The sequence below is a fragment of the Haliotis rufescens genome, unplaced genomic scaffold (assembly GCF_023055435.1).
Source record: "Haliotis rufescens isolate VD_foot unplaced genomic scaffold, xgHalRufe1.0.p SCAF_9, whole genome shotgun sequence".
NCBI classification, from domain to species: domain Eukaryota; kingdom Metazoa; phylum Mollusca; class Gastropoda; order Lepetellida; family Haliotidae; genus Haliotis; species Haliotis rufescens.
In genome coordinates this window covers 5,379,637-5,451,725 of record NW_025964383.1, presented here as the reverse complement: position 1 = coordinate 5,451,725, position 72,089 = coordinate 5,379,637, and the positions used below count along the sequence as shown (strand labels likewise).

At 40.8% G+C, this 72,089-nt stretch overlaps 3 protein-coding genes across 5 annotated transcripts in view; 2 read left to right on the top strand and 1 right to left on the bottom strand.

The window, feature by feature from the left end:
* LOC124151451 (uncharacterized protein CXorf58-like) overlaps window positions 1-20,531 on the top strand; it is a 122,529-nt gene extending 101,998 nt beyond the window's left edge. For all 3 annotated transcript variants that reach the window (XM_046523931.2, XM_046523932.2, XM_046523929.2), the window contains exon 10: window positions 19,794-20,531. In XM_046523931.2, coding sequence (XP_046379887.1) covers window positions 19,794-19,976 — 183 coding nt within the window. In that variant the 3' untranslated portion in view covers window positions 19,977-20,531. The remainder of the gene's footprint in view (window positions 1-19,793) is intronic.
* A 9,231-nt stretch (window positions 20,532-29,762) lies between these two features.
* On the bottom strand, window positions 29,763-35,686 carry LOC124151452 (E3 ubiquitin-protein ligase MSL2-like). The gene has a single exon (XM_046523933.2). It carries the CDS (start codon window positions 35,584-35,586, stop codon window positions 34,465-34,467), a length of 1,122 nt encoding a protein of 373 aa, XP_046379889.1. The 5' UTR covers window positions 35,587-35,686; the 3' UTR covers window positions 29,763-34,464.
* Window positions 35,687-39,889: 4,203 nt separating this feature from the next.
* On the top strand, window positions 39,890-69,593 carry LOC124151453. Its single transcript, XM_046523934.2, has 4 exons — window positions 39,890-39,975; window positions 64,193-64,299; window positions 64,648-64,911; window positions 65,397-69,593. Exons 2-4 carry the CDS (start codon window positions 64,194-64,196, stop codon window positions 69,326-69,328), a joined length of 4,302 nt encoding a protein of 1,433 aa, XP_046379890.2. The 5' UTR covers window positions 39,890-39,975; window position 64,193; the 3' UTR covers window positions 69,329-69,593.
* The last annotated feature ends 2,496 nt before the right edge of the window (window positions 69,594-72,089 follow it).

Below are 72,089 nucleotides of genomic sequence, written 5' to 3'. Positions count from 1 at the left end.
ACAGATGATTTGTCAAATCCTGACTTGTTGAACACTCCTAATCAGGTCAGTGTCCGAGCAGTACAACTGACCGATCCTAATCACACTCTCGTTCAAGCAGCTGGTCGCTCCTCTCCATTCAAAGTACCGCACTTGGATTCGGCTTGTTCCGTCATGATAAGGCCGTAAGTACTACTACATCCCGGGACACTTCCGATCGTCACGCCTCTGATCAACGATCACCTTCTAAGACGCTCCTGCTCCCAAGATCTGCATTCCTGCTCCCGGGATTGGCTTTCTCGCTCCCAGGATCGGCGTTCCCAGTCACAGGATCGGAAATCTCATCGGGTCACCGCTCTCGGACTGATACCGAATGCCCGCGCCACGATCGGCGTGCTTCACGCTAAGCTCCAGTCGACTTTATATGACCATCCTTCAGAAAGCTCTCTCTTTCTGGCTGTTGATACCTACATGGATCATTGACAGGGATGTGATGCTTACCCGGTTTATCGTGACTCTTACTACTAGCGACCAGATACCCTTACCCAAGGTTTCCCGACTACTGCTTTACTACCGACTTCCATTATTCTCCTCTTCGGGGGCGTTTGGGTAGCCTGGTGGTTAAAGCTTAAGCTCGTCACGCCGAAGACCCGGGTTCGATTCCCAACATGAGTACATTGTGTGAAGCTAAAAGCAGAGTAAAACCAGATTCACTCACTATTCTCCTCTTTGCCATCCTCCTATGGAACGTCTTTTGTGTGACGACAACCCTCGAATTCCTCCTAAATCTAAGGATCATTGTTTGTCAACACATTGAGGATGCAAACATTGGAGCCATTCCCAAAGAGGATCTCATTCCGTTCACAGATCGCTGGATCATAATCCCTCCAGGTCGGCTCCTCCGGACCCTTGTCCACCTATCCTACCCATGAGTTGGGATCACTGGGATCAACAACAGAGTACGGAACCATTGTTTCACTGCATCATGAAAGCCATATCTACAGTCTTACTTCAACGTTCGGGTCCGCCATGGTCTTCTCAGCCTACAGATGCATTTCCGGTTGCCTCCCACTTAGACCCTCCCGGATTCGGTGGTTCGGACGCTGCTTCGGGTGACCCTTATCTACAGGTTCAACCAGAAGCACTCGACATCATCTTACGTGGTTGAAGATCGGGACCTAACACACTTGGATACCATAGTTCGCCGTACACTCCCTCTGGTGTCTATGATTTTTTCAGCTATGAACGAGCTCTCCGTTTCTCTCTCCACTCATTCCAAAGAGGACGCCTTTATTCGAGGAGTGATACTCCTTATACAGGATAAACTCATGCAGATCATGGACCTCCTCTCTCACCATTCTGGCTCCATGACAGCTCTTCATTGCTGTGGTGTACTTCAACGCCCTACCTGGGACTATCAGTTCAAAGTTCAACTTTTTTAACAACCTTGGTCTTCCCGCTTTTTGTTTGCAGAAACGAACCAGCAGGCTGCTCAGGATGTTTAAAGAGACTCTAGCCTCCAGTTCACTGTGGACCCTTTGCATCTCTAGAAGAGACAATTGAAAGATCAGGAAAAGATTGAAACTATCCCCGATTCGTTCCTGCCCAGCGCAATCTTTGTGAACTTCTCTTATCCTGGCCTAATCCCTTTTATGGACACGGAAGAGGTCAAAGAGGTCAACGGGACTTGAGACCCTTCTATGGTCGATCCATCACCTTTATCAGATGCAAAGGCTTCAGTGACCCTTCCTGAGCGGGAGGTTAAGTGGGAAACTGACTCCTTTTCAAAACCGCGCAACTGGGAACTTTCGCCTTCAGCCGTTCCCATTACAGCCATGTCTGTAGGCGGAAGACTGGGGCTATTTGCAAGCAATTGGACCATTCTTGCAGACCCCTTCATAACACAGATACTACAACAAGGTTATTGACTACCGCTGGCCACCCCAACCTACGACGTTCCAACCCCTACAGAGAACATATCCGGCCATGCAATTACCAACATTGATCTACGCTGTTGGTAGATTCCTAGCAAAATACACTATGGATTGTCTCGGCAGACTTCCCGCGACCCCCAGGTTTTATTCTTCCATATTCGTTGTTCCCTAAAAGGACAGTCTAAAACTGAGACAAATTGAAGATCTTCAACGCTACGTACCTAGAAACTCCACCACATTTTCGCATGACATCGATCTCGCTCCTTCGCACGCTCATTCATTTTATGGTCAGTCTCGATCTCCAAGATGCTTATCTGCACGTTCCCATCCATTGGGAGCACCGACTTCCTCCGGTTCATTTTTCAAGGCTGCCACTACCAATGGAATTTTGGAATTTCTTGGGCCTGTGGCTTTTAACACACCTTACCCGACCCGTCAAGAAATTCCTACATCTTCGTGGGATCATTCTTATCTCGATGACTGCATTCGGTTTCACGCAGATGCTGATTTCCTCCCTCAACAACTCGACTTCACACTTCGTCTTCTCAGACAACTCGGCAAAGTCAGAATTCATTCTCACCCAATGTCAACAATTCATAGGAGCCCTGTTCCACACTCAGCAAAGTAGAATGTTCGTCCTACAAGACTGGTGGCACTCGAACACCCGCTTCAACTACGCCAGTGGCAACAACTCCTGGGCTTCCTAACATCGGCGCAGGCGCTCACTGTATGGGGTCATCTACATCTGCGATTGCTTCAATGTTTTCTCGCACCCTTTATCACGATCAACGATTGTCACACGCCGATCTCCCTACCGCTCCATCTCCCCCCTCATCTTCCATGGTGGCTGGTCGCGTCAAACGTTTGCGGAGGGGTCTCGTCCAGTCCTTCATCTGTTTGTCGATGCTTCAACCGTCGGTTAGGGAGTACACTTTCAAGTTCTGCAAGTAGCAGGGCAGTTTTCCGACGTAGAACTTGCCTCCACAGCAACAATCTCGAATTCAAGGCAGCCATTCTCGCAATCTCGCATTGGTCGAACATCCTCTCCTTCGCCACCTGCTTCAACGCTCAGCTATCCCAATTCGTATCTCCAATCCCCTCTGGCTTGGGAGTATGATGAGTTTGCGATCATTCCCAGGTCCTGCAGAAGGTAGCAATCACCGCCTGTCTCTGATTTTGGTCACGTCCTATTGGCCAATGCGCAATTGGTTCCCCACCTTGCTAAGGCTCGCTGACGGATGATTTAATCATCTTCCGCTCTGCGATGACCTACTCCTTCAACCTCGCTCTCATTGGCTCCATCTGTCCCTTGCAATGCTTCATCTCTGCTTTTGGTGCATCCGCAGAAGTCTCTCATTGCAAAGTGCTACTCCCAGCGGGTAGCGAAGACCATCACTGCTGCCCATCGTTCTTCCACCCGGCGCCATTATGACCACAAGTCAGCCTTTGAGACTTACTGTTGTGCTCGTGATATTTCCACTCCTACCTCAGCCTCGCTTCAACAGATCGCCGAATATTTACATCATCTGCGTTTAACCTGGAAACTTAAGGGACACATGTTGGTTGGCCAACTACCTTGCGGCTATCAACTCCGTCATTGCCACCACTTCTGGTGCGAAGGTTTCCACGGTTACAGAGCAATAATCGCTCATCCGTTCCTATAAATTAGCCAACCAAGCCACCCGTTTTCAGCCTCCTTCGTGGGACCTGAATGTTATTCTTCAACATCCGGTTTCACTTTCAAAACCAAACGCCGAACCCCGAATCTCCGTGTCAGTCACAACTTATAGCCTTGAATGCACCACATGATCTCTATAATTGGCTGCCAGTCACGTGAAGGCTTTCCACTCAACCCGAGATGGCCGAACTAAGATGGACACAGCCGAATGTCCTTACATTAACAATGTTTAAACAAAACAGGAGATTATCAAAGGTTCATTCATACATGTTGTTGCCTATATTTACGTATCATTACTTATCATTTTGAACATTGACAAATATCCAAAGTGAAATTAATTGTGTGAAAAAATGTATAAAAGGTATGCAAAATCTACATCATAACTGAAACTGTAGACAATGATCATGTGCACTCTCATTCAAGGACCTTCACCTCAAAGAAATTACCAAATATGTACAACAATGTTGACATATGACATCACTACCTGTGACCGACTTTTACAAAATGGCGTGTTCATTGTCAACAGTACGCGGGATTTTACGTGGGGACTTTCGTTGATTTAGGGATCGTATATACATAAATGTGACATGCAAGTAATTAGAAACATTCTGCCAATCTATGTACTGTTATTTGTTGTTATAATTTTCATTGAAACAAACAGAAATAGTCAGAAATTCCAATAAATACCGTTGTTGTTGTGCGTGATTTTGCATCAGTCATGGTGTCACACAGGACGGTAACTTTGACAATTTCTGTGGAAAATATCAAATCATTGCAATATATCTATTTTAATTCCCTAATTCTTCCTACAATTCTCATCCCGTGCATACTCTGAAAATGTTGAGCCAATATCTTGAATGATTAGATGAATGGATAGCCCAAAATAGGAGAAAATGCTACACTGTGTAAAATCTGTATGTTGCTTTGTTTACATTTCAAACAAGTGCAGTTTTTCGAGCACAGCGTTCGTTTTCATACCTAACTTATTTTGCTTGATTTCATCCAGCCACTTTGTATTGGTGACAAAGACCATTGGTCATTTGATTCTATAATGTATGAGGAATTCAAGGATGTATATATCGCAGCTAAGTTTGAAATATACGTGATGTTACAAGCATTTCATAACCGGTGTACCTGAAATGTGATTTTATAAACACTATCCAATATGGCGGAAAGTTCACGTCGGCGTTCGTGTTTGCGTATTTTCCAAAACATTCGAAACGATTCTAGGGTTATCAGAGACGTTTTGGAATGATCATTGGTGATTTAATAAAAGACAGATATCCATGATCACTAATATGCTATTTTTGAAATTCATTTCTCCGAGTAAATATCCGAAATTTAGAATTCAAAACATGCTGTAAATAACGCCGTGAGTGGCAATTTAGTAATGTGTAAAAAATGGCGACATTTACGATGTACCTAATTTTCAGAGGTCATTTTCAGTACTGTTGCTTGGCCTAAAATGCCAGTGGATGATATCACAGAAGAGGAAATTTCCCACCTTATTCAAAACTGTGAAGTGTATTTGTGTGGGTGATGTATTTTGAATTTTCTTCAACTTCAAAGTGAGGGTTGTAGAGGAGGGACATATATGTGGGGGTTAAGGCTATTGTGAGCCACTCGCAATAATTTCATGGTACAAAACTTTCAAGATTTACAGTATCTATAACACATTTTGGGGTTTCCGAAAGGGGTCACATGACCAACCCCGCATGCATTATGGTGAGAAATTATGATTGAGATGAATAGTTTTATATGGAATAACATAGAGGCATCGTCACTGGGATGGAGATGATGACTTCTTTATGGGGCATAGATAACATACAGGGAACATCACTTTGACGGAAATGATGACTTCTATATGGGGCAGGGATAACATACAGGGAGCATCACTGTGACGGAGATGATGACTTCTATATGGGGCAGGGATAACATACAGGGAGCATCACTGTGACGGAGATGATGACTTCTATATGTGGCAGGGATAACATAGAGGGAGCGTCACTGGGACGGAGATGATGACTTCTATATGGGGCAGGGATAACATACAGGGAGTGTCACTGTGACGGAGATGATGACTTCTATATAGGGCAGGGATAACATACAGGGAGTGTCACTGTGACGGAGAAGATGACTTCTATACGGGGCAGGGATAACATACAGGGAGCATCACTGTGACGGAGATGATGACTTCTATATGGGGCAGGGATTACATACAGGGAGCATCACTGTGACGGAGATGATGACTTCTATATGGGCAGGGATTACATACAGGAAGCGTCACTGTGAAGGAGATGATGACTTCTATATGGGGCAGGGATAACATACAGGGAGCATCACTGTGACGGAGATGATGACTTCTTTATGGGGCAGGGATAACATACAGGGAGTGTCACTGGGATGGAGATGATGACTTCTATATGGGGCAGGGATAACATACAGGGAGTGTCACTGTGACGGAGATGATGACTTCTATATGGGGCAGGGATAACATACAGGGAGTGTCACTGTGACGGAGAAGATGACTTCTATACGGGGCAGGGATAACATACAGGGAGCATCACTGTGACGGAGATGATGACTTCTATATGGGGCAGGGATTACATACAGGGAGCATCACTGTGACGGAGATGATGACTTCTATATGGGCAGGGATTACATACAGGAAGCATCACTGTGAAGGAGATGATGACTTCTATATGGGGCAGGGATAACATACAGGGAGCATCACTGTGACGGAGATGATGACTTCTTTATGGGGCAGGGATAACATACAGGGAGTGTCACTGGGATGGAGATGATGACTTCTATATGGGGCAGGGATAACATAGAGGGAGTGTCACTGTGATGGAGATGATGACTTCTATATGGGGCAGGGATAACATACAGGGAGTGTCACTGTGACGGAGATGATGACTTCTATATGGGGCAGGGATAACATACAGGGAGCGTCACTGTGAAGGAGATGATGACTTCTATATGGGGCAGGGATAACATACAGGGAGCATCACTGTGACGGAGATGATGACTTCTATATGGCGCAGGGATAACATACAGGGAGCATCACTGTGACGGAGATGATGACTTCTATATGGGGCAGGGATAACATACAGGGAGCATCACTGTGACGGAGATGATGACTTCTATATGGGGCAGGGATAACATAGAGGGAGCATCACTGGGATGGAGATGATGACTTCTATATGGCGCAGGGATAACATACAGGGAGCATCACTGTGACAGAGATGATGACTTCTATATAGGGCAGAAATAACATAGAGGGAGCATCACTGGGACGGAGATGATGACTTCTATATGGGGCAGGGATAACATACAGGAAGCGTCACTGTGAAGGAGATGATGACTTCTATATGGGGCAGGGATAACATAGAGGAAGCGTCACTGTGATGGAGATGATGACTTCTATATGGGGCAGGGATAACATACAGGGAATGTCACTGTGATGGAGATGATGACTTCTATATGGGGCAGGGATAACATACAGGGAGTGTCACTGGGACAGAGATGATGACTTCTCTATGGGGCAGGGATAACATAGAGGGAGCGTCACTGTGAAGGAGATGATGACTTCTATATGGGGCAGGGATTACATACAGGAAGCGTCACTGTGACAGAGATGATGACTTCTATATAGGGCAGAAATAACATAGAGGGAGCATCACTGGGACGGAGATGATGACTTCTATATGGGGCAGGGATAACATAGAGGGAGCGTCACTTTAACGGAGATGATGACTTCTATATGGGGCAGGGATAACTAAGAGGGAGTGTAACTGTGATGGAGATGATGACTTCTATATGGGGCAGGGATAACATACAGGGAGTGTCACTGGGACAGAGATGATGACTTCTCTATGGGGCAGGGATAACATAGAGGGAGCGTCACTGTGAAGGAGATGATGACTTCTATATGGGGCAGGGATTACATACAGGAAGCGTCACTGTGACGGAGATGATGACTTCTATATGGGGCAGGGATAACATACAGGGAGCGTCACTGTGAAGGAGAGGATGACTTCTATATCGGGCAGGGATAACATACAGGGAGCATCACTGTGATGGAGATGATGACTTCTATATGTGGCAGGGATAACATACAGGGAGCATCACTGTGATGGAGATGATGACTTCTATATGGGGCAGGGATAACATACAGGGAGCATCACTGTGACGGAGATGATGACTTCTATATCGGGCAGGGATAACATACAGGGAGCATCACTGTGACGGAGATGATGACTTCTATATGTGGCAGGGATAACATACAGGGAGCATCACTGTGAAGGAGATGATGACTTCTATATGTGGCAGGGATAACATACAGGGAGCATCACTGTGAAGGAGATGATGACTTCTATACAGGGCAGGGATAACATACAGGGAGCATCACTTTGACGGAGATGATGACTTCTATATGTGGCAGGGATAACATAGAGGACCGTCACTGGGAAGGAGATTATGACTTCTATATAGGGCAGAAATAACATAGAGGGAGCATCACTGGGACGGAGATGATGACTTCTATATGGGGCAGGGATAACATACAGGAAGCGTCACTGTGAAGGAGATGATGACTTCTATATGGGGCAGGGATAACATAGAGGAAGCGTCACTGTGATGGAGATGATGACTTCTATATGGGGCAGGGATAACATACAGGGAATGTCACTGTGATGGAGATGATGACTTCTATATGGGGCAGGGATAACATACAGGGAGCATCACTGTGACAGAGATGATGACTTCTATATAGGGCAGAAATAACATAGAGGGAGCATCACTGGGACGGAGATGATGACTTCTATATGGGGCAGGGATAACATAGAGGGAGCGTCACTTTAACGGAGATGATGACTTCTATATGGGGCAGGGATAACTAAGAGGGAGTGTAACTGTGATGGAGATGATGACTTCTATATGGGGCAGGGATAACATACAGGGAGTGTCACTGGGACAGAGATGATGACTTCTCTATGGGGCAGGGATAACATAGAGGGAGCGTCACTGTGAAGGAGATGATGACTTCTATATGGGGCAGGGATTACATACAGGAAGCGTCACTGATGGAGATGATGACTTCTATATGGGGCAGGGATAACATACAGGGAGCGTCACTGTGAAGGAGAGGATGACTTCTATATCGGGCAGGGATAACATACAGGGAGCATCACTGTGATGGAGATGATGACTTCTATATGTGGCAGGGATAACATACAGGGAGCATCACTGTGATGGAGATGATGACTTCTATATGGGGCAGGGATAACATACAGGGAGCATCACTGTGAAGGAGATGATGACTTCTATATGGCGCAGGGATAACATACAGGGAGCATCACTGTGAAGGAGATGATGACTTCTATACAGGGCAGGGATAACATACAGGGAGCATCACTTTGACGGAGATGATGACTTCTATATGTGGCAGGGATAACATAGAGGACCGTCACTGGGAAGGAGATTATGACTTCTATATGGGGCAGGGATAACATACAGGGAGCGTCACTGTGAAGGAGATGATGACTTCTATATGGGGCAGGGATAACATACAGGGAGCGTCACTGTGACGGAGATGATGACTTCTATATGGGGCAGGGATAACATAGAGGGAGGGTCACTGTGACGGAGATGATGACTCCTTTATGGGGCAGAGATAACATAGAGAGAGCGTAACTGTGACGGAGATGATAACCTTTATATGGGGCAGGAATAACATAGAGGGAGCGTCACTGTGAAAGAGATGATGACTTCTATATGGGGCAGGGATAACATACAGGGAGCGTCACTGTGACGGAGATGATGACTTCTATATGGGGCAGGAATAACATACAGGGAGCGTCACTGTGAAGGAGATGATGACTTCTATAACGGGCAGGGATAACATACAGGGAGCATCACTGTGAAGGAGATGATGACTTCTATATGGGGCAGGGATAACATACAGGGAGCATCACTGTGACGGAGATGATGACTTCTATATGGGGCAGGGATAACATACAGGGAGCGTCACTGTGACGGAGATGATGACTTCTATATGGGGCAGGGATAACATAGAGGGAGCATCACTGGGATGGAGATGATGACTTCTATATGGCGCAGGGATAACATACAGGGAGCATCACTGTGACAGAGATGATGACTTCTATATAGGGCAGAAATAACATAGAGGGAGCATCACTGGGACGGAGATGATGACTTCTATATGGGGCAGGGATAACATACAGGAAGCGTCACTGTGAAGGAGATGATGACTTCTATATGGGGCAGGGATAACATAGAGGAAGCGTCACTGTGATGGAGATGATGACTTCTATATGGGGCAGGGATAACATACAGGGAATGTCACTGTGATGGAGATGATGACTTCTATATGGGGCAGGGATAACATACAGGGAGCATCACTGTGACAGAGATGATGACTTCTATATAGGGTGGAAATAACATAGAGGGAGCATCACTGGGACGGAGATGATGACTTCTATATGGGGCAGGGATAACATAGAGGGAGCGTCACTTTAACGGAGATGATGACTTCTATATGGGGCAGGGATAACTAAGAGGGAGTGTAACTGTGATGGAGATGATGACTTCTATATGGGGCAGGGATAACATACAGGGAGTGTCACTGGGACAGAGATGATGACTTCTCTATGGGGCAGGGATAACATAGAGGGAGCGTCACTGTGAAGGAGATGATGACTTCTATATGGGGCAGGGATTACATACAGGAAGCGTCACTGTGACGGAGATGATGACTTCTATATGGGGCAGGGATAACACACAGGGAGCGTCACTGTGAAGGAGAGGATGACTTCTATATCGGGCAGGGATAACATACAGGGAGCATCACTGTGATGGAGATGATGACTTCTATATGTGGCAGGGATAACATACAGGGAGCATCACTGTGACGGAGATGATGACTTCTATATGTGGCAGGGATAACATACAGGGAGCATCACTGTGACGGAGATGATGACTTCTATATGTGGCAGGGATAACATACAGGGAGCATCACTGTGAAGGAGATGATGACTTCTATACAGGGCAGGGATAACATACAGGGAGCATCACTTTGACGGAGATGATGACTTCTATATGTGGCAGGGATAACATAGAGGACCGTCACTGGGAAGGAGATTATGACTTCTATATAGGGCAGAAATAACATTGAGGGAGCATCACTGGGACGGAGATGATGACTTCTATATGGGGCAGGGATAACATACAGGAAGCGTCACTGTGAAGGAGATGATGACTTCTATATGGGGCAGGGATAACATAGAGGAAGCGTCACTGTGATGGAGATGATGACTTCTATATGGGGCAGGGATAACATACAGGGAATGTCACTGTGATGGAGATGATGACTTCTATATGGGGCAGGGATAACATACAGGGAGCATCACTGTGACAGAGATGATGACTTCTATATAGGGCAGAAATAACATAGAGGGAGCATCACTGGGACGGAGATGATGACTTCTATATGGGGCAGGGATAACATAGAGGGAGCGTCACTTTAACGGAGATGATGACTTCTATATGGGGCAGGGATAACTAAGAGGGAGTGTAACTGTGATGGAGATGATGACTTCTATATGGGGCAGGGATAACATACAGGGAGTGTCACTGGGACAGAGATGATGACTTCTCTATGGGGCAGGGATAACATAGAGGGAGCGTCACTGTGAAGGAGATGATGACTTCTATATGGGGCAGGGATTACATACAGGAAGCGTCACTGTGACGGAGATGATGACTTCTATATGGGGCAGGGATAACATACAGGGAGCGTCACTGTGAAGGAGAGGATGACTTCTATATCGGGCAGGGATAACATACAGGGAGCATCACTGTGATGGAGATGATGACTTCTATATGTGGCAGGGATAACATACAGGGAGCATCACTGTGATGGAGATGATGACTTCTATATGGGGCAGGGATAACATACAGGGAGCATCACTGTGACGGAGATGATGACTTCTATATCGGGCAGGGATAACATACAGGGAGCATCACTGTGACGGAGATGATGACTTCTATATGTGGCAGGGATAACATACAGGGAGCATCACTGTGAAGGAGATGATGACTTCTATATGTGGCAGGGATAACATACAGGGAGCATCACTGTGAAGGAGATGATGACTTCTATACAGGGCAGGGATAACATACAGGGAGCATCACTTTGACGGAGATGATGACTTCTATATGTGGCAGGGATAACATAGAGGACCGTCACTGGGAAGGAGATTATGACTTCTATATGGGGCAGGGATAACATACAGGGAGCGTCACTGTGAAGGAGATGATGACTTCTATATGGGGCAGGGATAACATACAGGGAGCGTCACTGTGACGGAGATGATGACTTCTATATGGGGCAGGGATAACATAGAGGGAGGGTCACTGTGATGGAGATGATGACTCCTTTATGGGGCAGAGATAACATAGAGAGAGCGTAACTGTGACGGAGATGATAACCTTTATATGGGGCAGGAATAACATAGAGGGAGCGTCACTGTGAAAGAGATGATGACTTCTATATGGGGCAGGGATAACATACAGGGAGCGTCACTGTGACGGAGATGATGACTTCTATATGGGGCAGGAATAACATACAGGGAGCGTCACTGTGATGGAGATGATGACTTCTATATGGGGCAGGGATAACATACAGGGAGTGTCACTGTGAAGGAGATGATGACTTCTATATGGGGCAGGGATAACATACAGAGAGTGTCACTGTGAAGGAGATGATGACTTCTATATGGGGCAGGGATAACATAGAGGGAGCGTCACTGGGACGGGATGATGACTTCTATATGGGGCAGGGATAACATACAGGGAGTGTCACTGTGAAGGAGATGATGACTTCTATATGGGGCAGGGATAACATACAGAGAGTGTCACTGTGAAGGAGATGATGACTTCTATATGGGGCAGGGATAACATACAGGGAGCATCACTGTGAGGGAGATGATGACTTCTATATGTGGCAGGGATAACATACAGGGAGCATTACTGGGACGGAGATGATGACTTCTATATGTGGCAGGGATAACATAGATGGAGCATCACTGTGACGGAGATGATGACTTCTATATGGGGCAGGGATAACATAGAGGGAGCGTCACTAGGACGGAGATGATGACTTCTAAATGGGGCAGGGATAACATAGATGGAGCATCACTAGGACGGAGATGATGACTTCTATATCGGGCAGGGATAACATAGAGGGAGCGTCACTGTGACGGAGATGATGACTATATAGGGCAGGGATAACATAGATGGAGCATCACTGGGACAGAGATGATGACTTCTATATGGGGCAGGGATAACATAGAGGGAGCGTCACTGTGACGGAGATGATGACTATATAGGGCAGGGATAACATAGATGGAGCATCACTGGGACAGAGATGATGACTTCTATTTAGGACAGGGATGACATAGAGGGAGCGTCACTGTGATGGAGATGATGACTACTATATAGGGCACGGATAACATAGAGGGAGCATCACTGGAGAGGAGATGATGACTTCTATATGGGGCAGGAATAACTAAGAGGGAGCATCACTGGGATGGAGATTATTAGTTCTATATAGGACAGGGATGTCATAGAGGGAGCGTCACTGTGATGGAGATGATGACTTCTATATGGGGCAGGGATAACATAGAGGGAGCGTCACTGTGACGGAGATGATGACTTCTATATTGGGCAGAAATAACATACAGGGAGCGTCACTGTGATGGAGATGATGACTTCTATATGGGGCAGGGATAACATAGAGGGAGCATCACTGTGACGGAGATGATGACTTCTCTATGGGGCAGGGATAACATACAGGGAGCGTCACTGTGAAGGAGATGATGACTTCTATATGGGGCAGGGATAACATAGAGGGAGCATCACTGTGAGGGAGATGATGACTTCTATATGGGGCAGGGATAACATAGATGGAGCATCACTGTGACGGAGATGATGTCTTCTATATGGGGCAGGGATAACATAGAGGGAGCGTCACTGTGACGGAGATGATGACTTCTATATGTGGCAGGCATAACATAGATGGAGCATCACTGTGACGGAGATGATGACTTCTATATGGGGCAGGGATAACATAGAGGGAGCGTCACTGTGACGGAGATGATGACTTCTATATGGGGCAGGGATAACATACAGGGAGCGTCTCTTTGACGGAGATGATGACTTCTATATGGGGCAGGGATAACATACAGGGAGTGTCACTGTGAAGGAGATGATGACTTCTGTATGGGTCAGGAATAACATACAGGGAGTGTCGCTGCGACGTAGTTGTTACTTTTATATTGGGGAGAGATAACATAGATGGAGCATCACTGGGACGGAGATGATGACTTCTTTATATGGGGCAGGGATAACATAGAGGGAGGGTCACTGTGACGTACACGTTGCTTTCTATATGTGGCAGGGATAACATAGAGGGAGCATCACTGTGACGGAGATTATGACTTCTATATAGGGCACGGATAGCAAAGAGGTAGCATCACTTGGACCGAGATGATAAGTTTTATATAGGACAAGGATGACATAGAGGGAGCGTCACTGTGACGGAGATGATGACTTCTATATATGGCACGGATGGCAAAGAGGGAGCATCACTAGGACGGAGATGATTAGTTCTATATAGGACAGGGATGACATAGAGGGAGCGTCACTGTGATGGAGATGATGACTATATAGGGCAGGGATAACATAGATGGAGCATCACTGGGACAGAGATGATGACTTCCATATGGGGCAGGGATAACATAGAGGGAGCGTCACTAGGACGGAGATGATTAGTTCTATATAGGACAGGGATGACATAGAGGGAGTTTCACTGTGATGGAGATGATGACTTCTATATAGGGCACGGATAACATAGAGGGAGCATCACTGGGACCGAGATGATTAGTTTTATATAGGACAGGGATGACATAGAGGGTGCGTCACTGTGATGGAGATGATGACTACTATATAGGGCACGGATAGCATAGAGGGAGCATCACTGGGACGGAGATGATTAGTTCTATATATGACAGGGATGACATAGAGGGAGCGCCACTGTGACGGAGATGATGACTTCTATATAGGGCACAGATAACATAGAGGGAGCATCACTGGGACCGAGATGATGTCTTCTATATAGGGCACAGATAGCATAGAGAGAGCATCACTAGGACAGAGATGATTAGTTCTATATAGGAGAGAGATGACATAGAGGGAGTCTCACTGTGATGGAGATGATGACTTCTATATAGGGCACAGATAACATAGAGGGAGCATCACTAGGACGGAGATGATGACTACTATATAGGGCACGGATAACATAGGGGAGCATCACTGGGACGGAGATGATGACTTCTATATTGGGCAGGGATAACTAAGAGGGCGCATCACTGGGACGGAGATTATTAGTTCTATATAGGACAGGGATGACATAGAGGGAGCGTCACTGTGATGGAAATGATAACTTCTATATGGGGCAAGGAGAACATAGAGGGGGCATCACTGGGATGGAGATGATGACTTCTATATGGGGCAGGGATAACATAGAGGGAGTGTCACTGGGACGCAGATGATGTCTTCTATCTGGGGCAGGGATAACATAGATGGAGCATCACTCCTATGGAGATGATGGCTATATAGGGTAGGGATAACATAGATGGAGCATCACTGGGACGGAGGTGATGGCTATATAGGGTAGGGATAACATAGATGGAGCATCACTGGGACAGAGATGATGACTATATAGGGCACGGATAGCATAGAGAGAGCATCACTAGGACGGAGATGATTAGTTCTATATAGGAGAGGGATGACATAGAGGGAGTGTCACTGTGATGGAGATGATGACTTCTATATAGGGCACAGATAACATAGAGGGAGCATCACTAGGATGGAGATAATGACTACTATATAGGGCACGGATAACATAGGGGGAGCATCACTGGGACGGAGATGATGACTTCTATATTGGGCAGGGATAACTAAGAAGGCGCATCACTGGGACGGAGATTATTAGTTCTATATAGGACAGGGATGACATAGAGGGAGCGTCACTGTGATGGAAATGATAACTTCTATATGGGGCAAGGAGAACATAGAGGGGGCATCACTGGGATGGAAATGATGACTTCTATATGGGGCAGGGATAACATACAGGGAGCGTCACTGTGAAGGAGATGATGACTTCTATATGTGGCAGGGATAACATAGAGGGAGCATCACTGTGACAGAGATGATGACTTTTATATGGGGCAGGGATAACATACATGGAGTGTCACTGTGACGCAGATGATGTCTTCTATATGGGGCAGGGATAACATAGATGGAGCATCACTCGGATGGAGATGATGACTATATAGGGCAGGGATAACATAAATGGAGCGTCACTGGGACGGAGATGATGTCTTCTATATGGGGCTGGGATAACATAGATGGAGCATCACTGGGACGGAGATGATGGCTATATAGGGTAGGGATAACATAGATGGAGCATCACTGGGACGGAGATGATGGCTATATAGGGTAGGGATAACATAGATGGAGCATCACTGGGACGGAGATGATGACTATATAGGGCAGGGATAACATAGATGGAGCATCACTGGGACGGAGATGATGACTATATAGGGCACGGATAGCATAGAGAGAGCATCACTAGGACGGAGATTATTAGTTCTATATAGGACAGGGATGACATAGAGGGAGCGTCACTGTGATGGAAATGATAACTTCTATATGGGGCAGGGATAACATACAGGGAGCGTCACTGTGAAGGAGATGATGACTTCTATATGTGGCAGGGATAACATAGAGGGAGCATCACTGTGACAGAGATGATGACTTCTATATGGGGCAGGGATAACATACATGGAGTGTCACTGGGACGCAGATGATGTCTTCTATATGGGGCAGGGATAACACAGATGGAGCATCACTCGGATGGAGATGATGACTATATAGGGCAGGGATAACATAGATGGAGCGTCACTGGGACGGAGATGATGTCTTCTATATGGGGCAGTGATAACATAGATGGAGCATCACTGGGACGGAGATGATGGCTATATAGGGTAGGGATAACATAGATGGAGCATCACTGGGACGGAGATGATGGCTATATAGGGTAGGGATAACATAGATGGAGCATCACTGGGACGGAGATGATGACTATATAGGGCAGGGATAACATAGATGGAGCATCACTGGGAAGGAGATGATGACTACTATATAGGGCACGGATAGCATAGAGAGAGCATCACTAGGACGGAGATGATTAGTTCTATATATGACAGGGATGACATAGAGGGAGCGCCACTGTGACGGAGATGATGACTTCTATATAGGGCACAGATAACATAGAGGGAGCATCACTGGGACCGAGATGATGACTTCTATATAGGGCACGGATAGCATAGAGAGCATCACTAGGACGGAGATGATTAGTTCTATATAGGAGAGAGATGACATAGAGGGAGTGTCACTGTGATGGAGATGATGACTTCTATATAGGGCACAGATAACATAGATGGAGCATCACTGGGACGGAGATGATGGCTATATAGGGTAGGGATAACATAGATGGAGCATCACTGGGACGGAGATGATGGCTATATAGGGTAGGGATAACATAGATGGAGCATCACTGGGACGGAGATGATGACTATATAGGGCAGGGATAACATAGATGGAGCATCACTGGGAAGGAGATGATGACCTTTATATATGGCAGGGATAACATAGATGGGGCATCACTGGGACGGAGATGATGGCTATATAGGGTAGGGATAACATAGATGGAGCATCATTGGGACGGAGATGATGACTATACAGGGCAGGGATAACATAGATGGAGCATCACTGGGACGGAGATGATCAGTTCTATATGGGGCTGGGATAACATACATGGAGCATCAATGGGACGGAGATGATGACTATATAAGGCAGGGATAACATAGATGGAGCATCACTAGGACGGAGATGATGACTATATAAGGAAGGGATAACATAGATGGAGCATCAATGGGAAGGAGATGATGACTATATAGGGCAGGGATAACATAGATTGAGCATCAATGGGACGGAGATGATGACTATATAAGGCAGGGATAACATAGATGGAGCATCACTAGGATGGATATGATGACTATATAAGGAAGGGATAACATAGATGGAGCATCAATGGGAAGGAGATGATGACTATATAAGGCAGGGATGACATAGATGGAGCATCAATGGGACGGAGATGATGACTTCTATATAGGGCAGGGATAACATAGATGGGGGATCACTGGGAAGGAGATGATGACTACATAGGGCAGGGATAACATACATGTAGCATCACTGGGACGGAGATGATGACTATACAGGGCAGGAATAACATAGATGGAGCATCACTGGGACAGAGATGATTAGTTCTATATGAGGCTGGGATAACATACATGGAGCATCAATGGGACGGAGATGATGACTATATGGGGCAGGGATAACATAGATGGAGAATCACTGGGACGGAGATGATGACTATATTTGGCAGGGATAACATAGATGGAGCATCACTGGGACAGAGATGATGACTATATAGGTCAGGGATAACATAGATGGAGCATCACTGGGATGGAGATGATGACTATATAGGGCAGGGATAACATAGATGGATCATCACTGGGACGGAGATGATGACTATATAGGGCAGGAATAACATAGATGGATCATCACTGGGACGGAGATGATGACTTTATAGGGCAGGGATAACATTGAGGGAACATCCTTGGGACGGAGATGATGAGTATGTTGGGCAACATAGATGGAGCGTTTTTGGACCATGTGAATTGAAGTATTGATGTTTGAAGACGAGTGGTTTCACACCTGCTTTTCATGAGAATGGAATGTTTGTTTTTCCAGTCACAATTTCTGATAATATATTGTCTTAAAATTTAGGCATGCTGAAAGTGTGTGCCTATGAAATTAGGATTAAGATGACCAGTAGAGACTGTCATGTTAAGTTTAAATTATCCAGTTGCAACAATCTTGGAGACAACTACTTCGATACCATCCATCTCTAACCTTTACCAGCCATTAGACAACACTAATATTAGTTTACACTGTAGCAGTCTTATTTTGATGTACCACTGTATTAAAACTATATTTCCAACATCAAAGGACAGTTGTTTGTAAACATCACATGCAAAAAAAAAGGGGAAAACATTAGGGTTTTTTTGGCTGTGTAGCTTGCATACTTATGTGACTGGGGTATGACATGTATGTTTTTATATTATACAAGGGAAAGCTTATATCAATGATATAAAGCTTTAGTAGAATAGGTAAGGGGGATATAGCCTGAGACCGGTACACCCATGATGGGGCCAGATTTATACCCCAATACTACTACTACAGGAGGGGATTTTTTTCTCTCTTCCATTAAAATGATTATGCTATTCTACGATGGACATGACATTAAACTGATGAATGCCCCCAAATAGGCGTAGAATAGCATAATCATTTTAATGGAAGAGAGAAAAAATTCCCCTCCTGTAGTAGTAGTATTGGGGTATAAATCTGGCCCCATCGTGGGTGTACCAGTTACAGGCTATATCCCCCCTTACCTATACTACTGCTTTAGTTCAATGACAGATCATGTAAATGTTCATTTTTTCACAGCTACTTCCTTTGACCAAGATATTACAGTTGTCAAGTAACTATGTGGTATTACTAAAAATAATTAATTTGTAGTGTAGTGTGATATTTGCAACAATGTTTAAACACTGTGGCTGCTCATGGTAGTCAAGTTGAACATGTAAGTTTGGTCCTCTGCCCAGCCAGTTAATGGACATACAGTGAGGATATCTTTTGAGTTGAAACTTCTGTTATGTCTGTTGCTCTGTTCTGATCTAATATCATATTCAAAATAAATATAGGTGAGCTACGTAACCTTATGGCATATCTTTTTATGGTAGGAATTCTATCACTGTTGATGTGAATGTTCCTGGTGAACAACAGCTCCTTGCATCCATATATTTGTCTTTAAGTAAGAATGTGACACCACTTGACCTCAAGTAACCTTAACTATGTGAATGGTGTGCACTTAATGGGCTTCAGTTGTGCATGTCATGTGTGTATGTTCTTACATTGTGTACCTGCAGGAGGGGGTTTGTGGAGAGAGGGCTGCTGCCCACTACGTGGACTGCTACAACCCAGATGGTGAGCTGCCCACACAGCCCCAGGAAGACTGGGAACATGAGGCAAGCAAGCTGTATGAGTGGACCCAAGAACTTTCATTCAATGATGAGGCAATGGCAACTCCAAGATTGTTACTTACATCATAGCTTCACCATCAGTATCTGCAACATGGTGTTTTTGTGTGTATGGGTTTAAACTACAAATAACAATACTTATATCAGCATTCAAGTGTCAAAATAAAGCATAAAAAGGGGGTCTTTGCCATTAAAGTTGTTAATAAAAGGGTTTAGGGGATCCCAACATTCCAATACTTAGAAGTAAGCCCCAAGGATCCCCCTCAATGTCAACACTGGTTTTGTTTCTCCATCAACTTAGTTAAACTTAATTGTCTGAGGTGTGAAATGATGTGCATGTATTCCATTGGTCAACATGAATTCATTTGTTTTTTGTTTCCTTTCTTCATGTTTTAACCCTTGAATATTTGTTCTGATCAGTGTAAATTTGGTGCCACATTGTCAGGCAACAAACACCTACTTTTTCTGCAATTTGTGTGAATAGTGCATGCTGCCTGGTAGTGCAGGACATGCTTACCCTAGAACATGTGGTGTCATCAATGATTTTCAGTGATTCATTCATATATTTTTTAACAATTTGGCCACATTCAGTGTTCGAAATACCTGCCTGCCCGACCGTCCGAGACGGGTTGATTTCAACTCGGGCTGCCAGATTTTCAAATCCCCCTGCCCAACGGTCGGGTTATATTTCATATGTGAAAATAATCTAAATATTTCCTGATGATAAGCATTAATTCACATGTAAAGATGAATGATAAAATGTAACCAAAAAGAAACCCCATTAGCTTTTAGACAACCTAAAGTTTAACGATGCGCTTATGCTACAAGCAATCAGTTTTCATATTTTGAGACAAGCTATTTGATTGTATTATCCCCGACACGACGACCAATCAGTGACCCTGTTTCTATTGCTAGTGATATTGCAAATGGCGACGCCCATTACCCACGTTGCTCGACAGCATGAGTCTTTTAAAGTTTCTTGGTTTACCTGAAGTCAGTGATGACAAGAAAAAAGACACAGGCTGAAAGAGACAAGATCTATGACAGCACGAAGCGAAAAAGAACGATCGTTCCTTCTTGGAAAACTGAATATGAGTCAGACTTCAGTGACCTCGTTGAAGGAAGTGACAATCACAATGACACTGACAGTGATATGGACATTGATTGAAAGTCATGAGGCCCTATTTAGGAATAAGGATATTTACATGATGTATTCTAGGATATTAAATACAAATCTGACCTAAAAAGTGTTTGCTATTTCTTTTCTTGCATTACTTCATGTTCAATGAATTCGATTTAAAGTTTTGATTAAATTATCCTGAGAAACATATGATTATAGTGGGCAGGTAGGTAGGTGGGCAAGTATTTGAGCTAGCCAGTCCTGTGGTCTGGCTGATATTTTTGGAGGTTTCATACCTTGCCACGTTGACAATATACTTCTGGTTATCTGCCGGGCAAGTTAGGATGTGACCACATTGACAATATACTTCTGGTTATCTGCCGGGCAAGTTGGGATGTGACCACATTGACAATATACTTCTGGTTATCTGCCGGGCAAGTTGGGATCTGACCACATTGACAATATACTTCTGGTTATCTGCTGGATAAGCTGGGATGTGACCACATTGACAATATACTTCTGGTTATCGGCCGGGCAAGTTGGGATGGGACCACATTGACAATATACTTCTGGTAATCTGCCGGGCAAGTTTGGATGTGACCACATTGACAATATATTTCTGGTTATCTGCTGGGCAAGTTGGGATGTGACCACATTGACAATATACTTCTGGTTATCTGCCGGGCAAGTTGGGATGTGACCACATTGACAATATATTTCTGGTTATCTGCCGGGCAAGTTGGGATGTGACCACATTGACAATATACTTCTGGTTATCTGCCAGGCAAGTTGGGATGTGACCACATTGACAATATACTTCTGGTTATCTGCCGGGCAAGTTCGGATGTGACCACATTGACAATATACTTCTGGTTATCTGCCGGGCAAGTTGGGATGTGACCATATGACAATTTACTTCTGGTTATCTGCCGGGCAAGTTGGGATGCGACCACATTGACAATATATTTCTGGTTATCTGCCGGGCAAGTTGGGATGGGACCACATTGACAATATACTTCTGATTATCTGCCGGGCAAGTTGGGATTGGACCACATTGACAATATACTTCTGGTTTTCTGCCGGGCAAGTTGGGATGGGACCACATTGACAATATACTTCTGGTTATCTGCCGGGCAAGTTGGGATGTGACAACATTGACAATATACTTCTGGTTATCTGCCGGGCAAGTTGGGATGCGACCACATTGACAATATATTTCTGGTTATCTGCTGGGCAAGTTGGGATGTGACCACATTGACAATATACTTCTGGTTATCTGCCGGGCAAGTTGGGATGTGACCACATTGACAATATACTTCTGGTTATCTGCCGGGCAGGGTGGGATGTGACCACATTGACAATATACTTCTGGTTATCTGCCGGGCAAGTTGGGATGTGACCACATTGACAATATACTTCTGGTTATCTGCCGGGCAAGTTGGGATGTGACCACATTGACAATATACTTCTGGTTATCTGCCGGGCAAGTTGGGATGTGACCACATTGACAATATACTTCTGGTTATCTGCCGGGCAAGTTGGGATGTGACCACATTGACAATATACTTCTGGTTATCTGCCGGGCAAGTTGGGATGTGACCACATTGACAATATACTTCTGGTTATCTGCCGGGCAAGTTGGGATGTGACCACATTGACAACATACTTCTGGTTATCTGCCGGACAAGCTGGGATGTGACCACATTGACAATATACTTCTGGTTATCTGCCGGGCAAGTTGGGATGTGACCACATTGACAATATACTTCTGTTTATCTGCCGGGCAAGTTGGGATGTGACCACATTGACAATATACTTCTGGTTATCTGCCGGGCAAGTTGGGATGTGACCACATTGACAATATACTTCTGGTTATCTGCCGGGCAAGTTGGGATGTGACCACATTGACAATATAATTCTAGTTATCTGCTGGGCAAGTTGGGATGTGACCACATTGACAATATACTTCTGATTATCTGCCAGGCAAGTTGGGATGTGACCACATTGACAATATACTTCTGGTTATCTGCCGGGCAAGTTGGGATGTGACCACATTGACAATATACTTCTGGTTATCTGCCGGGCAAGTTGGGATCTGACCACATTGACAATATACTTCTGGTTATCTGCTGGATAAGCTGGGATGTGACCACATTGACAATATACTTCTGGTTATCGGCCGGGCAAGTTGGGATGGGACCACATTGACAATATACTTCTGGTTATCTGCCGGGCAAGTTGGGATGCGACCACATTGACAATATATTTCTGGTTATCTGCTGGGCAAGTTAGGATGTGACCACATTGACAATATACTTCTGGTTATCGGCCGGGCAAGTTGGGATGTGACCACATTGACAATATATTTCTGGTTATCTGCTGGGCAAGTTGGGATGTGACCACATTGACAATATACTTCTGGTTATCTGCCTGGCAAGTTGGGATGTGACCACATTGACAATATACTTCTGGTTATCTGCCGGGCAAGTTGGGATGTGACCACATTGACAATATACTTCTGGTTATCTGCCGGGCAAGTTGGGATGTGACCACATTGACAATATACTTCTGGTTATCTGCCGGGCAAGTTGGGATGTGACCACATTGACAATATACTTCTGGTTATCTGCCGGGCAAGTTGGGATGTGACCACATTGACAATATACTTCTGATTATCTGCCGGGCAAGTTGGGATGTGACCACATTGACAACATACTTCTGGTAGTTTTGTCCCACTGCACAGACAGGTATTGATGTATCCATGAGTAGTTTAGGATGTGACATTAAATAACAAAGCCAGTATAACTTGCAGAAACAGTTTAATAGAGTGACCAGATGATGACTACGAGACAGCCATAAACAATAGTATTGCACATTCAACGCTTTATCACATTGACATTACCAGTAGTGGATTTCCTCCCTCACTATCTGCAACACTTGTCATATAGCATTGGACTATTGTGCTACAAAATATATACCAATTCACTTCAAATGTTTTCTCTTTTCATGCATGATGAATAACAGCTTTCATCTATCACTTTATTAAAATGAATAAAACAATTATCATTGACATGTTATGTAATGACATGATTTCAATACTGATCCCTGCATTGCACAAGTTATGAATAACAAAGTTATGTTGCCATAGTAACATATATAAGATCTTCATCACAGCACTGTTAGAAGGAACATTTCAACAACTAACAACACAATGCTTGCAACTAATACATTTGACATCCAAGAAACTATTCACCGCCACCAAAACAAAGCCAGATTACCAGAGGTACAGGAGCTCACATTTACTAAGTAATGTACAACTTCAGTGGTGAACATGTGCTCAACTAGCTATTTTGCCTCACAACCATACTACCTATGACTAGATACAATAATGTTCCGTTGACATAAATCCCTGCTCAATAAAAGTTTAGAGGGTATATAGAAATGGCTCCTTCAGTCTGTCATGTTTATCTATGGAGCATGACTCAAAAACTGTTCAATGTCACTTTGTATACACATCTGGCATACCCAGCCCTGGTGCCTTTACTACAGGTATTTAGGAAATTTTCTATTTTTATATTTTGTGTTCCCACAACTTGAGTTCAAAGGAGGTTGAAGAAACATTGAATGCACATCAGCTATCATACATTACAAAACCTTTTGGGGATTACAAGTAAGAATAGGTCCCCAGCAACCTATGCTAGATGTAAGAGGCAACGAAATGGATCAGGTGGTCTGGTGAGGTGATTCTGTTCATTTTGTGGCATCGTACCCAAACAGAATGGGACAGTGCTCATGATATGAATCACTCATTTGTATGATCCAGACCTACATATTCATTATAACAAGATGCCACCATACAGCTGGAATATTGCTAAGTGCCCATCTTCCCGAGGCTAGAGAGTTAACTGACTTTAAAAATCCAGTTTCCAACCTTGCTGAACTAGGCTGGTATTATGGAGTTACATTTTGGCTGGGCTAATGAGTCTATGCATAGTCCAATCAAAATCGCACACCGAAATCGAAATCCGGTTTGTATACTGTCGTGCAGATTTCGGTCGATTGCAGGATTTGCAAAGCATGTGCACCGCCAACTCGTTGTCAGCAGATATTTTCCAAATCTTTTCATGTTTTTAATCAAGGTGCTCACATGATTTGATGCATTTCGCGATGTAAGACCTGTTTTATCACAATATAGATCTTCATTATCGATCAGATCATCCTGACTGGGCACCACCATTTTGTGTGAAGCAAACACAAGTGATATGAGAAGAGGAATCTGATTGGTCCATAGGAGAGGCTTAGAAGGGACATAACTGGTAATAGCCACTGGTGGCGCTACGATCGAGCCCACTAATTCCAGCCTAACTCGGCAAGGGTGGAAACTGGACATTTAAAGTCAGTTAACTCTCTTGCCTCGGGAAGATGCTAAGTGCCATGTTAATTAACAAAAATTTCCAATACAACAATTCCGGAATTGTGTTTTAGGTTTTTAGTATGTTGTTATTGTAATATCATAATTTAAATTTATCATTTAAAAATTGTGTCCATTGCAAAGTACCATGAGTAATGCCCTTGACTGGAAGGTATAGAAAGCATTTAAAGGAGGAATCATCTGGTGTAGTCTTATCATGAACGCTTGACTCTGCCAGGATGATGTCTCTTGAACTTAATGCTTCAGGACTAACCATGGTTTTGATTGGTACAATCAGACAAATTACATATATACTTAATTTTGTGCTTTAATAACATATCTAAAAGAGTGGGGGTATCGATGACTGTCTCCTTAGTTTTTCTAGCTCTCTGAAAATTTTGCAAACACTTATTTTGATTGACCTCATATGATATTGTCTATACCGATAGAAAAAATGACTGATTTTCAAGGCATATTCCACATGCAGATATTCTCAGATATATAAAATTATTTGACTATTGATATAGCTCTCAACATTTTTTTGTAGCACCCACGGAATACAAAAATTATCTGGCCCCTGATCAAATAAACGTATACAGACAATCAGAAACATTAACATGATTAAGTGGTATAGAAAACATTCCACAGAATTAATAATAATAGACAGTTAACATATTTTCCCTCCTTGAATTGAAAAGTATTATATTTTATCACAGTTCATGCTTGGCATGCTGCCATTCATTCAACAATTAAGTTGTTTCAGAGATTAGTTACTATAGATTAAGTTGTTTCAGAGATTAGTTACTTTAGATTAAGTTGTTTCAGAGATTAGTTACTTTAGATGAAGTTGTTTCAGAGATTAGTTACTTTAGATGAAGTTGTTTCAGAGATTAGTTACTTTAGATGAAGTTGTTTCAGAGATTAGTTACTTTAGATGAAGTTGTTTCAGAGATTAGTTACTTTAGATGAAGTTGTTTCAGAGATTAGTTACTTTAGATTAAGTTGTTTCAGAGATTAGTTACTTTAGATTAAGTTGTTTCAGAGATTAGTTACTTAAGATTAAGTTGTTTCAGAGATTAGTTACTTTAGATTAAGTTGTTTCGAACTATAGAAACACAACAAATTTATTATGGGGAAAAGTTTACACTATCTGGAATCTTTATTGCAAATGTCATGACCAAAAAACACAATTATTGAAATTAAAACACAAAACAGTGTCGAATAACAACTTTCTGTGCCAGAAATATGTGAGGTAGGTGTTGCAAAATGTAAAATGGCTGTTACAGGGGTATAGGTCAGTAACAACTACTTGGATTTATACTGACAGTATATGGGCTCATGTGGGGTTAGTAGTTCTGCTCTCTGATTGGTCATTCACCCTTTGAGGCATAATAACATTGGGTAGAGGGTCCAAATCTGCAATATGTGCTCAGCTGAAATTTAGTGTAGCAACCATTTTGAACAAGAGGCATCAGGATATGACATACCCCCACAATCAGGTGCAATTCTGAAATGGGGTTTGCCTACTTTCACCCCTTTTTGCTTCATTTTGAAAATAATAATGCTGTTCAGAATTTTTCAACATCCAAAATCAACAATCAAATCAAAGGCACCAGTTCACCACTAGACTGATTTTTATGGCAAGTTTCACCATGAAATATTCAATGGTTTCAGAGTTCTGCTCTGAAAACGAGCACTGCCTTCATTTTCAGTAACGTCCAAATTGCCGTTGAAACAGAAAAAGCACGGAGGACATGGACATGACCGCACATCCCTATATCTCCGGAATGAAGAGAGATGAAAATAAAATAAAAAATGCCACAGCAGTTTAGGTCACCTAGATATGTAGTCAACCATATAAAATGTCAACAGAGACAGCCACTTATAAAGAGTTGCTGCCAACATTGCTACTCACATATTTTTCTGCTTAAATACTGACAACCAAAGTATTAACAAATATAAAACAAGTATCCAAATATCAAAAAAAAATTGTAATCTGCAAGAAGGAATTTACTACATGTATACGCAATTACAGAGAAGATGTTTACAGTAAGATAAATGCATTTTGAGATAATTCAAAAGCAGTACAGTACATTTATAGCAGCCATAAACAGTTTTTGAAAATCAGATGCAAACCACTTGAATGATTCCGACGCCATCAGTAGAATGGACATGCATGTGAAGTTTCAAGATCATTGGTTCAATGGTTTCTGAGATGATGGAATTTACCATGCGAGCAAAAGGCATTCTGAGAGAATTTAGGAGCATACTTAATTTGCAAAGGCCAAATAAAGGTCAAAATTCACAATGTTGCCAAAAATAGAACATACATGTTGAGCTCCACTATTAACTGACTGACTGACTGAGTATGGTTTTACGCCGCTTTTAGCAATATTCCAGCAATATCACGGCGGGGGACACCAGAAATGGGCTTCACACATTGTACCCATGTCGGGAATCGAACCCGGGTCTTCGGCGTGACGAGCGAACGCTTTAACCACTGGGCTACCCGACCGCCCCCCCACTATTAACAACAGAAGTATCAAATTTCAGGACATTCTGACATGAAATGGCCATAATATGTTTCAGCTTTCAGGATACAATTTTAAATATCACCCCAAATGGAACACACCTGTTGAGCCAACTGCTTACTGCACATACATGTACCAGTAAACCTAATGTTGTTACATTTTTAATAGAAATGACTAATATTCCGGGGGGTTTTTTATATTTAATAATTTTACCTTGACTTGATTTTTGCATTTTGACCATGGACCATGCTCATAAATGGTCTCAAAATGCATTTCTCTGCATTGAAAGCATCATCTCCCCCAAATCACTCAACCAAAGAAACTGAAACTTTTCTTGGTCGTTCCTGTTCAAGAGGTTTGAATTTGATTTTCAATATTGAATATATTAAGTAGCAAATCATTTGATTTTTGTTCTTAGTCCTCAGTATTTATGCAGAAAATATTTGAATGTTCTTTGTTGACATTTCAAACTTCTGACTTCATATCCAGGTGAGCCACAGTGTCGTGGCACTCTTTTCACTCATGTTACCATCTGTTTGTTGCTTCATCACAATTCTTGTCTAAAATTTAAATAAATAATACATGTTGAATCGATCAAATTATAGCACAAATCATTCCTAATTGTTAATGAATGGAATAGGGAAACTTCAACTCCAAATAAAGAAAGGGAACCTAAGTTTTTGTTGCTGCAACAAAAAGAATATAATCATTTAAATGAATACCAACAAAACAATAATTTGCTTACCTCATGTGGCCTTACACATTTTCGTAATCCATGTAATTTGGATACTTTAAGCATAAAAACAAACATAAGTTTGTTCAGTAACAAAGAATATACTAGTGTGAAGTCTGACGTAGTTCAACAACACAATGGACTAACAATGAGGAGACATCTCACTACCCATTGGTCACGGCTTATTCCACAAAGCACTGTATCTGCTGTAACTCCCGTCCATATGACAAACAACCGTATAGTTGACGAAGTCATCTATATCCCCCGCCCAATTTAACATGTTATGGTCCCAAACCAGGTAACTGAACCAACATTTCTCTTAGCCCATGTCAAAATAGCTGCAATGGAAATTCTAAAATAAACTCCTGAATATCAAATGGCACCAGTTCTGTTCAGTATGTGCTTTATATATAGACATGCAATGTTTGGCAAGGAAATATTTCTGGAAATAAGCCCAGTAATACAAATTTCTAAAATGCATAAATTGCAAAAGGCAACAATTCAGCATGTGTCTGATAGATGTGGAAAATTTCATCCGGAATTGAACCCTACTCTTATTGTTTTCTAAGTCCAACTTGTTGCCATGGAAACGTAAAAAATAAAAATTTCTAAAAGTGCTAATTATCAAAAGGCACCAGTTCAGTATGTGCCTAGTACACATGCAAAGTTTTGTAAGAAAGTATTTAACGTTTTCTGAGTTGTGCTCCGGAAACGAACACCACCCTTATAGAACCTAAGTCCAACTTGTTGCCATGGAAACGTAAAAAATAAAAATTTCTAAAATTCCTAAACAGCAAAAGGCATCAGTTCAGTATGTGTCTGGTAACATGCAAAGTTTTGTTAGAAAGTATTGAATGGGTTTTGAGTTATGCTCCGGAGTTGAACTCTACCCTATAGAACCTAAGTCCAACTTGTTGCCATGGAAACATAAAAACCAAAAAATTCTAAAATTCCTAAATAGCAAAAGGTACCAGTTCACTATCTGCCTGGTAGACATGCAAAGTTTTGTAAGAAAGTATTTAACGGATTTTGAGTTACGCTCCTGAAACAAACTCTACCCTATAGAACCTGAGTCCAACTTGTTGCCATGGAAACATCAACAATGAACATAAAAAGGCACCAGTTCAGCATGAGTCTGATAGACATGCAAAGTTTCGTAGAGAAATATTTAACGGTTTCTGAGTTATGATCCAGAAACGATTTCGGAAGGCACACACACATGCACAGACGGGCGGACAGAACCCATTTCTATATCCCCCGCCAACTTTGTTGGGGCGGGGGATAATAATGTAGTAGAGTGTAGCACAAGGTACTTAGTTTCTTTGTTGGGAGAACAGACTGGATTCCTACACATTCATGTGGCAATACAATGGAGACAGCAAACCTGATGAACAACAAAGCCATGTCTTTCACTTCACAATGCTTGGACTTCCTGTCGAGCCTGTAGAAACTTATCACTCTATGATGGTGGTATCTGATCTGATACCTGGAAATTTAGCAAATAAAAGAAATTTACACAAATAAAATCTATGTTTTAGGGCTGGGATGAGTCCAAATTTACCCAAAGGTACCCAACCCCCTATTACCTGACCATACTCGGGGACACACTATACATGCTGTAGGTCTCAAAGAGTTGGGAACACAATGTCTAATTGGGAATAGTTTAACTGTAGCCCTGGCAAAAACGGTTTAGATACATGTATGAAACCAGAGTTCCTTGCACATACCCTTGTCCACAATGACATGCAACTTTCACAACAGCAACAAGGCACTGTGCTCATCTAGTCAGCTGAAGGTTCTATGAAGCTCTCTCACACTTTCAGTTTCTAACAAAATGGTGCTTAAAATATGTAGAATATTCTTAACAACGAAAGAATTATGAACTATGTACAAAGTTTTACAAATTTCCCTTATCAAAAACTTACTTTTATTTTAATGACATAAACAAACCTGAATCACATTATATCAATGTTTTAGATTCATCAACCTTGTCTTTCATTAGAAGAAGATTAGTGAAAAGAGTTTTTATAGTTATTGTCTTTTTCATTTGAAATTGAGGTGAGGTGAAATGGGGCTTAACGTCACGTTAAATATTATTGCACTTATATAGCGATGTGCATGCATGAGTGTGTGGCTGCTTCTACTAGTCTGGACTAATGCCGATTTTATTGTGCTAGCCCACAGAGATACCATGCCACACTTTAACATGAATACCCCACCCAGACAGTATACGGACTCCGAGCTAACCAGTGCTTGTAAGACCCCAAGGAAGATAACCAGGCACGATAACAAGTACAATGTTGTACCATCTTTAGGTATGACGCGACCAGGGATCCAACCCCTGACCTTCCACTCTCTGTGCAAATGCTCTACCACTTGACCACAGAGGCAGTTTTCAAAAATTGAAATTAAATGCCTTAAGCTCGCTAGGACCTTTGATCTGAGTCGGTTCAACAACTAACAATAAAATCACAATGATTTGAGGGGGGTGTAGGTGGCCCATTCTTCTGTAGAGTTCTGTCCCTTGGGCACGCCAGAAACCTATAATCATGGGAACGAGTCCCAGTTTGCCTACATACCTGTGCTTCAGGGTTTGTGGTAAGTGTCTGAGACCTGCATCACTTTGGCTTTCCTCCCACATTAAGCTGACATGCTGTGATATAACTGGAATAATGTTCTAAGCAGTGTTAAACCCAACTCACTCACTCAATGATTTGAGCAAACCATGTTGTCCATTACTGACAAAGAAATGAATAAAAAATTAAAAGTTTTCCAGTCTAGCAGTTTCAGAAATGATGTTTACAATTTGTTTACAGAGCCAAGAATACATTTTGGGTGAATTTTTGGCCAAAGATCAATATTTAAAACAAGAGAAAAGAGACAATGTGCTGAGCATGACTACAAAAAACTCTTGACACAAAATTGAAAAAAGTATAAAGAAGAGATGACAGAATAATACACAGAAGTAAATATATCCATGTTGTCGATTTGGTGGCCATGTTGAAAATGGCATGTAAAGCTCTTGAAAAATTTCAGGTGTCTTAAGATTTTAGCTAAGTTACCAAATGATTAGTCCAGTGGTTTCAGAGGTGAAGACTTTTACAGATGATGACATCAACAAATCTGGCGAAACTAAAACTCTGGTAGGCAAAACTCTGTGACAGAGAGAGTCCTGAAGAATAACTGGCCATGCTAAAACTAGAACTCAAATGGCATCGAAATGGCATGTAACTAAATAGGATCACAGGATAAACATTAGGACTGGGATGATACACCAACTGTGTGATCCAATACATATCACGATACTTGCATGTGCTCTTATCAGTGGTGCGTTAGCCATCTCTTGTATAGACATGATGGCAAACTACCTGGCACACTAACAAATTACACTTGGCAGTGTCAGGTATGGCGAAAATATGTACCTTTTCACTACTCATTTTCACTTGTAATTAATGTTTGGAGTAACATTTATTAAAGTTCTACAGTTGAGGTTAGAATCAATACTTTTTACTTAGTGTGCAATTGTGGCCGATACTTGTATCGAGAAGTAAAATATCGTGATCCATTGATGCATCAGTGTATCGTCCCACTACTAATAAACATGATACTATCATTATCCTAGCAAGAGGCAGAACATGGTATGTTGACAACATTTATTATTTCTTTCTGATAAAATCGCACTTCCTAAACATTGAAACATCATTTTCTGGAAATAGATTAAACCTTGGGTGTAATAGAAAAAAATATTAAAAAAAGGACAATAAACATCAATCTTTTTTTTAAATAACAACAGACAAACAGCCACTGACAGAAGTAAATCCATTCATGTAACTGCATAAACAGGATAAACAGTAAGCATGTTGCACGTTATACACAATTACCCAAACTTTTTTGCCTCTTCCCCCAACACTGCCCACAAAAGAAATTTAAATATTAAAAGGACACTAATCAATGTTATAACCTGCACAAGCTAATCGTTTAGCAAAATATTTGTACGATATTAACAGTGTTTCTTCTTATTGTTGTCAATGGAAACGAGCTGAAGCACTGTAGCTCACCTGGACATGAAGTACACAATTTAAACCCCAACAAAGGCACACACTGAACAAGGTTCTCTGCAGAAGGTCATCATCAGGTGAAACACACATGCCAAAGTTCTCCTTCCTCAGTCTTGCTGTTTCAGACAGATGACTAGGACAAATTTCAGTTTCATCAGTCAAGCAGTATCAGAGGAGAAGGTGTTGAAGACTTTGGTAAAAGTGTAAAGTTTTTTCAACTTCAAAGGTCTGTGTCGGGGTTAGACTGGGGTAACATGGACATGTACCTATGAAGCAGTCTGTCACAACAAACAGACTCCATCAAAAGTGACTGTGGCTGTGGTTTCTAGGCACTATAAGTTACCTCCCTTAACCATTTTATTTTTCCTTATCACTAAGTTTAATTGCTCGGTAAAATGTTAATGAAAATCAAGGGCAGGTAATTTAAGATTGTGAGAACCAAAAGGATTGGTCCAGGGGTTAGTGTAGGTTTACTGAAATGTGAGCCCCGGAGATATAGATGATGGTGTATGGTAGGTTCTTACCATATAGTTTTCATATTTTCACTTTGAGTGAAGAATTTACACTTTGACAACAGCATCATTTATGCTGCAAAAGTTGAATCAAGATCAAAATTCATAACATTGCAAAAATGGAACCAACATCTTTGGCCCCACTGCTAACTAAACCTATGCAAAATTTCAAAACATCCCAAATGGGTTTCTAAAATAGCACATTTTAGCTTCACTATATAGCTGAGATCATTCATACAGTTTCGGCTCCATAAGCATTTGTATTTTAACTTTAAGAGCAGATGTCGAAAATGAAATAACACTAAAAAAAATAGAGTACTTGAAAGTCAAAAGGTTGTAGCTAGATGGAAAATCGAAATATGCCAAAACATTTTATGTTATTCCAAAAAACACATGATCAGTTTGCGCCAAAAACTTGCTACAACTTGGCATCGTTTTTGGTACATTTCAGAGTTATCAAATGGACTTTTATTAGCTTTTAATATTAGACCAAACAGAATTTTTCTGGACCCAGGCTTTGGCCATGTTGACTAGTGGCTAAAGTCACAGAGAGCATACTGCAATTTCATAATGATACATGCAGAAATGTCTGAGTTATGACCAAAATAGACCTTTTCAATCGTGGCCAGATCAGATTGAAATGTCATGAGCACCTCCTGACAGACATTATACCTGGAATTGTTCAAAGTATCAACTCCATGGACCTTGTAGTTTCAGAAGTGAGAAATCTAAAATCTAAAATGCAAAAGTTAGCGATGGAACAACAAACAAATGGATGGGCAGCGGACAATGTGCCACAAAGGAAGTTCACTTGACTTTCAGCCATAAGTGATCCTTGTAAATGTCTCAAATTGACTTTGTCACTGTATATGGTTTAAATAAACAAAATTTCATACTTCTATATTAAAAACAAATCAACAAAAACAACTTTCCAAAATAAGCACTTTTTTCATCTGAAATTGACTTAATTTTACGTATTCTGTACCATAATATTTCAATATACAACATCATATTCTAACCAAAAAGAAACACTCAAACATAATTTTCTGTAACAGTAATCATGGTAATTTATATAGTTTGAGAACTACTTATTCATCATGTTCATGAAACAGCAAAATCAAAATCTAATTTGATTATCACATAACAATCATTTTGGTCACAATAATATAACATTGTGCAACAGGTGCTTTTCATTTTACACATTTAAACCAGTTCCACACTCACTGTCACAGTGCCCACCATCAGGGTCAGTGAGAACTTTGAAGTCTAATTTTCTGGGATTCCGACATCCTCTGCACATACAACCAATACATGGCACTCTAGAGCTGTAACATGGACACCTCTGACCAAGACATGTCAAGCGATTTGGAGGATTATTTCGGGCACATCTACATACTTTTCTGGACAATTCTGAACCAGTTGGAAGAGAGGATGCTCTTGTTCGTTTACTTGGTGGTTCAAAGATATTGTCTTGACTGTTAGATCTCTGATTTTTCCACGACTTCCTACCTACTTCTTCAGCATGTACTTCAAGCTGTTTCTCAGACTTGTTGTTTTTGCAACCAACATGGTGACTCCTTCCAATGTATGCATCAACTCCCAATTTAACCTGGTTCATATCTGGATGTATATGAGCTGACACAGAATCATACCCTAAACCAATATGTGCATATTTTTCTTCTTTACTTGAGCAACTTTTTGTGCCATCCTTTTCAAATGGATTGGTGTCACACTCTGGAGAGAGAGTAGGGGGGTCTTGTGATGACCCCTCACTTATGTCATCAGCAGGCTGTTCTCTATTTGAACCATTCCTCTTTCTTATCGGTTTAATTGTGGCAGGTGTCAAAACTGGCATTGCCATAGGTAGATTAGGAATGTGAGTGTTTGAGACATAGTCATCTTCAAAAGCCATGGCTTCTTTGATGATAGACACTAGTGGATTTGTCTCCCCATTGGGTGATGACACTGTAAGCTCTGTCCAAATCTGTGTGGCATAAATGTATTCGCATAGCTTTTGAAAACAAAGCACTAATATCCTCAAATGGGTATTGTCTCGAAAGTCGACATAGTCTTTACACCAACTACATGAAGGTTTTAACCTCATCTTACCTCCAACACAGTGAGTACATACATTGTGTAAACATTCGCTATGACTTGGTCCTCGAGGCTTCGAAATGATGTTCCCGCACACACAACATGAAAGAGCTTGACGAAGATATGGTAGATAGCGATACAAATCTGTCCACGAATCGTGGTCAGCCGCGTTGGCCTGCATTACATATCTACATGTAGAAATGTATAAACTGATAGCTGTCATTATGGGGGGAAACTGTACAATGCTAAGGTTTTCCTTACTTCCGTGTGCAGGCTTCAGCTGCACATTATTCGCTGACGTCAATGAGCTGTTGTCAAAGGGAAGCTACTCTCACTCTATGTTGTATGGGCTTACCACTAATAATTATTTTTTCAGTCATTTCGTTTCCATTTTCGTTTCAAACTAGATTGCCACTTTGACAAATATGTATGGAAACGGTCTCTCGTCTGTTATTTATAATCTGCCCTAATACATTTTTTTAGATAAATATGAAATGTAAGGATATATTCCATGTATGGCCTCGATTTTTAGTTTATGGTGGTGAGGTCGCTTTGGAGATGATGTGTGTGTGCGTGCTTGTAGTGATTCTATACAAGTCTGGACACCTGACGGTTCTATAGTGATTGTTCACTGAGATACCACACCGCAGTTGAAACATATAGCTACCCCACTCGGACACATCATACTGAATCAGAACCCACCAGTCCATGTTCTCTCTTCTTAGTGAGTTCAAATTTAAAGTCACACCGGCAGTAATTTAGTCATATCGTGACTACGAAAAGTAATAAACTCAAATTTATACATTGAGACTATATAAAACATCCGCCAACAAAAGACAGCAAAACAACTCGACTATCACAGCCTTATTTTAAAAACCAGCATGTAACCAAAAGAATATGTCACTTTACATAACAATGCAATATAAAAAGAGGTTTTAAAGTAACTACCAATCTCTGCAAAATTCATACTATCAATTTATAAAACAACTACCTATGTACATCAAAATTTATTGATAATTTCTATTTCTTTTGAGAAACCAATAATTAAATGAGAACCATTAAAATCAGATCTTAGTTCTCTCTGCCGCTAAACAAAGATCTGAGGACATCCCATTACGGGTCACGTCAGACCGACCTTTCGCAAACTCTGACCGACCAATGGAATTACTGACAAGAAGTCGACATTAGCCAATCAGAAGGCAGCTTTCTCGTGCTTTACGGCACTAATTTCAAATTGGCGACTACGCTTCGAAACATATTTTGACAAATTCTCGCTTAAAAAATTGAAACCTGAACAAAAGAAAGTTCTAGAATGGCTGATATATGGTCTAGATTGTATAGATTCAGTCGTTAAGCCCGTAACTATCCTTCGGAATACCCCGTTTTAACGTTTTCGAGGCTGCATGATTAGAAATCACATTCCGACTGTCACTTTCATGATCTGGTAAGCGACGCTGTGATTGGTCGGATGAAAGGTCGTTCTGGCGTGACCCCTAATGGATGTCTTCAGATCTTTGTTCAGCCTACGAGGACTAAGATCTGATTTTAATGAGAATGAATGAGAACTAATATGTATTAAAATCCTTTATGGATGAAACCTTGAAATAGTTATCCCTTGTGATGAAAACACTCAACACTCTTAAATACCTAATTATGTGTATTTCTATTATGGCTAATACGACACCGTCGTAAAATGATCTCTTCAAATCTGGTGTGACTCAAGTAGGTGTAGCCGTTAGTTGGTGTTAATGCATGTAATATATTAGTACCTACTTTATACCTACCATTTCATTTACAAAAGATCTCTGATGTAAATTCTAATCACAGTTCTCATATCACTGTATGGGATTAGAAGTAGTTTTACACAGACTTGTTGAGTGCTGCTTTTTAGCAGCCGCATCAGCCATTATGTCATCAACGATTCCATCATGGCTGGGTAACCAACGAAAAACGATGTCGTCGTATTGGTCAGTAGCAAGATTATTATGCACAATGATTTCTGGTAAAATTGGATGCTCCCACGAATAATTTTAATAGCCCGAAAACATGAAAGAGAGTCTGAAAAAATGATAAATTGGTTATGTTTAGACAGTTTATTGACGTACTCTAGAGCTAATAAAATGGCCTTTGATTGGGCTGTAAAAATAGGAAAATTATCTTGTAATCTAGTAGATAAAAGTCCTGGACACAACGATAGTGACGCTGACAACAGCGTCGCCGTCCTTGGTTCCATCAGTAAATATTGATTTATAAGTAATATATGTACTTCTAAACTGGTTATAGTCCTGTTGATACTGTTATTGATTTGTTTCTGATTTCTTTAGCTCAGCCAATGCCTTTACCAATTGCCAAGGAGACAGCAGGCGGAAAGGAGATATACATGTATTATCAAGTTTAATATTAGCAGCGGAAATAAAAGGTTTAATTCTTATTCCAAGAGGTGGAATGAGACATGGCTCCTTATTGTAATGGTCCTCATAAAGCGGATTAAACACACAGTTGAATACAGTTAGGGTAGGTCTCATTTGAATGTAACCTTGTGATGTACAATACAGAGACTTTGATGCGGCGTTGCTTAAGTGACTGTTCATCGGCCTCGACATACAAACTGTCGACAGGAGATGCTCTGAAAGATCCGCTACATAGTCTTAGACCTTGATGATGTATTGGGTCGAGTAATTTAAGGATACTTTTGCAAGGACCGTCATACATGATGGAGCCATAGTCGAGTATAGAACGGATAAGTGATCTATACAAGTACAGGAGGGTCGACTGATCATCAACCACCACCCACTCCCACATCACATACACACGCGCGCGCACGCACGCACACACACACACACACACACACACACACACACACACACACACTTTTGGTATTAGAAACTACTTTTAATTTAATAAATCAAGTGTTTTATCTTCTTCATGCCGAGCGCCAGCCAGGGTAACAACAAATACCATCTTTTAACGCGTCATGAGCGCCAGGGAATCGAACCACCGACCTTCCGCATTCTATCTTCTAGACAAAAAAATCTTTCACCTGTCAGCACAGGTATTATACATAACCGTATCCTCAAACTTCAGGTGTCCTTATCTTTGGTTAGCCAGTAAAATGCCACAGAAACAAACAAACGAACAAACAAACAAACAATGTAATGTGATCATTTGGCACATCCAGTAGGTATGGTATTTTGTATCACTAACTACGTGTTGGCAACGTAACGTTGACTCTGTGTGAGTAGTGTCAAACATTAAATGCATGCAGTATATGTGATATTCTCCGTCGAGTACGTCAAGCAAAAAAATATGAAGATCCGGGGTAGAATAGGTCTTCACCAACCCATGCTTGCCGTAAAAGGTGACTATGCTTATCGTAAGAGGCGACTAACGGGATCGGCTTGCTGACTTGGTTGATGCATGTCATTGTATCCCAATGGCGTGGATCGATGCTCATGGTGTCAATCACTGGATTGTCTAGTCCAGACTCGATTATTTACAGACCGCCCTCACATAGCTGGAATATAGTGCGGCGTTAAAAAACAAACAAACAACGTCAAACAATCTTAGCTATTTTCACACACTCCGGCGCAGTGGTGATTTAGCATAACACCACTACCACAGGCTAATTTGCATATCATGTGACCGGATTTTTCTCTCTCTTTTGTAAACAAACACGCTTATTCTGAAATGAGAACAGACTGGTCTATTGCGAGACTTTCGGGGCGCTTTATATTTGTTTTGCATAATTATATAGATGTGCTACCTCAACAGTGACAGTGAGGTGCACGTGCATGACAATATCTATTTATAAATCAAAGTGATCGTATCGCTAGCTCTCCCTAAGCTGGTACTCTTCGACGACAGCACGTCAAGCCGCACAGCCAATGTCAACTACGCCAATGGAAATTGTTTTTCACGTTTTAAGATATTTTCTCAATGAAAGTAATTCATTCAATGACATGTTTATCTAGATGTGTAAACTTGTCAAAATTGAAACCGATGAAAAGCTATGTAATAGCTTGAATGGACTGTGTAAGACACCCGTGAAGATCCGGGGTAGAATAGGCCTTCAGCAACTAATGCTTGCCGACGATGCTTGTCATAAGAGGCGACTAACGGGATCGGGTGGTCAGGCTCGCTGACTTGTTGATACATGTCATCGATCCCAATTGCGTGGATCACGGACGTACATACCAACTTTATATGTATATACGTCTTTGCGTGGATCGATGTTAATGATGTCAATCACTGGATTGTCTGGTCCAGATTCGATTATTTACAGACCACCGTCACATAGCTGGAATATTGCTCAGTGCGGCGTTAAACAACAAACAAACAATCAAACAGTGTAAGATGTGACGAATCGTCACATGGCGCTGACCTGTGGCAAAGGTACTATGCTGGCCGCATGGAATTCTGGATAGGAAAGTGCTATTTTCACAATCTCATGTTCGGCTATTTCCGTCAAAGAGATTGCTATTTTCATAAAGGTGTCAGACCGTAGTGACGTCATAATCTTTGTGGCTCTTGTACGTGACGTCACGCTATTGTCACATTAGACCCACTGATACACTGGGCACAGCATTGATCAGTGACACAAGACGCTGGCAAGGTAAGATCATTCCAGTGCCCTGTGCAATTTGATGCCCAGACTGACAATAACGTGATTCTTGTCTTTTTAATATACAGCGACTAACAACACCATATAAGCACGGTCAGTTCAACGGCCGCATCACATCCCTGTGCATATGTGTAATGTATTGGGTTTCCGTATGTATTTGCATGATTAGCTTGTCTGACTTATCAAATTGTCCGACCACACTCAACGGCTAACATGGGAATTTCGGGAGCTTTTGTCTGCAATCGGTGTGATATTAGACAGCTAATACCATCAAACTGAGAGGTTTAACAACTCGGTAGTCGAATTATGTAATCAAGAGTTTCCAAATTAGTAAAGAGAGTATGTTAGAGTTCTACTCCTACCGTTCGAGATGCTTTTGCCGATACACCGAGGAAGGTATAGACATAACTAACTAACCCAGTTCCAGATGAGTAATCATTGATTTACTCGTTCCGTCTAATGTAATGTTTAAGTTTTCATTTGTGCATAGATGTGTGTATACCATATTCACACACACGCACGCACGCACGCACGCACGCACACAGACAGATGTTAACTGATTGGCATTCTAGAAGTCGGCTAATAAGTAAGAAAAGCGTACAACTTTATGGATAACAACTTCTGGTTTGCATATAGCGGTGTTTCGATGTAGATTCTTACACCGTTATCAAGATGGAGATATATATATAGTTGAATTTTTGTGATTGTGGGGTTAGAGATATTTGTGTCTCATTTATCAAATACGGGACACACGAAAGGCTGGTGAAATTCACAAAGATAAATAGATTCGATTACAGTGTGCCTTTTCGATAGGAAGATAAAAGTTGCAACATCTAAGCGCAATGGGCATGGATTGTAAGTTACTTTGTCTAACATTTGTTTCATGTGTATATATATATAATGTCACAGTGTAGGGAGTACACGATACCACTTGTACTGTTTATTGCCCCAACTGCGTTAATATCAAAGAGATGATACACAAATAATACCTTTAGACAGACAGTCTGTATGTCCGTCAAGCATACTTTTTAGAGATATTTTAAAATAATTTTCTTTGGCAAATAAAGATAGTATAAATGTGATTACATTATGTTACATTTAGCGGTATTTAATCAACGATGAACCGCCTTAAAATTTAAAACAGAAAAGGTTAAATTGATAGTCCATCTTCCCCTCGATTGAATCTATGATGATATCGAACATATTGCCGATGCCCTAAACATATATTTCCTAGATCAATCAATAGTAAGAAGCCCAGATTCAGATCTTCCGTTATTACACAGACGACAATTCCTTGTTATCTATCATCCTATTTAGGCTGAAGTTCGGGATGCTTATAGTAATGATAATAATTTTAGCAAACGAAGATTTCACACCTGGCACATCTAGGAGTAACTGATTTGTGTCTTGGGTGAGCGAGTGGCTCGATACAAGGGAAGCAACTCAGAAGCCTTTCGGCCGGGGCAAGGTTGTTGTGACATTTGTAGGCCATGACAACTTGTACTTGATTCTGCCAGATGTTGGCAGTCAGTGTAACTCCGGAAGAAACAAACAAAAGCGACTAAGAGGCGACGAACGGTATCGGGTGGTCAGGCTCGCTGACTTGGTTAATGCATGTCATCGATCCCAACTGCGTGGATCGATGCTCATGGTATCAATCACTGGATTGTCTGGTCCAGACTCGATTATTTACACACCACCGTCATATAGCTGGAATATTGCTGAGTGCTGCGTAAAACAACAAACCAACCAACCAACCGGAAGAAACGGAGTGATATGATTCAATTTTCGTGTTCTGGTGATGATACTCGCGATGTTCTAGAGAGCTTGCAGAAGACGAACGCAATACTGAAAAATGTTTGCAAGATGGTTACTGCAATAATCGGCGCTTGACACTACAAGACAGGCAACCAGTTTACTTGCAGTACTAGAAACATAGGTATCCACGAAGTTTTCCGATATTTCTATAGGTGCATATGATCACTTTTTTTAAAATGATTTTATTTCTTTTTTTGAGAACACAAACAATAAATTTACAGAATATAGTTCATATGCAATCTTAAATACATACAAGTTTCAAAGTATATCTATGGATAGTAACAAACTATTCCAGTGTCAGGATGCTAAGACATCTTTGTTGGATTGTGCAAGTTCGTGGGTTTACACGAATAGGTGGTGACAGAGTGACCAAAATTTCATGAACTGTGTGTATTGACATTGTGAATATGATATATGAATCGGTTATTTCTTGTTTGATGTGTTGGAAATTTGGTATGGAGTCGGAAATGTTTCATTTGAATATGTTTTCCTTTGTTACAGTTATAATATGATTTAATACGTCATTTCGCTTCGTTGATATCCTAATATTGACAGCAGCGGGTGACCTCGCCCAGGTGATTACCACCAAGCTGACTGTCGTTCATTTCCCGATGAACGTCAGTATGTTACGTGATTACGTTGTCAATCGCGCGGAGACATACAGAACTACTTTAGGGGGATTTCTCAATGTCTAAAAATAACATTAAAAATCATTTGGGAAAACTGAGAGCGTCATCGATTCAGGCTATGAATGATGCAGGCTTTGACGCCAGACAGATCAAGTATATGAAATGAAGCGTCCATTCGAAGCTATAACAGAGCATGTTCGACTTACCAAAACAACCTACACCGAAACGTCGCTCTTAATAGTAATAAAGAAGTTGTTCATCCATATATTCTTATCCTTACTTACCAAAAGAAATAACTGAGCTGAACACCCTGTCGTGTATTGCTTCGGGAAATCCAACCGCCCCGCCTCAAGCGGTAATCCCCGTCATCAGTAGACGTAGTTTGACTCAATCCAGAGACCATATAATAGAGGTTCGATCCCCGCCCGCGTCATACCAAAAGACGTTGAAAGATGGTACTTGTTGTTACCCTGTCTGGTGCTCGGTATTAGGGGCTAAAACAAGGTCAGCTCGGAGTCAGTATACTGTGTCTGAGTGGGGCATTCATGTTAAACCGCGGCATGGTATCTCAGTGAGCTAGCACTATAAATCGGCATCAGTCCGGACACACACACACACGTGCATGCACGTCGCTATATAAGTGCAATAATCTTAGACGCGGCGCTAAACCCCATTTCACCTCACCTCATCTCACATCACCTTTGTTTACATATCGAATTCCGGACCGAGGTGGGGTACGCCTGTTGTGTCTTTGTGTATCATTGCTAATACACCTGTCAGGTGATGTTGAATCGAACCCTGGCCCATTTAATAAGGATTTGGATGATATGAAATCTACAATTATTCAACAAATCAAGGCACCCGAAGACAAACTATTGAAGGAAATTGGTTCAGTGAAAGAAGAATTACAAACATTACGGTGTGACGTCACAAATTTACGAAATGAAGTGAGTACGAACAAGTGAGAACAAGATATTATTAGGCTTGATGTGTTGCGCTCTGTCAAAAACCTGACGATGTTTATTATGACTTGGACAATGTTGATACAAGTCTGGAGAATCAAAGAAGTTAGAGAGAAGGGATCAAAGAAATAATATCATTATGTGTGGTATTCCAGAGGGAGGATAAGATGAAGTCTCTAAGTTTGAGAGATTCTCTTAGGTCAAAAGGATATGTCATTTCCAACGACTTAACTTTAAAACAGAGGCAAAATTAAAGAAATGTAAAGATGAAGACCAATCTAAACATTATTTTTATAAAGGTGGTAACATTGTGTCAGCACCCAAACAGGTTACGGATGCTTCAATCAATGTCTCGGATGTGAGGGGAGGTTGGGTCTCTGACAGAATCAACAATTCACCCAGGAACGAGGGGAGTTCGCGCCCCACTACTCGCAGTCAGGCTACCAGCTCTAGGGACAGCCAGCAGGACTGCACTACCTAGGGGTGTGGCCGGGGCCCACTACTCGCAGTCAGGCTACCAGCTCTAGGGGCAGCCAGCAGGACTGCACTACCTAGGGGTGCGGCCGGGGCCCACTACTCGCAGTCAGGCTACCAGCTCTAGGGGCAGCCAGCAGGACTGCACTACCTAGGGGTGTGGCCGGGGCCCACTACTCGCAGTCAGGCTACCAGCTCTAGGGGCAGCCAGCAGGACTGCACTACCTAGGGGTGCGGCCGGGGCCCACTACTCGCAGTCAGGCTACCAGCTCTAGGGGCAGCCAGCAGGACTGCACTACCTAGGGGTGTGGCCGGGGCCCACTACTCGCAGTCAGGCTACCAGCTCTAGGGGCAGCCAGCAGGACTGCACTACCTAGGGGTGCGGCCGGGGCCCATACCAAGAGTGAGGATTTAAAAAGTGATGACTCTCCTACTATAAAACTCTTATATTGGAATATATCTGGATTGAAATCTAAATTAAAAGACTGTGACTTTGTTTCATATTTACATTCATTTGATATCGTAGGCCTCACGTGGCGTGGATTCAGAAGTTAAACTTCCAGAACAAGTTGGCTGATTATGTATATTATAACAGACCAGGAGATAAGTTAGCAAAAGCAGGGTGACTCTCTGGCGGTAACAAAGTTATGGTTAGAAAACAGCTGAAAAAATATATTAAACGGACGTGGGTGAAAGAAAGTGGTATTTACATTCTATTAGATAAATTACTGTTTGGTACTTAAACAAATGTGCTGTACTGTTATGCGTATATACACCCAGAAGGCTCCAACCTATTATGATTAGCGTGCTACTTCTAGAAATGGTGTACTGATGTTTCAAGACGAGCTCCTGGATATTTTAAATCAGATCGACGACGTTTCGTGTATTTTGGGGGGAGATTTTACTCCAGAACTGGGACAGAACCCGACTTTGTGGAAGACGACATTTTGGATTATCTTGAAGGGCGTGATAACTCGTCTTGATAGACCATTTTGATTTACAGAGATACTCTGCTGATATCATTTTGAATAAGTTTGGCAAATGTTTGTTGGCAGTGACGCTGGTATTGGGGACTATACAATCATTAGTAGTACAGGTGCAAGCGTAAATGAACTCTGTAAAACATTCGACATAGATACACGTTACGAGTCGCAACTGTTTCTATTAACAATGTCTTTACGTACGTGTACGCTTCACTCAGACATCAATGGTTATGGTGATATCAATTGTACAAGTACATTTAGATATAAATGGAGAACTGATACAGAAGAAATATTTCTTTGTAACTTAGCTCAGACAAGTTTGTATCACTTGTTGAAAAAGCAGTTGATGCCGTTTTCACAAATATTGCTGAAAGTATCGAGTTTATTAGAGAGGCACTCTCCTATGCTGGTGACGAAATGAAGAAAGTAGTTCACATGGATAAGAAAACACAACAATGGTTTGATTGGGAATGTCAGTTACTAAAAAAAGAGAGATGTACATGCCTCAACAAAGTCAGAAGAGATAAAGATTTGCAGTCGTTAAGGGAATATACAGGAATTAGAAACCTTTACAAAACCACGTGCAGGGAAAAGAAGCTTATATTTCTTGAAAAGAAAAAAGAAATATTTGGAAGATAACATTAAGTCGTCGAAAGAAGTTTGGACAACCCTCGGAAAGCTAAATCCACATTATGAGTTTAAAAATAATATTAAAATTGATAAATGGTATGATTATTTCAAAAATATGTTTAGTGGTATTGGTGTAAGGGATGATACCTACTTTGAATTATCAGATCAGGAAACATGTGACAATGACATAACTGCTACAATTCTTGACTCGCCATTACAAGAGAGGAAGTTGAAAAAGCTTATCTACGATTTGAAAAACAGCAAGTGTTCTGACATAGATGGTTTAATTCCAGAGTATTTTAAATATTTTGTCAATATTCTACTCCCAAACCTTGAATTACTGTTAAATATGATTTTAGAAACGTCTTATTTCCCAAAAGAGTGGACTATCGCTGTGGTTATTCCACTACATAAATCAGGATCACGTACCGATACAAGCAATTATCGAGAAATTACCCTCCTGAGTGTTTTTAGCAAAATATTTGTTTCTATTATCAATAAAAGGTTCTCCTTTTTGTCAGATTCATTAGATAAAATTTCGGAAGGACAAGCAGGTTTTAGACAAGGGTACTCAACCACGGATAATATTTTCATACTTAATGCGATTATTCACTAATACATGAAGAGAAAAGGTGGACATTTTTATGCAATTTTTGTAGATTTCAAAAAGGCGTTTGATTCTGTAAACAGAAATATAATGTGGTTATTGTTTCTTTCAAATGATGTGAGTAACAAAATGGGTAAATTATTATGCAATATTTATCAAAATATAAAGTCATGTGTTAAAAATCGGGGCATATCTTCCGATGTCTTAACACATCTAAACATCGGTGTACACCAAGGCTGCATTCGTAGCCCCTTCCTGTTCTGTTTTTCCATCAATGAACTGGCTGCACAAAACAAGGATAATTGTACTGATGGTGTATACAGCTGCATCCAGATATTGTAAAGCTATTTCTGTTGCATTTTGCTGATATAGTTCTGTTCTCTAGTACGATAAAAGGTTCACATGAATTTAATAGATCAACTGGAGTTGTACTGTTCTAATTGTAAACGCCAAGTGAACACTGAGAAAACGAAAGTGTTATTTTTAAAAAAGGGAAACAAACTATCAAGTAGGGAAAAATGGTTCTTCAACCCACAACCGTTACAAATTGTCACTTCTTATAAATATCTGGGGGTAACTTTCACATGCAGATTATCGTGGAATTATCACACCAGCAATACAGCAACGCAGGCAAAAAAGATGCTAATGGGAATCTTACATAGTTTAAAAACTTTCACTGATCTTTCATATAAAACCTTTTTTTAAATATTTGATACAAAAATTACTCCAATTCTTTTATATGGAGCAGAGGTCATACTGAATACAGAACTATTGAACTGGTCCATCTATATGCCTGTAAACGATTCCTTTGGGTTAAAAAAAACCTGTACTTCGAGTGATATGGTATATGGTGAATGTGGACGTGTACCACTTTACATATTTCAACATATTAGAATTCTCAAGTATTGGTTCAAGATTCTTAAAATGTCTATGTTATAATATGATGTTATTGTATGAAAAACATTGAATCCGCAATTGGGTATATGATGTATGGTCGTTATTAAATGAATGCGTCTATGGGTGTGTTTTGCATAATCAATGTGTACCTTACAATCCAGATTCGTTTTTAGTATCTATACGCCAAAGACTTAAGGATATATACTTGCAAAAATGGTCATTGCATATTTTAAGTTCAGAAAAATTCAGTTATTACAAGCTTTTTAAGACAACTATTTCCCCAGAATACTATTTGTTTGATATTAATTTTAAAAGGTTTAGAATAAGTTTAGCACAATTTAGATGCAGCTCTCATAGACTTAGGATCGAAGTAGCCAGACATAGTAACATAGCCAGAGAATTGAGAATATGTGAGTAACGTGGTTTAAATGTGATTGAAGATGATTTTCATTTTCTGTTAGTTTGTCCAAAATAAGACCACCTAGGAAGAAAATATATTGATCTGCCTTTTTTATGTACATCCCACTCAACACAAATTTATATCGGTCAACAACTGATAAAGATACTCTAAAAAAATCTATCAATGTTCATTTATCATTCTTAATAATTAGAATATGACCTGTTAAACAGATCTGTAACCACTCCCGAAAACAGATTTGAACTATGGGCCTGAGGCCTTTCACTATGGAATAAAACTTATCCTATATTTCAAAATATTCTACCCCACACCACCCTCTCGCTCTCTCTACTAAGTTTTCAAGGAAATATGGCATTAAGGGCAGATGTAACGTAGATGTTAGGGATATACTCTTACGCTTGAGATACTGTTTTATTGCTTGGATAAGGCTATAATATTCGAGAAAATGTGTTTTAAAACCTAGGACTAAAACATCTAGAAAATTTCCAAACCGTCTATCAAATCATTTACAAGATTAATACCTTTTCCCGAGTAATGTTTATAATATGCCGGAGTGTTCCCGATTCTTATATTCGTCTTTTGCCATAAAAGGTTGTGATAATATATCTTTTTCCTCTTTGATAGCATTTCCTTTTTTCTATTAAGCTTCCCCATGCACACAAGAACATCTTTCCAGAATGCATTGGTCCTATCACTAATAACCTTTTCCGAAATGTAGAATTGGCATTTTTGCAGAAAATCAATTTGTGTTGGAGTTATATTATTAATCAAAAGAGTGGCAAGTTTAGAGTGTGGATGTGAATGGAACAAACGTTTAATCCAAGATAGCTTTTGAGCATTGATTGTATTTTTAACATCAGACACTCTTATACCTCCCCCTTCATAAGGTTTTATTATAATATTTCTACTGATTTTGTCTGGTTTATTTTCCATATGAAACGATAACACAGAGTTTCGAGTTCTTTTATAAACCTTTCATTTAGATCAGGTAGGGTTGAGATAAGGTGGGTTAGTTTTGGTAAAATAAGACTTTTCAGGGCAGAAATTCAACCTTATGGGGTCAGGTCACGTGCTAACCAAGAGTTCATGATGAATTTTATAAATTTAAGTTTGTCTTTGTATGAACACTTCTGATTATATGATAGATTTGATCATCCATTTTAAATGTTTGATCGAATCTTGGGTCGCGGGTTGATAAGAAGAAATTCCGTTTTAACTTCATTTTGTTTGTAGAGGAACGAATATTTAGACACAAGTTGATAGTTTTTGAGCCACATTTCTTCAAAAGGAATCCGTACAGGGTTATTTTGAATGTCTGTAAAAATTCTTCAGATCTTGTAGACAAGTTGGTGATGTTGGTAATTGAGTCGACGCGAGGACATCGAGACATTTGGTCACACGCAGGGCCGCCATCGGATCACGGTCGTAGCTCTTCACTGGCAGGAGTTTGATGATTTTAATCTGTCCAGTTGTGAAGGGCTATATTTCTGACATATTGTCCTCAGAGATGATGTCACTGGCATTATCACCTTCAAGCTGACAAGGCATTTCTGTCACTAGTTTTGGAGCATTCATTACCAAAGTCTCATGATTACCTTCAGTCTTCTCTCTGAAGAACTAAGAAAACTTGACATATTCTTCCTGAAAACTGTAGTCATCTGGCCATCGTTGGATTTGTTGCAAAGTTTAGAGGTAAGCTGATATATTGTCGCAAGCTCCGACGTTCATACAGTTTGGTCCTCATTCTATGAAGGTTCATACTCACACAAATTGACGGTCAATTCTTAAGTAGCTTTTCTTAGAGTCCGTCTCAAAGTCTAGCACCTTGTTGTTTCAGGTAAGATGATTTAGCCATTTTGATCATGTGTTTAACCTCATGTCGCTGCGTTTCATCTGGATTACCAGGAGGGTTCTCTTCCATTTGTTTTTCCATTTTCCACCTCTTGAATTGTTCTGCATTTATTGCATCAGTGTACCAAGTTGAACCCGGTTGTTGAGGAATGATTTTGATCATGTTTGTCAAACAGAGCTGATTGGACTGATTTGTTAAAAAACTGCATTATCTGAAGCATTGTTGTACACAGTTCTGAGCGCGAACGATCAGTATGTATAGACAGCCAAGATTCAGTATGTATACACAGCTGAGGGTCAGTTTGTATACACAGCTGAGTGTGAGTATGTATACACAGCTGAAGGTCAGTAAGTATACACACCTGAAGGTCAGTATATATACACAGCTGAAGGTCAGTATGTATACACAGCTGAAGGTCAGTATATATACACAGCTGAGGGTCAGTATGTATACACAGCTGAAGGTCAGTATATATACACAGCTGAAGGTCAGTATGTATACACAGTTGAGTGTCTGTATGTATGCACAGCTGAGGGTCAGTTTGTATGCACAACTGAGGGTCAGTATGTATGCACAGTTGAGTGTGAGTATGTATCCACAGCTGAGTGTGAGTATGTATACACAGCTGAGGGTCAGTTTGTATGCACAGTTGAGGGGCAGTATGTATGCACAGGTGAGGGTCAGTATATATACACAGCTGAGTGTCAGTATGTATGCACAGTTCAGGGTCAGTATGTATGCACAGCTGAAGGTCAGTATATATACACAGCTGAGTGTCAGTATGTATGCACAGCTGAGGGTCAGTTTGTATGCACAGTTGAGGGTCAGTATGTATGCACAGCTGAGGGTCAGTTTGTATGCACACCTAGGTGTTAGTATGTATACACATCTGAGGGTCAGTTTGTATCCACACCTAGGTGTTAGTATGTATACACAGTTGAGGGTCTGTATGTATGCACAGCTAAGTGTTAGTATGTATACACAGTTGAGGGTATGTGTGTATGCACAACTAAGTGTTAGTATGTATACACAGTTAAGGGTCAGTTTGTATGCACACCTAGGTGTTAGTATGTATACACAGCTGAGGGTCAGTATGTATGCACACGTAGGTGTTAGTATGTATACACAGTTGAGTGTCTGTATGTATGTACAACTAAGTATTCGTATGTATACACAGCTGAGGGTATGTATGTATGCACAACTAAGTGTTAGTATGTATACATAGTTGAAGGTCTGTATGTATGCACAACTAAGCGTGAGTATGTATACACAGTTGAGGGTCTGTATGTATGCACACCTAGGTGTTAGTATGTAAACACAGCTGAGGGTCTGTATGTATGCACGACTAAGCGTGAGTATGTATACACAGCTGAGTGTCAGTATGTATGCACAACTAGGTGTTAGTATGTATACACAGTAGAAGGTCTGTATGTATGCACACCTAGGTGTTAGTATGTATACACAGATGAGGGCCAGTATGTATGCACAACTAAGTGTTAGTATGTATACACAGATGAGGGTCTGTATGTAGGCACAACTAAGCGTGAGTATGTATACACAGTTGAGGGTCAGTATGTAGGCACAACTAGGTGTTAGTATGTATACACAGCTGAGTGTCAGTATGAAGGCACAACTAAGTGTTAGTATGTATACACAGTTGAGGGTCTGTATGTATGCACAACTAGGTGTTAGTATGTATACACAGCTGAGTGTTAGTATGTATGCACAACTAAATGTTAGTATGTATACACAGATGAAGGTCATTATGTATGCACAACTAAATGTTAGTATGTATACACAGATGAGGGTCTGTATGTAGGCACAACTAAGCGTGAGTATGTATACACAGTTGAGGGTCTGTATGTATGCACAACTAGGTGTTAGTATGTATACACAGCTGAGTGTCAGTATGAAGGCACAACTAAGTGTTAGTATGTATACACAGTTGAGGGTCTGTATGTATGCACAACTAGGTGTTAGTATGTATACACAGCTGAGTGTTAGTATGTATGCACAACTAAATGTTAGTATGTATACACAGATGAAGGTCAGTATGTATGCACAACTAAATGTTAGTATGTATACACAGATGAGGGTCTGTATGTAGGCACAACTAAGCGTGAGTATGTATACACAGTTGAGGGTCTGTATGTATGCACAACTAGGTGTTAGTATGTATACACAGCTGAGTGTCAGTATGAAGGCACAACTAAGTGTTAGTATGTATACACAGTTGAGGGTCTGTATGTATGCACAACTAGGTGTTAGTATGTATACACAGCTGAGTGTTAGTATGTATGCACAACTAAATGTTAGTATGTATACACAGATGAAGGTCAGTATGTATGCACAACTAAATGTTAGTATGTATACACAGATGAGGGTCTGTATGTAGGCACAACTTAGCGTTAGTATGTATACACAGTTGAGGGTCTGTATGTATTCACAACTAGGTGTTAGTATCTAAACACAGTTGAGGGTCTGTATGTATGCACAACTAGGGGTTAGTATGTAAACTTAGTTGAGGGTCTGTATGTATGCACAACTAAGTGTTAGTATGTATACACAGCTGAGTGTCAGTATGAAGGCACAACTAAGTGTTAGTATGTATACACAGTTGAGGGTCAGTATGAAGGCACAACTAAGTGTTAGTATGTATACACAGTTGAGTGTCAGTATGAAGGCACAACTAAGTGTTAGTATGTATACACAGTTGAGGGTCTGTATGTAGGCACAACTAAGCGTTAGTATGTATACACAGCTGAGGGTCTGTATGTATTCACAACTAGGTGTTAGTATCTAAACACAGTTGAGGGTCTGTATGTATGCACAACTAGGGGTTAGTATGTAAACTTAGTTGAGGGTCTGTATGTATGCACAACTAAGTGTTAGTATGTATACACAGCTGAGTGTCAGTATGAAGGCACAACTAAGTGTTAGTATGTATACACAGTTGAGGGTCAGTATGAAGGCACAACTAAGTGTTAGTATGTATACACAGTTGAGTGTCAGTATGAAGGCACAACTAAATGTTAGTATGTATACACAGTTGAGGGTCTGTATGTAGGCACAACTAAGCGTTAGTATGTATACACAGCTGAGTGTATGAAGGCACAACTAGGTGTTAGTATGTATACACAGTTGAGTGTCAGTATGAAGGCACAACTAAGTGTTAGTATGTATACACAGTTGAGGGTCTGTATGTAGGCACAACTAAGCGTTAGTATGTATACACAGCTGAGTGTCAGTATGTATGCACAACTAAGTGTTAGTATGTATACACAGCTGAGTGTCAGTATGAAGGCACAACTAAGTGTTAGTATGTATACACAGTTGAGGGTCAGTATGAAGGCACAACTAAGTGTTAGTATGTATACACAGTTGAGTGTCTGTATGTATGCACAACTAGGTGTTAGTATGTATTCACAGTTGAGTGTCAGTATGAAGGCACAACTAAGTGTTAGTATGTATACACAGTTGAGGGTCTGTATGTAGGCACAACTAAGCGTTAGTATGTATACACAGCTGAGTGTATGTATGTATGCACAACTAGGTGTTAGTATGTATACACAGCTGAGTGTCTGTATGTAGGCACAACTTAGGGTTAGTATGTATACACAGCTGAGTGTCAGTATGTATACACAACTTAGCGTTAGTATGTATACACAGTTCAGTGTCAGTATGTATGCACAACTAGGTGTTAGTATGTATACACAGCTGAGTGTATATATGTATGCACAACTAGGTGTTAGTATGTATACACAGCTGAGTGTCTGTATGTAGGCACAACTTAGCGTTAGTATGTATACACAGCTGAGTGTCAGTATGTATACACAACTTAGCGTTAGTATGTATACACAGCTGAGTGTCAGTATGTATGCACAACTAGGTGTTAGTATGTATACACAGTTGAGGGTCTGTATGTATGCACAACTAAGTGTTAATATGTATACACAGCTGAGTGTCAGTATGTATGCACAACTAGGTGTTAGTATGTATACACAGTAGAAGGTCTGTATGTATGCACACCTAGGTGTTAGTATGTATACACAGATGAGGGCCAGTATGTATGCACAACTAAGTGTTAGTATGTATACACAGATGAGGGTCTGTATGTAGGCACAACTAAGCGTGAGTATGTATACACAGTTGAGTGTCAGTATGTATGCACAACTAGGTGTTAGTATGTATACACAGCTGAGTGTCAGTATGAAGGCACAACTAAGTGTTAGGATGTATACACAGTTGAGGGTCTGTATGTATGCACAACTAGGTGTTAGTATGTATACACAGCTGAGTGTTAGTATGTATGCACAACTAAATGTTAGTATGTATACACAGATGAAGGTCAGTATGTATGCACAACTAAATGTTAGTATGTATACACAGATGAAGGTCTGTATGTAGGCACAACTAAGCGTGAGTATGTATACACAGTTGAGGGTCTGTATGTATGCACAACTAGGTGTTAGTATGTATACACAGCTGAGTGTCAGTATGAAGGCACAACTAAGTGTTAGTATGTATACACAGTTGAGGGTCTGTATGTATGCACAACTAGGTGTTAGTATGTATACACAGCTGAGTGTTAGTATGTATGCACAACTAAATGTTAGTATGTATACACAGATGAAGGTCAGTATGTATGCACAACTAAATGTTAGTATGTATACACAGATGAGGGTCTGTATGTAGGCACAACTTAGCGTTAGTATGTATACACAGTTGAGGGTCTGTATGTATTCACAACTAGGTGTTAGTATCTAAACACAGTTGAGGGTCTGTATGTATGCACAACTAGGGGTTAGTATGTAAACTTAGTTGAGGGTCTGTATGTATGCACAACTAAGTGTTAGTATGTATACACAGCTGAGTGTCAGTATGAAGGCACAACTAAGTGTTAGTATGTATACACAGTTGAGGGCCAGTATGAAGGCACAACTAAGTGTTAGTATGTATACACAGTTGAGTGTCAGTATGAAGGCACAACTAAGTGTTAGTATGTATACACAGTTGAGGGTCTGTATGTAGGCACAACTAAGCGTTAGTATGTATACACAGCTGAGTGTATGTATGCACAACTAGGTGTTAGTATGTATACACAGTTGAGTGTCAGTATGAAGGCACAACTAAGTGTTAGTATGTATACACAGTTGAGGGTCTGTATGTAGGCACAACTAAGCGTTAGTATGTATACACAGCTGAGTGTCAGTATGTATGCACAACTAAGTGTTAGTATGTATACACAGCTGAGTGTCAGTATGAAGGCACAACTAAGTGTTAGTATGTATACACAGTTGAGGGTCAGTATGAAGGCACAACTAAGTGTTAGTATGTATACACAGTTGAGTGTCTGTATGTATGCACAACTAGGTGTTAGTATGTATACACAGTTGAGTGTCAGTATGAAGGCACAACTAAGTGTTAGTATGTATACACAGTTGAGGGTCTGTATGTATGCACAACTAGGTGTTAGTATGTATACACAGCTGAGTGTCTGTATGTAGGCACAACTTAGGGTTAGTATGTATACACAGCTGAGTGTCAGTATGTATACACAACTTAGCGTTAGTATGTATACACAGCTGAGTGTCAGTATGTATGCACAACTAGGTGTTAGTATGTATACACAGTTGAGGGTCTGTATGTATGCGCAACTAAGTGTTAGTATGTATACACAGCTGAGTGTCAGTATGTATGCACAACTAGGTGTTAGTATGTATACACAGTAGAAGGTCTGTATGTATGCACACCTAGGTGTTAGTATGTATACACAGATGAGGGCCAGTATGTATGCACAACTAAGTGTTAGTATGTATACACAGATGAGGGTCTGTATGTAGGCACAACTAAGCGTGAGTATGTATACACAGTTGAGGGTCTGTATGTATGCACAACTAGGTGTTAGTATGTATACACAGCTGAGTGTCAGTATGAAGGCACAACTAAGTGTAAGTATGTATACACAGTTGAGGGTCTGTATGTATGCACAACTAGGTGTTAGTATATATACACAGTTGAGGGTCTGTATGTATTCACAACTAGGTGTTAGTATGTAAACACAGTTGAGGGTCTGTATGTATGCACAACTAAGTGTTAGTATGTAAACACAGTTGAGGGTCTGTATGTATGCACAACTAAGTGTTAGTATGTATACACAGCTGAGTGTCAGTATGTAGGCACAACTTAGCGTTAGTATGTATACACAGCTGAGTGTCAGTATGAAGGCACAACTAAGTGTTAGTATGTATACACAGTTGAGGGTCTGTATGTAGGCACAACTAAGCGTTAGTATGTATACACAGCTGAGTGTATGTATGTATGCACAACTAGGTGTTAGTATGTATACACAGATGAATGTCAGTATGAAGGCACAACTAAGCGTTAGTATGTATACACAGCTGAGTGTCAGTATGTATACACAACTTAGCGTTAGTATGTATACACAGCATAGTGTCAGTATGTATGCACAACTAAGTGTTAGTATGTATACACAGTTGAGGGTCTGTATGTATGCACAACTAAGTGTTAGTATGTATACACAGCTGAGTGTCTGTATGTATACACAACTTAGCGTTAGTATGTATACACAGCTGAGTGTCAGTATGTATGCACAACTAGGTGTTAGTATGTATACACAGTTGAGGGTCTGTATGTATGCACAACTAAGTGTTAGTATGTATACACAGCTGAGTGTCAGTATGTAGGCACAACTTAGCGTTAGTATGTATACACAGCTGAGTGTCAGTATGTATGCACAACTAGGTGTTAGTATGTATACGCAGTTGAGGGTCTGTATGTATGCACAACTAGGTGTTAGTATGTATACACAGCTGAGTGTCAGTATGTAGGCACAACTTAGCGTTAGTATGTATACACAGTTGAGGGTCTGTATGTAGGCACAACTTAGCGTTAGTATGTATACACAGTTGAGAGTCTGTATGTATTCACAACTAGGTGTTAGTATGTTTACACAGTTGAGGCTCTGTATGTATGCACAACTAAGTGTTAGTATGTATACACAGCTGAGGGCCTGTATGTATGCACAACTAAGCGTTAGTATGTATACACAGCTGAGGGTCTGTATGTATGCACAACTAAGTGTTAGTATGTATACACAGCTGAGTGTCAGTATGTATGCACAACTAAGCGTTAGTATGTATACACAGCTGAGTGTCAGTATGAAGGCACAACTAAGTGTTAGTATGTATACACAGCTGAGTGTCAGTATGTATGCACAACTAAGCGTGAGTATGTATACACAGCTGAGGGTCTGTATGTAGGCACAACTAAGTGTTAGTATGTATACACAGCTGAGTGTCAGTATGAAGGCACAACTAAGTGTTAGTATGTATACACAGCTGAGTGTCAGTATGTATGCACAACTAAGCGTGAGTATGTATACACAGTTGAGGGTCTGTATGTAGGCACAACTAAGCGTTAGTATGTATACACAGCTGAGTGTATGTATGTATGCACAACTAGGTGTTAGTATGTATACACAGATGAATGTCAGTATGAAGGCACAACTAAGCGTTAGTATGTATACACAGCTGAGTGTCAGTATGTATACACAACTTAGCGTTAGTATGTATACACAGCATAGTGTCAGTATGTATGCACAACTAAGTGTTAGTATGTATACACAGTTGAGGGTCTGTATGTATGCACAACTAAGTGTTAGTATGTATACACAGCTGAGTGTCTGTATGTATACACAACTTAGCGTTAGTATGTATACACAGCTGAGTGTCAGTATGTATGCACAACTAGGTGTTAGTATGTATACACAGTTGAGGGTCTGTATGTATGCACAACTAAGTGTTAGTATGTATACACAGCTGAGTGTCAGTATGTATGCACAACTAGGTGTTAGTATGTATACACAGCTGAGTGTCAGTATGAAGGCACAACTAAGTGTTAGTATGTATACACAGTTGAGGGTCTGTATGTATGCACAACTAAGTGTTAGTATGTATATACAGCTGAGTGTCAGTATGTAGGCACAACTTAGCGTTAGTATGTATACACAGCTGAGTGTCAGTATGTATGCACAACTAGGTGTTAGTATGTATACGCAGTTGAGGGTCTGTATGTATGCACAACTAGGTGTTAGTATGTATACACAGCTGAGTGTCAGTATGTAGGCACAACTTAGCGTTAGTATGTATACACAGTTGAGGGTCTGTATGTAGGCACAACTTAGCGTTAGTATGTATACACAGTTGAGAGTCTGTATGTATTCACAACTAGGTGTTAGTATGTTTACACAGTTGAGGCTCTGTATGTATGCACAACTAAGTGTTAGTATGTATACACAGCTGAGGGCCTGTATGTATGCACAACTAAGCGTTAGTTTGTATACACAGCTGAGGGTCAGTATGAAGGCACAACTAAACGTTAGTATGTATACACAGCTGAGGGTCAGTATGAAGGCACAACTAAGCGTTAGTATGTATACACAGCTGAGGGTCTGTATGTATGCACAACTAAGTGTTAGTATGTATACACAGCTGAGTGTCAGTATGTATGCACAACTAAGCGTTAGTATGTATACACAGCTGAGTGTCAGTATGAAGGCACAACTAAGTGTTAGTATGTATACACAGCTGAGTGTCAGTATGTATGCACAACTAAGCGTGAGTATGTATACCCAGCTGAGGGTCTGTATGTAGGCACAACTAAGTGTTAGTATGTATACACAGCTGAGTGTCAGTATGAAGGCACAACTAAGTGTTAGTATGTATACACAGCTGAGGGTCTGTATGTATGCACAACTAAGCGTGAGTATGTATACACAGCTGAGGGTCTGTATGTATGCACAACTAAGTGTTAGTATGTATACACAGCTGAGTGTCAGTATGAAGGCACAACTAAGCGTTAGTATGTATACACAGCTGAGTGTCAGTATGAAGGCACAACTAAGTGTTAGTATGTATACACTGCTGAGTGTCAGTATGAAGGCACAACTAAGTGTTAGTATGTATACACAGTTGAGGGTCAGTATGAAGGCACAACTAAGTGTTAGTATGTATACACAGTTGAGGGTCAGTATGAAGGCACAACTAAGTGTTAGTATGTATACGCAGTTGAGGGTCTGTATGTATGCACAACTAGGTGTTAGTATGTATACACAGCTGAGTGTCAGTATGAAGGCACAACTAAGTGTTAGTATGTATACACAGCTGAGTGTCAGTATGTATGCACAACTAAGTGTTAGTATGTATATACAGCTGAGTGTCAGTATGAAGGCACAACTAAGTGTTAGTATGTATACACAGCTGAGTGTCAGTATGTATGCACAACTAAGTATTAGTATGTATACACAGCTGAGTGTCAGTATGTAAGCACAACTAAGTGTTAGTATGTATACACAGCTGAGTGTCAGTATGAAGGCACAACTAAGTGTTAGTATGTATACACAGTTGAGTGTCAGTATGAAGGCACAACTAAGTGTTAGTATGTATACACAGTTGAGTGTCAGTATGAAGGCACAACTAAGTGTTAGTATGTATACACAGCTGAGTGTCAGTATGAAGGCACAACTAAGTGTTAGTATGTATACACAGCTGAGTGTCAGTATGAAGGCACAACTAAGTGTTAGTATGTATACACAGCTGAGTGTCAGTATGTATGCACAACTAGGTGTTAGTATGTATACACAGCTGAGTGGCAATATGAAGGCACAACTAAGTGTTAGTATGTATACACAGCTGAGTGTCTGTATGTATGCACAAGTAAGCGTTAGTATGTATACACAGCTGAGTGTCAATATGAAGGCACAACTAAGTGTTAGTATGTATACACAGTTGAGGGTCAGTATGAAGGCACAACTAAGCGTTAGTCTGTATACACAGCTGAGTGTCAGTATGTATGCACAACTAAGTGTTAGTATGTATACACAGCTGAGTGTCAGTATGAAGGCACAACTAAGTGTTAGTATGTATACACAGTTGAGGGTCAGTATGTAGGCACAACTAAGTGTAAGTATGTATACACATTTGAGTGTCAGTATGTATGCACAACTAGGTGTTAGTATGTATACACAGCTGAGTGTCAGTATGTATGCACAACTAGGTGTCAGTATGTATACACAGCTGAGTGTCAGTATGTATTAACAACTAAGTGTTAGTATGTATACACAGCTGAGTGTCAGTATGTATGCACAACTAAGTGTTAGTATGTATACACAGCTGAGTGTCAGTATGTATGCACAACTAGGTGTTAGTATGTATACACAGCTGAGTGTCAGTATGTAGGCACAACTTAGCGTTAGTATGTATACACAGCTGAGTGTCAGTATGTAGGCACAACTTAGCGTTAGTATGTATACACAGCTGAGTGTCAGTATGTATGCACAACTAGGTGTTAGTATGTATACACAGCTAAAGGGTCAGTATGTAGGCACATCTATGTGTTAGTATGTATACACAGCTGAGGGTCTGTATGCATGCACAACTAGGTGTTAGTATGTATATGTTACAGGGAATATGTAAACTCGGTGAAAATGTATAATAATCGCTGGAATTTTCATTTTTTGTCAATATAGCAAGAGAAAGAATGTTTGGTATTGCTGAAGCTGATAGTGAAAATACAGATGAATTGTTAAGCAGATGGCGAGTTGAACAGATGTAGAAATTAACATTGAAAAAGACATTGACAGGAATCACAGTACTGGTGATCCTACGAAAACTCCAAAGATAAGCCCCGCCCCATCAGGGGGAAATTGCTGTCCTGCAGGACACAGCGAGAAGTAATGCAGCAATTTAACTGAAGAACATTGAACCTAAGATCTTCGTTCACGATGACATCAGCAAAGAACGGCCCCGTATCGCGACCTTAGCTCGCAATCTTGTCAAATCTAATAAATTGACTAGTACCTGGGTGAGAGACGGTGTTATATTTGTGGATAGACTTGAATCCAGTGTCACTCTCGTGACAGTGAGATCTCAGTTCACATAGACCACCGCATCACTGAGACTTAAAAGTGAGAATTAAACTGTCACAGCAGCAACGTCAGGTTTAAAATAGACTGACGCAGAACAAATCGACGAATGTGACTACTGGTCATCATTAGATCAGAAGAAATCGCGCCTCAGAGCTTGTTCTTTTTAATGTGCTGAGAACATGTTGTTTTGTTGATGTTGTGGTTTACTCTGCTCCCATTGGCTGACACAAATGCAACGGGAACACCAATGCAACGTGAACCAATGAAAAACGAAGGAACGTTTCCACGTTCATCGATTTCGACATGATACGTTAGTAGGAATTATACGAAAGAATCATACAGAGATAACAAAGCTGAGATTTCGTCAAACGCAGAGTTTACTTTTCCAGGGTCCTGAAAATTACAGAATGATACAATGTAATTGTATCCATCATTCACTGTCATGACAATACATGTAATTAAACATGCTGAAGTACTCTATTATAATCAAATTGCAACACAGCAATAGCATGATACCTTACACTGTAATACAATGGCTGCTCCCTTGTCACGTGCAACTTTGAAAATGTTTTGTTTGCACAAAGATATGAAAATAAAGCATTAACACTGACAATACGGCCAGTATGGAATTTCTAACACAAGAAATTATATCAATAACACTGGTTTTATGACATAAAACTTGCTATATATGAAGATTTTCCTGCGTTAGCACGCACCTCTACAACGAAAATAGGATACACTATCGCACGTGGCCGGGGTAATTAGTAATTAGGCTTCCCGTTTGTCCAGAGTCCATTACCTATTACTTATCTATGATAACTTAAGTACTGACGTCCTTCCCTTGTTCGTTTCTACCCTTTGTTTATTTACCACCTTTTGTTATCTTATAATTTTGTTGTGCTTACCTGTACATATATATGCTCTCTGCCCTATGGCTTCGTTCACCCGATGCAGGAGTAAGCATATACTCCGAAACCTTGTGTTCCTCATAATAAAGAAGTTGACATCCATATGTGTATCACTTCTAAATGCCCTTCCAAGACCGGGTGTTTTAATATTATTAGTTGGCGAGCTGTATCGTTGTGTAGTGTATTTAATATGATTTTATCAACTAGGGATGGATATTTGAGGTTTAGAGTGTATCACAGTATTTTACGATGCACAAGGCCGTATTGCGATATGTATCATGATATATTGCATCATTCTAAATTTGGAATTCAGAAGCAATTTGAAGCACCAGTGTACTGAATTTCATAAATGGAACAAAGACAAGTTGCTGGTACAACGTAATGTTTACCGTATTTTCTTGAGTATAGTGCGCACATTTTTTTGGCGCATTATACACGCCATAATGAATTGTGGTGTTTGTTTTCTCTACGCACGTAACACCGGAAATACCATGTCAATAAATCTGTTCTGAAGTACGCAGTTTAATCTTGTAAGTACACTGGTTATAAAAAGTGTTCATTGTATATCTGGACTTATGTTTGTAATATATTTTATTATTTTTATGCAAAGTTTCATTCAATATTGTTGGCGAAATCGTGTGTTAAGTGATCGGTAGATCACACAACTCACCGTTATTTACAGCATCCACCGTCAGATTACCGCTACTGACGCATTGAAACGAACTTTAGTTGACAGAGAACGGATACATATATCATAAATGCCTTTGACTCGTTAAAAGTCATATTTGTTGTAGTTTGACTATTATATGTCAACATAAAGTTTTCAAGATCGCGGGCGCCTGGACGGTAACTGGTCAAATTGTTCCCATGTAAAAAATATCCGGCAATAGCGATCAGCTGTACCAAAGTGCAACGCTTATGATTATTATTATTTTAAACATATATAGTAAAAGCTGCAAATAAAATAACATGATATTGGAATGTATTATTCCTGATAAAATAATTGTTTCAGATACAATTTTTCCGATCATTGCATCAAAATTCTTGAAGTTATATTATTAGGCAATGTTTAACCGAATCACCGGTAGATTTTGGAGAAAGCGTGTGTACAGCTGATTGGTGTTTCCGGCTTAGTGTACGAGAAAATACTTGCAGTTGTGGTCATCATAACGAAGAAGAATGTGTGAATTATTGTGATATTAGATCACCATATTATTTTTATGTTAAAGGCTTTAATACCAAGACCCTTTTGTTTGGAAATACTAACCTACAAGATCATCTTAATATTAAACGTATTGAGTTTATGCATATATTACATAGCTATATTGCCTTCACAAACAAAATTTTACTGGGCTAATCTTCAGCATTTGCTGTACAGTCTTATTTATGAATGTTATTTTGATTGCTTATAAACTGACGTCCAAGAGAAACTTTACCAGAGTTTGAAATCACTCTTGCTAAAAAACAACAAAACATACATGCATGAAGTAAAGTGTATTGAGAAGATCAATATATCAACATAATCAACACTGAAAATGACAATCATACCGCGACCGAGAATGACGTCAGAGCCCCCCAAAGTTGGGCGTGGTACAAAACTCGAGCTTTCAGAATCATGGACAATAGGCAGAGTACATAAACAATCGCTCACGTTCAATAACAAGTCATTAGTAGCGTGTGTGACCACCAAATGCCTCAATACACGAAAAAACTCTTCGACGGGCAGACAAAAATCAGTCGTGGGATTTGACGCCATTCTTCTTGGAGGGCCAAGATCAGTTCTTGCCGGTTGGCTGGAGAGTGTGGTCGTTGTCGAACACGACGATCCATCAAGTCCCAGAGGTGTTCTATGGGGGGACATGTGAGCGTGCAGGCCACGGCAGGACGTTGACATAGTTGGCTGCGAGGAAGTTAGTGACAATTCTGGCTGTATGGGCTCTAGCGTTGTCATGCTGATAAATGACAACACGTGGCTGCTGTTGGAGAAATGGTAGGACAACTGGACGAAGAATGTTATCCATGTAACGCTGAGCTGTCAAGTTTCCGTCAACGATGACCAGCGGTGTCCTCTCCTGCCCACAGATCCCTCCCCACACCATGACACTCCCTCCACCATATGGTACGACTTCCTGCACGCAACACGCCGCCGTTCGTTCACCCCTTCGGCGGTAAACACGTTGTCTTCCATCAGCCCTAAACATACAGAATCGACTTTCGTTAGTGAAGACAACCTCTGCCAGTCACGTCGTTGCCAACGTCGTACAGTCCGGGCCCATCTCAATCGCAGACGACGATGCTGCGCTGTCAATAGCTGTCCTCTGTATGGTCTAAAAGCCCTGATTCCATGAGCCCTGAGTCTCTTGGCCACTGTCTGTCTACTAACCCTGTGACCTAAGGCATTTGTCGCCGATGACGTCACTGCCAGGAAGCGATTTCGGAGGCGCAAGGTACGCAAGTACCGGTCATCATGGGGCGTGGTCACCCTGGGTCTGCCTGTTCTTGGCCTGTCAGCGGTCCGCCCTGTCTGTCTGTAACGTTGCATCAAGTTGGTAAAGGCAATATGGGCGTGGTTCGTGCAATATGGGCGTGGGCGGCTCCCATCTGTACCATACCCAAGGCTCGTTCACGTTGTTCGACTGTGAGTCCTGGCATTTCTTTTGTGTTTTTTTTATCACTGTGGATGTCTGACTTGCCGTTGCAATCGTTTCATACCCTTACCCGCACGTGCATTTGCAGTTGTCCGTGGTGCACGTGTTTTTCACTTTTTCGCGTGTTATCTCGCAAACATGTAACAGACGATTAACATTTTCTGCATACACAATTGTTGTATTTAGGTTATGTGTTTTAGATAGACTTCATCGAAAAAAAAATTATACTTTGTCTAAAATTTATTTTTTCAGTTGGTAAAGTTTCTTTTGGACGTCAGTTTACATGGTAAAGAGAGCAATACTTACATGTTTATAACCGGCTACCAAAGGTATCCTTACGTGCTTAAAAGTGGCTACCAGAGAAATAAGTACGTACTGATTTCGCATCTGTAAAAAGTAATTCTGAGAATTTTGTTTCTTTGTAATTTCAACAGTATGTCAGAGGGAAGTTCCACGCGTCCTGTGCCACTGGAAGCGCCGCCACAACACACCTGTATGTCTACTTATTTGGAATGTGCTCTCAAACACCCACAACAGCAAGGTAACTGATGTCACTGTGTCACACATGACACATTTCCTAGCTTCACACCACAGCTTTTTGATTTGTCAGCGCAAACGTTATTGACAACTATGAATGAATACAAATCTGTGAATATTGTTTCTAGCCTTTACAGGTAAGGAAAATACAGGGAATCTCACCTGAGTGTCTGGTGATATCAAATATATCAAAACGAGTCGCTGAAAGTTTAAAAACTCCGAGACCTGTCTGTAAGAAGTACAACAAACAATGCAGCTTCAGTGACAGAAATGTTAGGGATGTTATTTGAGTCCAGTTTGGATGAAAAATAAAGATACAGCTGTTTTCACATTGTTCTTAAACCAATTGTAGGAGAGGATGACATTTCCGAAGAATGTTCCTGCCTATATTCAGGAGCAGGGGCCATGGGTGTTGTTCCATCAAGCAGCACTGAAACAACAGCCACTGAGTCGCAGAGTTCCGCATTCCTGTCTGATGGCAACAACTCAACTGGCTCCAGTGTCTTCCTCTCTGATGGAAGTGGTGAAAATTCGTTTCTCTCACAAGTGGAATCGTCTTTTGAGGGAGGTCAATACTTTTCCTCACCCGGAACAGAGTCTCCAGTGTCTTTTGAAGGTGAGTGACTCAGACAGTATTTCTTTGAATATAACCCAGGCGCTCTGATGGTGGTAGTTGGATTTCATGATTATGGTGTCAGCACACACCAATTCTGATTGGTCACTTAGTTTGACATCATATCACTGCATGGCAATTAAAACGATATGTAAAATGTCACTGATTTTCAAGTCACAAAGTGATAACATCACGTCAACAGAACAATAGATTAACTTCAGTACTTTTTTTTGTAGTTTCGTACTTTCTAATAATTATAAGCGTTACATAAAACAAATTACTCCGATATTAGATTAGCAAATTATTTTTCACTTAACACTCGGGACATTATTCTTATTCTTGGGACAAATAATCCATAACTCCTTGTAGATCGTGCATTATTCTCTAGTTAATACACTGGGTAGGTCTGTATCACATTCCCTCATTATCATTTGTATCTTTTGTTCAAATTGTAATATCATAATAACTGTATTTATCTTTCTAATTAGATGATGGTAGAGATGGGCCATGGTCTCCAACATTTGTGCACACAGCCCGATTAACAAACCAAGTATCGAGCGGTGACATCAGTGATGTCAGTTCCATCTACCCACTGTCCCCTAGTAATGAGACTGCAGCTATTTCAAATACATCTGAATGTGATGAAGATGGACATTCTGCAACATTAAAAACTGACAAAACAAATGGTGTACCAGACTGCAACTCCATCGTCAATGAAAGACTTGTTGAGGAGGCCAATATTCAAGAGGAAAAGGGTCAGACAGGAAGTTCATTTCACTCCTTACAATCAAATATTTCATCTATAGTTGAGAAACGTAAGCGTTTTCAGGACCCAGAAAATTGGTCACCATCTCTCAGTCTCAGCCTCAGCTTCTGTGATACATCTTCTATTGATGAGATATGCGATTTTGAATCTATTGTTCCTATGCATGACGAAGATATCCTTTCCCTGAGTGAACTATGCGCAAACAGTGAGGAGACACACATTGTTACTTTCAACAGGGAATCACAGAAGAGATCTCCATTGCAAGGAGTATGCCTTGAAGAATGTCACGTACAAAACAGGGATAATCCGGTGACTAGAGAATATTCAAATAGCATGATCGTTGCTACATCTGTTGGACCTTTATATTCTCTTCCAGACAATTATTCTACAAAGTCTATTGAAACATATCCTTCATTAACAAATGTATTTGATAAACCTTCATATGAGTCATTGTCAAAAGACCGAAATTTTGTGAAGGTTGAGCATACATGTAAAACAGAGGGCCCATATCAGACTCTGTCAAAGGAGCGAGGTACATCGTTTCGATCTTCCAAACTGGCAGACACAGGGTCACCCATCCAACAGTTTCAAAAGTGTATTCATGAAACGAGCCACCCACCCACCGGTGAACACTGTCTAACCTCATATGACATAAATACATCAGGGATTATTTCCAGAGGTATCTGCAGCCAAAAGGAAAATTCATCTACTCATTCGTCATCTCCACACACTATAGAGGATGTCTCGCCACACATGTCCTACAGTGGTGGCTTCAAGAGTTCACGTCAGCCTCAATTATCAAAGGTGGCCATTATTGATCATATGGCCTGTGAGCTTGCAAAAACGGCAATTGCTCTGTCACTTCAGGAGACTGCAAGTGAAATCCAGGGAAATGCAGTTAATAGCATGCTACATCCATTGGACGAGCAAGGAACAAAATATAAAACATCTCTCTCTGAGCAAATACTAGGAGCTGTTGAGCAGCACAAAACATCCAGTGAAGACAACATTGGCCTTGCAAAACCACCTTTGAAATCTACTTGGATGAAGAATGCTATCAACAGATTTGAATCGTGGTCTGATTTCAAATCGTGTATTGACATACCTTCAACAATTGGTGACACACATGGAGAAAAGTTTGAACAAGCAGTAGATGCAGACGAGGCCCATAGTAGTGAAATAGACAAAGTCGATTCAAATGTACTACATGAAGATCGCCTTATACCGACAGTGCAGCAGAGTAAAGTGATTAATCACAATGAAATGGGGAGTTTGGGTGGATTGAGGGCTCACTACGATAACATATGTGCAAAGGTTTCTCTTCATGTAGATGAGAGTGCAGTTGAAGAAGTAAACAGGCATCCTACAGTGAAACATCCAATCAGTATCACAGAGAATCAAACTGCTGAACAATTGGAGGATAACACTAAACATGTGCTTCCTGCCACCGACCACAACATTGTTTGTGAATCACCTCATCTTGATGGAGATGAAGAAAGTGTACTGCAACCAACCTCAACATTTTCATTGCCCACAATCCCCAAGAAAGCAGTACCGTTGGTCAATATGAATAATCATGATCCTGGACATAAACGAATCCTAGCATTTCATTCTTCACCAAATACTATACTGTGTGAGATAGATGGAAAAGAAAGACATCCTAAAATATTTGCAACATATGAAAGACTTGTCCCAACAGAAGGGCATTGTGATGAACTATCAGGTTCAGAAGATTATCATATGGTTGAAGTCACTGACTCAAGAGAGATACACTGTTTCTGGAAAAGAAGAAAGAAGAACAAGGCTTGTCCTAAAAGAGAGCAGCTTAACTTCTTCAATAAAGTTGGATCAATGGAGTATGCTGTTTACATTTTGCCAAACAATGGCACTGTTCTTCAAAACCGAAACTCCCATTCGGTTGCTGATGCTTATTATGATTCAGTTTTTGCTGATGAAAAATCAGGGCAGCACTCACACAATGCGTCAGAAGAGTTATGCAGGAAAACAGTTTCCATTGGTTATATTGACAACAAAAGAGCAAAACGTAAGAAAGGCAAAGGTTCTCCCAAAAAGCCATGTAATGGTTCCGTGGTAAAATATGGGGATGTCCAAAATGTCATGTCACGTCACACTGACAATGGTGTGCAGGTACACTCAGGCAAATGGAATAATAAATACGTTCCAAAGAAGTTGTCTTCTACAGGTTTAATTTCTACTGCTTCTGGAACAGGAGTTGGAAGTGATCAAACCAAGGGAAAGCACTGCGATCTAGGAAACAGAGACCTGTCAGTCATCAAGGGTGCCACAGATGAGCAGTTGTGTGAGATAGTAGCTGAGTATACCAAGAATTACATCACTGGAGTTTTAACTGGCATTACCAGCTTGGCTGAGAAAGGCAATGAACATAATAAACAAACACGCAGTGAAAAACATCAACTGTCAAAGAAACGTCTACACATTGACCTGAGAGAAAAGATAGGTGATGTTATTCATCATCCATCCCATCAGTTGGACTTATCTGATGAACACAGTGTTGGTGGAAATTTACCTTTAGAACCCAGTCAAGAATGTAACATTATGGAGGAGTCTGACTGCAAGAAACTGCCAACAGAGGAGTCAATTCCATCTTTAACGTCAAACAGCATTATAACTGGAAATAATGCAACAATGTACAGTGCCAACCATAAGTTTACATGTTGTCTGAATGATAGGCTATTACACCATACAGCATCAGCATTTGTTGCTGCTATGGTGTTGTCTGAAAAATGTGAGAACTTTGCAGACAGAATTTTGGAAAAGGCTGAGCAAGAATTGGCAACATACATGATGCATAATCTGAAGGAACAGATGTCAATGTCGCTTAGCAAACCCCTTCCAGCACTCTATTCTGGGAGTGAAATTAGGGAAGGTATCACTGCAGCTGCTAAAAGTGTCATCCAGAAAGCCTTTTGTGAGTTGCAGATAAAACTGGATGATGTTGGATTGACGGGCAAGAATTATGGACAGAAACAAGATTCTATGTACAAACTTGAGGCATACAAGATTGCAACTAGTTGTATTTGGGGAGCAATGCATGAATGTGATTTCCAAAGTCTGTTAGTCAATATTGTCACTTCCAGCAATGTATCTGAGACAGAAAAATGTCCCATGCCAGAATTATCTCAAAGCCATAGATCCGGTTCCAATATCAGAAACTCCACTATAGGCATCTGCTGTAGTAGACCCCATCCAACTGATCACGTCAGTCAGACTTATATTTCATCCCAGCTGTCTAACCAGTTGAGCAGCTCTATCCATAGTCTTCCAGCCACGGCAGATGTTTCCCAGCTTCCCCATCTACATGGAGACACGAAGAGCGTTTCAGCAAAAGAACATGAACTACAGACTAGACAAATGTGTCCTTTCTCACTACAACCTCATGCAGATTATGAGCGGTATAAAATGCTGGTAGAACCTAGTAAGTATCCCTTACGTTCTTCCCGTGGACAGGCTGAGAGTGACATTGATAAATGTATTTTGGCGGAGAACCACAATGGACCTATGAAAGAAACATTGTATTTTGACACAAATAACACAAAGCCACTGCAGGAGCGGTATGCCTCTCAGTATTACTCTCGGAGAATTCAGTGTGCTTTGTGCAAGAAACAGAAATAATTGTTTTAGATGGTATTTAGGTGATCTTTTATTCTGTACCAAAGGCTGCTACTAAGTGTTTTGTTACAAGGAAAAAATGTTCCTGAATTTGTATGCATTGATATATAACTTGCAATACTATATATTTGCAATAGTCTTTGTGCAATGGTGTCAACTTTAGCTCTGTTAGATTACACTATAACACTCTGTTAAGGTCACGATTTCAAACAGATCTTATACAATGTACTTGTAACTATATTTGATGATAAATTATTCTGATCAGTCATTATGTCGTGTTTATTATTACTTGTGTTTGGTTGTCATTTTTATGAATCTTTTTCTAATAAGTACCTAATTATTAGTCTATGTTAGTTATAATCTCAGGCACTCTTTGCTTTCGTTAAAAAAAATACTTGTTCGATGCTACTGTGAATGTAGATAATCTCAGCCACTTGAACATTCTGAATAAATAACATAAACAATTTTATTTAATTGGGAAATATCCAGCAGATATAATAGGTGATGTTAATATTAGTAGATCCAAACTAGTGTCCAAAGGAACCTAAGAGTAACTGGCAATTATGAAGATGAGGAAAACAGGTTTGCAGCAAGGCTAATAGTGGTGTGTATACTTGTCCACGTTTGATGATATCTTGACGGGTGGGTGGGGTGGGTGAGTATGGTTTTACGCCGCTTTTAGCAATATTCCAGCAATATCACGGCGGGGGACACCAGAAATGGGCTTCACACAATGTACCCATGTCGGGAATCGAACCCGGGTCTCCGGCGTGACGAGCGAACGCTTTAACCACTGGGCTACCCGACCGCCCCTCTTGACGGGTGACACCGGTGGGGCAGGATATGCACTCATTTTCACGAACACCTGGTATCACAACTATTTGATAGTGATACATAGACATGTACTCGTGATGTAATCGGAATCGTACAATCGGCTTTTAGCAGAGATTTTTTATTAATATGGAAAGGGTTTTGTCGCACGAATTTTATTAACAAAACGTACAACATTATTGTAACAACTTCTGATTTATTGCACATAACGACGTTTCTTTCGATTCTTACACCCTTATCAAGCTAGAGTGACTACAATTAGGTGAAGAGATGTATATATGCATGATATATTATCATTTACAACAGGTAATAAAAAACCCAAATAGCACACAGATGATTGGCTGAAGCGAGATGTACAGTAAGAATAACAAAGAGCACACAGGTAATGAAACCAGATGTGTAAGGATAAGGATTAAAAGGATTAAAAAGTTGTGACAAGCTGACTGGATACTTATTACAAAGGCCTATTGTTTGATTAGATCTTCATAGGCAGACGAGATGTAATACCTTTGATCTCTGTTGATCAAAGGTTTGTTTACTGTTTGCTGTTTACTGAGGGTATCTACTGGGCCTAAGTCTGTTCTTGTTTAACTTTTGTTGGAATCAGAGGCAAAATTCTGGATTGACAAAGTTGTTGTGACTGTACCAGTTGTCTTGAGACAGCCTCGACTCCTACAGGCTGTGGATGCAGGTAGCGACTGTTGCATACGTCTATTTGATGGTTGGACAGATTCGCAAACCTGTAGACAGTGTGGGTCCCCAATGCCTGCCTATGTACCTGAACAGAGGAGGGTTGAGGTGCCACTCGCATGTGTCGGGAAGCGGCTGAGACAGTCTGCTTCTACAATTTTCATTCCAGCTAGGAATGCTGTTTGAAGTTGAATAGAAACTGGCTTGCAGTCAGTCCCTGGTTCTTTGCAAACTGAGTTAGTTGCTAATTGGATGCCCCAGATAGTTGATATAACATCAAGTTAATCTTTCACTACATTTCCTCTTAAATTAAGACCAAAGCTGAGCATCACCATGTGAAAAGCATCATTCATCTGTGAATGGATGGAAGCCTGCTGACCCGCGGAATCCTGCTACATGTTGGCCGTATCTGTGCTTCTGGGTGTCTCAGATTAAGATACAGTGACCAATCCAATTATCTACCGCCTCAAGCCCCCCAGTCAGATCATCAGGCGCCGCTTTATCATAACTTATACCAACCGGTCCCGGCACTAACTAGTATATACACACCTAAACATATAGCTTTTCCAGGAGCTACAGCTCTAACATGGAGCGACATCTTGTCCCACTTTGCGAGCTTACACTCTTGTCTAACTACACCCTCATCTAAAGCACGGCAAAGATGCTTCTTAAGTTTTTTTATGCTTCTGGATTGGATTTTCAAAGTATAATGATGATTGTCTGTACTCATAACATAGCCTAGGTATGTCTTGGGATTATCAGGTTCAAGATCATATTGTACCAGTTGACGAACCAATCAAGTGAAGCCAAAGTATCTAATAACAGAGATTTGTTTTCAAAATCCATTCATGATGCTATACTGAACAATATAACCTCATCAACGTGACGGCTTAATCTAACGAAAGAAAATAAGGACAGGTCGAACTCCCTTGCCAAAGTAACAAGCATGAAATACTCATATCCCCCGCCAATATGACATGTCCGGTTGTGTGCAATGCATCAGCTCCTGTGAACTATGTTCACTGGACCTTTTAGTAATGGCCTAATTGCAGCAGTAAAAAAGTTATTACTGGTCTTGTTTTGCCATCTGCAGTTTATGATAGAATACGTAACTGTATTTGTAATGAGTAAGGATGAGACATATGGACGAACACCTTCTTTATTACAATTAGGAGCGACATTTCGGTGTAGGTTCTAACACCGTTATCAAGCAAGTGAAGTACAGAATATGGTTGACAAGAAT

Excerpts from the sequence above, each read along its gene's own strand:
- LOC124151452 (XM_046523933.2), bottom strand. The coding sequence starts at position 35,586 with ATGACAGCTATCAGTTTATACATTTCTACATGTAGATATGTAATGCAG.
- LOC124151453 (XM_046523934.2), top strand. The coding sequence starts at position 64,194 with ATGTCAGAGGGAAGTTCCACGCGTCCTGTGCCACTGGAAGCGCCGCCA. Across the intron at positions 64,300-64,647 it reads CAAACACCCACAACAGCAAG|GAGAGGATGACATTTCCGAA; the intron begins GTAACTGATGTC and ends AACCAATTGTAG. Across the intron at positions 64,912-65,396 it reads GTCTCCAGTGTCTTTTGAAG|ATGATGGTAGAGATGGGCCA; the intron begins GTGAGTGACTCA and ends CTTTCTAATTAG.